This window comes from Mangifera indica, chromosome 18, assembly GCF_011075055.1.
Source record: "Mangifera indica cultivar Alphonso chromosome 18, CATAS_Mindica_2.1, whole genome shotgun sequence".
NCBI lineage: Eukaryota > Viridiplantae > Streptophyta > Magnoliopsida > Sapindales > Anacardiaceae > Mangifera > Mangifera indica.
The window spans coordinates 8,513,974-8,568,781 of NC_058154.1; the positions used below are offsets into that span (position 1 = coordinate 8,513,974).

The 54,808-nt window shown below is 32.5% G+C and overlaps 4 protein-coding genes across 14 annotated transcripts; 3 read left to right on the forward strand and 1 right to left on the reverse strand.

Annotated features, from left to right (window-relative positions):
* Positions 1-23,428: 23,428 nt before the first annotated feature.
* Positions 23,429-28,428, forward strand: LOC123202162 (GTPase-activating protein GYP1-like). 2 transcript variants are annotated; one of them, XM_044617952.1, is made up of 10 exons: positions 23,429-23,625; positions 24,693-24,843; positions 24,948-25,125; positions 25,284-25,354; positions 25,953-26,090; positions 26,178-26,269; positions 26,742-27,013; positions 27,484-27,569; positions 27,824-27,925; positions 28,015-28,428. In XM_044617952.1, exons 1-10 carry the CDS (start codon positions 23,477-23,479, stop codon positions 28,174-28,176), a joined length of 1,401 nt encoding a protein of 466 aa, XP_044473887.1. In that variant the 5' UTR covers positions 23,429-23,476; the 3' UTR covers positions 28,177-28,428. The 2 variants fall into 2 exon arrangements, with proteins under 2 accessions (XP_044473887.1, XP_044473888.1); XM_044617953.1 differs by lacking the exon at positions 23,429-23,625 and adding an exon at positions 23,682-24,477 and having other exon boundaries at positions 24,693-24,855.
* Positions 28,404-31,589, reverse strand: LOC123202163 (pentatricopeptide repeat-containing protein At1g62350-like). Of its 8 annotated transcripts, none has more exons than XM_044617960.1 (5): positions 31,211-31,587; positions 29,717-30,103; positions 28,904-28,995; positions 28,567-28,621; positions 28,404-28,456 (listed from the first exon to the last, which is right to left on the reverse strand). In XM_044617960.1, the coding sequence occupies exons 1-3, from the start codon at positions 31,535-31,537 to the stop codon at positions 28,969-28,971; spliced, it is 741 nt and encodes a 246-aa protein (XP_044473895.1). In that variant the 5' UTR covers positions 31,538-31,587; the 3' UTR covers positions 28,404-28,456; positions 28,567-28,621; positions 28,904-28,968. The 8 variants fall into 8 exon arrangements, with proteins under 8 accessions (XP_044473895.1, XP_044473891.1, XP_044473894.1 ...); XM_044617956.1 differs by having other exon boundaries at positions 28,404-28,446; positions 31,211-31,586; XM_044617959.1 differs by having other exon boundaries at positions 28,404-28,446; positions 28,836-28,995; positions 31,211-31,586.
* A 561-nt stretch (positions 31,590-32,150) lies between these two features.
* LOC123202164 (DNA-directed RNA polymerases II, IV and V subunit 8B-like) lies at positions 32,151-35,526 on the forward strand. 3 transcript variants are annotated; one of them, XM_044617964.1, is made up of 6 exons: positions 32,151-32,285; positions 33,250-33,340; positions 33,894-34,051; positions 34,919-35,013; positions 35,131-35,254; positions 35,386-35,526. In XM_044617964.1, exons 2-5 carry the CDS (start codon positions 33,265-33,267, stop codon positions 35,240-35,242), a joined length of 441 nt encoding a protein of 146 aa, XP_044473899.1. In that variant the 5' UTR covers positions 32,151-32,285; positions 33,250-33,264; the 3' UTR covers positions 35,243-35,254; positions 35,386-35,526. The 3 variants fall into 3 exon arrangements, 2 of the variants coding, with proteins under 2 accessions (XP_044473899.1, XP_044473897.1); XR_006498933.1 differs by having other exon boundaries at positions 32,152-32,285; positions 35,131-35,299; positions 35,354-35,526; XM_044617962.1 differs by having other exon boundaries at positions 32,152-32,285; positions 35,131-35,526.
* A 4,728-nt stretch (positions 35,527-40,254) lies between these two features.
* Positions 40,255-50,499, forward strand: LOC123202165 (membrane-associated 30 kDa protein, chloroplastic-like). The gene is given in 12 exon segments (XM_044617965.1): positions 40,255-40,495; positions 44,592-44,716; positions 44,849-44,959; positions 45,206-45,270; positions 45,360-45,441; positions 46,194-46,230; positions 46,233-46,267; positions 46,763-46,833; positions 46,933-47,015; positions 49,524-49,588; positions 49,677-49,751; positions 50,098-50,499. Coding segments are annotated over 12 exon segments (999 nt in total). The 5' UTR covers positions 40,255-40,362; the 3' UTR covers positions 50,215-50,499.
* The last annotated feature ends 4,309 nt before the right edge of the window (positions 50,500-54,808 follow it).

Consider the following 54,808-nt stretch of genomic DNA (forward strand, 5'->3'; position numbering starts at 1 on the left):
TTCTTTGAAATTAGGATCAGACTGAAAGAGGTACTCTGACTCATTAAATTTAACGGTTGCTGAAATGTAGAGTTTTCCAGCACTGCTTAGACATTTATATCCCTTATGTCTTAAGCTGTATCATAAGAATACATATTTTTGTGTATGAAAATCAATTTTTTTGTTATTATAAGGCCTGAGAAAAGGAAAACAGGCACACCCAAAAGATTTCAAAAACATGTAATTTGGAGACTTTTTGAAGAGCGAGTAAGGACTTGTGTTAGACAAGACTACAAAAGGCAACCTGTTAATGAGAAGGGTAGTAGTTTAGAAGGCCTCCCACCAAAAATTAATAGGCATGCATGCTTGAGATAACAAAACTAGCCCTAACTCTACTATGTGCCTATGTTTTCTTTCTGCCCTTCCATGTTGTTGGTGTGTGTAAGGACAAGAAACCCTATATTCTATACCATGCTCTTGAAAATAAGGTAATAATGCCCTATATTCACCACCCCAATCAATTTGAATAGTTTTCAATTTGAAATCTAATTGTCTTTCAACAGTTTTATGAAAAAAGGCAAAAACAGATGCAACTTCAGCTTTAGTTTTCAAAGGAAACAACCATGTAAATCTAGTGCAATGTAATACCCTCAGGTATATTCCAGGGGTAATTATGTCTTTTGACCCTGTTTTGAGATTTTTCTTATTTTAAATATATATATGTAGGGGTGTGCTTTATATATATATATATATATATATATATATATATATATATATATATATATATATATATATATATATATATATATAAATGCAAAAAAGGGCAAAAAGGGAAAAGAGAAAAAGAGAAAGAGATAAAGCTTTAGATATAAAGAGAAAGAGAAGACTTTTCCATCATTTTACATCTTCTCCCGTAAGAAACTCCAGCAGCCACCATTTTTCAGTTTTTTCCTTTGCTTTCCTGAAGAAAAAGGAAGGGTTTGAGGGAGTTGGAAGATAAGAAAAGAAAAGAAAAGAAAAGGAAGCACTTGGAAGCTTTGGTAACCAAAGATCTCCTTCCTTCTTCTTTTACCTATGTTTATATGCATGTTATGTGAATATGTTAGAGTGTTTTGGTATTGATTTAAAGTGATTTTGGTGATAAAGGAAGCAAAACAAAGAGGAGGAAGCCAACTTTCAAAGATTTGGCTTAAAGCAAGGTAAGAGGTATCCTCCTTGATATATGACATGTTTTAGGCTTTTGGTTCCTTAGATCTATATTATATATGTTGATTTTGATGTTGAGGAATGTTGTTTTGCCATTTGGGATGTCTATGTATGTGATTTTGTTCATGGCAGAAAGTTACAGAATATTTACAGTTTTTGCCACTGAGTTCGTCCCATGTTTTGGCTGCCTTATTGAATGAATTATGAGTGCTATTATATCTTTTTGGAAAGCTCTTTGAATCCTCTTTCCAATGATATATAGCTTGTATGAATTAGAGATCATTTGGACTGTTAAAGATTGTATAAACCGAAAGGACTGTTTTACCAAAGAAAAACAGGGGAGGCAGTTTTTGCCACTGACTTTATCTGCTGTTTTGACTGCCTGATTGAATGAATTATGAGTGCTATTATAGGTCGTTGGAAAGCTCTTTGAATCCTCTTTCCAATGATATATAGCTTGTATGAATTAGAGATCATGTGGACTGTTAAAGATTGTATAAACCGAAAGGACTGTTTTACTAAAGAAAAACAGGGGAGGCAGTTTTTGCCACTGACTTTATCTGCTGTTTTGACTGCCTGATTGAATGAATTATGAGTGCTATTATAGGTCTTTGGAAATCTCTTTGAATCCTCTTTCCAATGATATATAGCTTGTATGAATTAGAAACCGTTTGGGATGTTAAATTATATGAAAAAGAAGGTTGCCCTGTTAAATGACTGTTCTGTGAACAGTGTTTTGCAATTTTGGGCAGGAAAGAAAGAAGGAAAGAAGGAAAGAAAGAAAGAAAGAAAGAAAAGGAAGAAGAAAGGAAAGAAAGGAAAGGAAAGGAAAGAAAAGAAGGAAAGAAAAATAAGAAAAAGAATTTAGGATTCAAGATTTAGGGGTTGTCCCAAGAGTAATGTCTGGTGAGTTATGAATAAAATTAAATGGAAGCAAATGTAGTAAAATATAAGACCCGTATGTATGCTATAAACTATGAGGGGGCACTTTACACTACACTGCCCGCAGTAGGGCACGTCCACAGTAGGACACGTCCACAGTAGGACACGTCCGAAGTAGGACATAGACCCCAGTAGGGTCCGCTCGCAGTAGAGCTTAATTCAGAGTCAGAAATAGTGTAGTGAAAGAAAAAGAGCTTGAGCTTAAAAAAAAAAAGTGTCAAATCCCTATAGTTAGCTTCCAGAAAGTATTAAATAGACACCAGATGGGACAAAGTATAACCCAAATAGTAAAGAGTGAACTAAATTACCCCCTCAATCTCTTATAGAGGTTAGGATGTGGGGTTGAGTCCCAAAAGTGAGTTTGAACAGGAAAAAAAGGATAGTTTACTTAATTTTTCCCCTTACTGAGTGTTCTTATCACTCACTCCCTTTTCTTTCCTGACTGCAGGTACAGGTGATCGAGGTAGCTGCGAGGCAGGGTCAGGTCAGCGTAGGTAGATCCAGTTGGAGCATGTTATCTCTGGTTTTTATTACATGCATACAGTAGCATGATCTTATGGACTTTTGACTTTTGAGATTATGGTACAGTTACATATGATTACTCTCTATTTTCAGATACTTTCAGATGAGTCTTCATATGAGTATATACATCTTTTGTTCGCTTCCAGATTTTTAGTTTTCTTGGAATACTTCCTAAACACTTTTAATGATGCATTTATTTTAAAGTATTTTTAAAAAGAAAAAAAAATAGACGCTACGAATATTAATTCGTAACATTTCTCCTTTGATGGGTAGTACTTCTAGGGAGGGATGTTACAGTTGGTATCAGAGCATGATTTTGAAACCCAAAAGATGTTTTCTAAAACAAAATGGAGTAATCAAAGTAACACAGAGATGAAATACCCTTCAGCCACGCTGACCACCCTCGCAGCCGATCACTGTAAGTTAAGTTTTCATTTATACCTACTGAGTTTTATGAAACTAATGTGTTCATTTTCAGGACCTATGAGTCAAACACCGGTAGATCCCTCTCAGAGGGGCCAAAATGAAGGAACAGCCCCTCAGGTACCCCAGGGGGCACTAAGTGCACATGATGTGCGAGATATTTTCAGAGAGATGATGAGAGAGCACAAAGGTGCTCCTACACAGGGAAGTGAGACGGCTCATACGCCGCCAATCCAGGGGCATGATATGAGGGAGGTTACTTCAGCATCTACAGCAGCCCCAGTGAGGACTCAATTACATCATATTTTCAACCTCCCTAGTATGCACCAACCTCAAAAATTTGATGGTGCAAGGGACCCAATAGCAGCTGAAGAGTGGTTAGAATCAGTAGAGAGTGTCATGGCCTTGTTTGACATGACTGACCAAGAAAGAGTGAGATATGCCACTTATCTTTTCAAGTCAGGGGCAAGAATATGGTGGAACTTAGTCAGGGAGACGGTCAATGTCTCAGAAATGACATGGACAGAGTTTAGGCACCGATTCGAGGCAGAGACAGGGGCACCGATGTTACTTATATCAGGGCCCAGGAGCTTATCAGTCTAGTGCAAGGGACAGACTCTGTAAAAGAATATTCCACAAAGTTTAATCAATTGTCCCAGTATGCCCCTGAGATAGCTAGCACAGAAATGGGGCGTATGCAGAAGTTTGTGTACGGGCTGGATCCAGAGATAGCTCGAGACGTTATGACCGGGGCGCAGCCACCTAGAACTTATGTAGAGGCCCTTGATAGAGCTTTGAGGGCAGAGGTTTTTGTTAGAAGGAGGTTTGGTTAGACTACAGGGCAAAAAGTTACACCTCCTTCTACCATGCCAACTCCCCTGGTGGGTAGTGGTTCAGCTTCAGTACAGAGTGACCCTCCTCTAGAGCGAGACAGGAAAGGTAAACGACCTCTTCAGTTCAGAGGCATGAAAAAGAACTGGAAGAGTGGAAAGAAACAAAGAGCACCTGAGATACCAGCTTGTCAGAAATGTGGGAAGCACCACAGAGGAGAGTGTTTGACAGGTCAGGCAGTTTGTTTCAGATGTCGTCAGCCTGGATATATTGCTCGTTTCTGTACAGCTGCCCCAGTGAGAGTAGAGAAGCAGCAGCTTATAGGAGGGGCCACAGCCAGAGTTTATACGATCACCCAAGGCCCAGCAGAGGCTAACCCATCAGCAGTCACGGGTCAGATTCTCTATCTTGATACTCCTATTTATGTTTTAATTGATTGTGGGGCTACTCATTGTTTTATAGCCAAAGGTTTGCTTGAGAGGTTAAAGTTGCAACCTGTTAGAATAGCCCAGAGGATTATGATTGAGTTGCCTGATGGGGGGTCAGTCATTAGTGAGATGATGCTACTAGGACAGAGTATTATGATTCAGGGTCGACAGTGACTAGTGGACCTGATTGTGTTCGAAATGCCAGATTTTGACATGATTTTAGGGATGGACTTTTTGGGGAGATACGGAGCTGAAATTGATTGTAAAAAGAAGAAAGTGAGATTTAACCTAGACTCTGGAGATCAATTCGAGTTCGGTGAAGGTCATATCCAGAGTCTAACGATCAGTATGTTAAAAGCTAGTAAAATGTTGAAAAAGGGGTGTACAGGATATTTGGCTCATATAGTGAGCAAAGTTGAGTCAGGCCCAACTATTGAGGAAACACCAGTGGTACGTGAGTTTCCAGATGTGTTTCCAAGTGAGCTACCGGGATTAGCTCCCGAGAGAGAGATTGAGTTTAGCATAGAGTTGGCACCTGGCACAGCACCTATTTCAAGAGCACCCTATCGAATGGCCCCTGCCGAGTTACAAGAATTGAAAAAGCAGCTTCAAGAGTTATTAGATCATGGTTTTATCAGACCGAGCCATTCTCCTTGGGGAGCTCCCATCCTATTTGTGAAAAAGAAAGACGGGTCTATGAGAATGTGCATTGATTACAGAGAGCTAAATAAGGCCACAGTTAAGAACAAGTACCCGTTACCCAGGATTGATGATTTATTTGATCAGTTGAAGGGATCTGTGGTCTTCTCCAAGATAGATTTGAGATCTGGTTATCACCAGGTGAGAGTGACAAAGAAGGATATACCCGAGACAGCTTTCCGAACGAGGTATGGCCACTTTGAGTTTGTAATGATACCATTCGGATTGACAAATGCCCCTGCAGTATTTATGGATTTGATGAATAGGGTATTTCATGACTGCCTGGATAAATTTATTGTGGTATTCATTGATGATATCTTAGTATATTCTTGCAGTCGAGAGGAGCATGAACAACACTTGAGGTTTACCCTCCAGAGATTGAGAGAAAAACAACTATATGCCAAATTCTCAAAATGTGAATTTTGGCTAGATAGAGTTACCTTTTTGGGGCATGTGATTTCAGCAGAGGGTATATCAGTGGATTCCAGTAAGATTGAGGCAATAGTTGAATGGCAGAGACCAAAGATAATCAAAGAGGTTCGTAGTTTCCTGGGTTTGGCAGGGTATTATCGAAGGTTTGTGGAAGGATTTGCCAGATTAGCTAGACCTCTTACAACCCTCACGAAGAAAGCAATGCCATTTCAGTGGTCAGATGCCTGTGAGACAAGCTTCCAAGAATTGAAAAGAAGATTGACTACTGCTCCTGTGTTAGCACTTCCAGAGGAGGGAGTTGAGTATGATTTATACACAGATGCCTCACACGGTGGCTTAGGAGCAGTGTTGATGCAGCGAGGCAAGGTGATAACATATGCCTCAAGACAATTGAAAGAATTTGAAACTCGATACCCCACTCATGATTTGGAGTTAGTAGCGGTGGTTTTTGCTTTAAAAATCTGGAGACACTATTTATATGGGGTAAAATGTAATATTTATACTAACCATAAGAGTCTCAGATATTTCTTCACTCAGAAAGAGTTAAATATGAGACAGAGGCGATGGCTCGAGTTAGTAAAAGACTATGACTGTGATATTAAGTACCATCCAGGCAAGGCTAATGTAGTTGCAGATGCCCTCAGTAGAAATGTAATGATATCACAACTGACGGTCCAGAGAGAAATTCAGAGAGAGATGGACCGAGAACAAATTGAGCTTGTGATTGGGGCCCTCACCAGGTTAGAGATTCAATCCACTCTCCTAGATGAGATTCGAGAGGCTCAGACACAAGATGAATGGTGTCAACAGAAACTTCAAAAGGTTCAAGAGGGTCTTGAGACAGATTTTCAAGTATCGAATAAAATTCTCAAATTCAGAGATCGAGTATATGTTCCCCAGATAACTGATTTAAGACAGAAAATTCTTATAGAGGCTCATAGTTCTCTTTACACTGCCCACCCTGGGGGTGTAAAGATGTATCAAGATTTAAAAAGACATTTTTGGTGGTTAGGCATGAAAAAGGATATAGGTGAGTTTGTTACTAGATGTCTCACCTGTCAGCAAATTAAGGCCGAACACCAGAGACCTGCAGGGTTACTTCAGCCTCTACCTATTCCAGAATGGAAATGGGAGCATATCTCCATGGATTTCATTAGTGGACTCCCTAGAGCTCAGAATGGATGTAATGCTATTTGGGTGATTGTTGATAGATTAACCAAGTCAGCTCATTTCCTGTCCATCAAAGATACTACTACCACAGATCAATTGGGGAGATTATATGTTAGGGAGATTATTAGATTACATGGTGTACCCAGGACCATAGTATCTGATCGTGATACAAGATTTGTATCAGCTTTCTGGAAGAGTCTCCAAAGATCCTTGGGTACTAATTTGGCATTTAGTACAGCTTATCATCCTCAAACAGATGGTCAGACGGAGAGGGTTAATCAGATTTTGGAAGACATGTTGAGAGCTTGTTGCCTAGATCATAAAGCCACGTGGGTAGAAATGTTGCCCTTGGTGGAGTTTGCTTACAATAATAGCTACCAGACGACTATTCAGATGGCACCTTATGAGGCATTATATGGTAGGAGGTGTCGTTCTCCTCTTCACTGGGATGAGATAGGAGAGAGAGATGTGTTATCCCGATCCCTTGGGCCCGAATTGACCCAGAAAATGATTGATGATGTCCAACTGATCAGGCAGAGAATAAAACAGGCTCAAGATCGACAGAAAAGCTATGCAGATCATCGACGTCGAGACTTGGAATTCAATGTAGGTGAATTTGTATTTGTAAAGGTTGCTCCATTCAAGCATTTGATGAGATTCGGAAAGAAGGGAAAGCTAGCTCCCAGATTTATTGGTCCATATGAGATACTTGATAGAGTTGGTAAAGTGGCTTACAAATTAGCCTTACCAGCGAGTATGGACCGGATTCATGATGTATTTCATGTCTCATCGTTAAGAAAATGTCTTGGTGATCATTCCCAGGTTATGAATACAAAAGATATTAAGTTATCAGAAGACCTTAGTTATGAAGAAAAACCGATGCAGATACTTGACAGAAGAATTAAACAACTAAGGAACCGACAGATTCCTTTAGTAAAAGTCTTATGGACAAACCAGAAGACGAAGGAGGCTACCGGGGAAATGGAGCAAACCATAAAGGAGAAGCATCCAGGGTTGTTTTTGTGAATTCCTAGGACGAAATTTTTGTGAGGAGGGAAGAGTTGTAATACCCTCAAGTATATTCCAGGGGTAATTATGTATTTTGACCCTGTTTTGAGATTTTTCTTATTTTAAATATATATATGTAGGGGTGTGCTTTATATATATATATATATATATATATATATATATATATATATATATATATATATATATATATATATAAAAATGCAAAAAAGGGCAAAAAGGGAAAAGAGAAAAAGAGAAAGAGATAAAGTTTTAGATATAAAGAGAAAGAGAAGACTTTTCCATCATTTTACATCTTCTCCCGTAAGAAACTCCAGCAGCCACCATTTTTCAGTTTTTTCCTTTGCTTTCTTGAAGAAAAATGAAGGGTTTGAGGGAGTTGGAAGATAAGAAAAGAAAAGAAAAGAAAAGGAAGCACTTGGAAGATTTAGTAACCAAAGATCTCCTTCCTTCTTCTTTTATCTATGTTTATATGCATGTTATGTGACATGTTTTAGGCTTTTGGTTCCTTAGATCTATATTATATATGTTGATTTTGATGTTGAGGAATGTTGTTTTGCCATTTGGGATGTCTATGTATGTGATTTTGTTCATGGCAGAAAGTTACAGAATATTTACAGTTTTTGCCACTGAGTTCGTCCCATGTTTTGGCTGCCTTATTGAATGAATTATGAGTGCTATTATATCTTTTTGGAAAGCTCTTTGAATCCTCTTTCCAATGATATATAGCTTGTATGAATTAGAGATCATTTGGACTGTTAAAGATTGTATAAACCGAAAGGACTGTTTTACCAAAGAAAAACAGGGGAGGCAGTTTTTGCCACTGACTTTATCTGCTGTTTTGACTGCCTGATTGAATGAATTATGAGTGCTATTATAGGTCGTTGGAAAGCTCTTTGAATCCTCTTTCCAATGATATATAGCTTGTATGAATTAGAGATCATGTGGACTGTTAAAGATTGTATAAACCGAAAGGACTGTTTTACTAAAGAAAAACAGGGGAGGCAGTTTTTGCCACTGACTTTATCTGCTGTTTTGACTGCCTGATTGAATGAATTATGAGTGCTATTATAGGTCTTTGGAAAGCTCTTTGAATCCTCTTTCCAATGATATATAGCTTGTATGAATTAGAAACCGTTTGGGATGTTAAATTGTATGAAAAAGAAGGTTGCCCTGTTAAATGACTGTTCTGTGAACAGTGTTTTGCAATTTTGGGCAGGAAAGAAAGAAAGAAAGAAGGAAAGAAGGAAAGAAGGAAAGAAAGAAAGAAAGAAAGAAAAGGAAGAAGAAAGGAAAGAAAGGAAAGGAAAGGAAAGGAAAGAAAAGAAGGAAAGAAAAATAAGAAAAAGAATTTAGGATTCAAGATTTAGGGGTTGTCCCAAGAGTAATGTCTGGTAAGTTATGAATAAAATTAAATGGAAGCAAATGTAGTAAAATATAAGACTCGTATGTATGCTATAAACTATGAGGGGGCACTTTACACTACACCGCCCGCAGTAGGGCACGTCCGCAGTAGGACACGTCCGTAGTAGGACATAGACCCCCAGTAGGGTCCGCTCGCAGTAGAGATTAATTCAGAGTCAGAAATAGTGTAGTGAAAGAAAAAGAGCTTGAGCTTAAAAAAAAAAAAGTGCCAAATCTCTATAGTTAGCTTCCAGAAAGTATTAAATAGACACCAGATGGGACAAAGTATAACTCAAATAGTAAAGAGTGAACTAAATTACCCCCTCAATCTCTTATAGAGGTTAGGATGTGGGGTTGAGTCCCAAAAGTGAGTTTGAACAGGAAAAAAAGGATAGTTTACTTAATTTTTCCCCTTACTGAGTGTTCTTATCACTCACTCCCTTTTCTTTCCTGACTGCAGGTACAGGTGATCGAGGTAGCTGCGAGGCAGGGTCAGGTCAGCGTAGGTAGATCCAGCTGGAGCAGGTTATCTCTGGTTTTTATTACATGCATACAGTAGCATGATCTTTTGGACTTTTGACTTTTGAGATTATGGTACAGTTACATATGATTACTCTCTATTTTCAGATACTTTCAGATGAGTCTTCATATGAGTATATACATCTTTTGTTCGCTTCCAGATTTTTAGTTTTCTTGGAATACTTCCTAAACACTTTTAATGATGCTTTTATTTTAAAGTATTTTTAAAAAGAAAAAAAAATAGACGTTACGAATATTAATTCATAACATTTCTCCTTTGATGGGTAGTACTTCTAGGGAGGGATGTTACATGCAATCATCCACAAAATGAACATAATATTTAAACCCCTCTCTAGATAGTATGGGTGCAGGTCCCCATACATCACTGTGCACTAATTCAATAGGCATCCTAGCTCTAGAGTGTGAAATGGGAAAATGCCCTTGATGATGCTTGCCATAATGACAATCTTTGCAAAAAGTAAACTTATTAAAATCACCATGCACATTTAAACTTTTGAAAACAACTCTCATTGTTTTTTTCACATGGATGTCCAAGTCTTTTATGCCACATATCAGTGTCACATTTATTTACAAAGAAAATATTGTTATCACAACCAGCAGCCTTAGCATTCTTGGTGGTTTCATTGGCCAAACATTCATAAGGCAGATTGGGTTTGACAGAACAATGATTGAAGGCAAAATCATGAGGTAATTGGAGCTAGTATAGCCCATCTTTAAGTGCCCTTGGAGCAACACAATCTTGGTGGCTTTGTCCTTCACAAAACAAGAGTCACTTAGGAACTCAACTACTACATCATTATCTTTAGTAAACTTGGATATGCTTAAAAGATTTTTGGTTATTTTAGGTACAAAAAGAATGTTCTTGAGATGTAAAAATTTATTGTAAAAGGAAGTGGGCAGTGAAAGAGAACCAGTATGTGATATGTTTAGACACTTACCATTCCCAACTTGGAGCTGTTGAGATCTCATATAATCTTCTTTGAGAGCAAGTTGATCCACCTTAGAGATGGCATGATCAGAGGCTCTAGAATCCATGTACCAGCTCAAATCTTCAACTGTACTAGAACAAGAAAAATAAGATTTTGAGGAAGCATCTACTGAGTTACAATTAGCATTACCATTGTCACCAGTTGATTGCACTACTTGGGTTGTTGACTGATTAACAATGCGAACAGATTGAGTTTTAGGTCTTGATTGTGAAGGATGGTACCATTGGGGTATGTGTATTTGAGAATATAACTGTGGTTGTTATAGTTATGAAAACTGGAGTTAATGTTGGTAAGTTGAACCTGCTGAGGTAGAACCAAGAGTAACAAGACAAGCAGCATTAGCCACACTATTATTGTTACTCTCATTAGTTTCTATATGGCCTAGGAAAGTGATGTCAAATCTGTGATAACACTGTAAGGCCATGTGACCAGCCTTTCCACATAACTGACAAATGACCTTGGGCTTATTAACATATTTACCTCTGCCTCTCCCTTGAGTATACTGACCACTATTGTGTGCCATAGGCCTAAATGGCTTCTGACTACTCCTCTCAGTTCTTATATGTATTTCTGAATCAACACTAGAGTATAAAGCTCTTACACCACCTTTATTGACAAGATTTGCAGTAACAACCCCATAATCATAGCCAAAAGCAGGAATTTTGCTAAGTCTTTGTTCATACTTTTGTAAACTCAACTTTACATCTGCCAAAGACATTTTTTCAGTTGAGGAGGCTAAATTGGTCATTATAATGGCAATAATAGGTTCAAACTCAAGCCCTAAACCATCTAGTACAAAATTTATCAACTCTTTTTCTGTGAGCTGTTGACCACAAGTAAGCAGTGTATCATACATTTCCTTAATCCTTTTTACATATTCTTGTACCGAAAGATTGCCCTTTTTAAAATTCTGTAAGGCATTCCTAAACGTGGCTACTTTCACTTTGGACTCAGAAACAAAATACTGCTCTAAAGTATTCCATACCTCACTAGCTGTTGTGTAATTTGCCACTGTTCCAAACATATCCTTAAAAATCGATGCAAGCAACCAACTCATAAGTAACTCATCATATCGTCTCCACACAAAATACTCAGGATTTGATTGCTTATTTTCAGGTAAAACATTATCAGTATTGAGATACAAGAACCGAGTAGGACATAAGACCAAACCTGTGAGATGCTCTCTCAATCCGTGAGCTTCTACCATGTATAAGGCTTGTGCACGCCAATATCAGTAATTATTTTCACTTAGTTTTGGGCTTATGGCTTGTAGACTTGAGATAGGAAAAGAATTGAAGCTACATGATGTTATCTTGCTAGACTCTCCACCAATCAATTTTTGGAACTTAGGCGTCATCACGTTTCCTGTAGCGAACAATCCAAAATCATGAGCCATTAGACGTGAGTCGGAAGCTCTGATACCATGAAAGAATCTATGAGTCAAAAGATAAAAGAGCAGAAAATGTATAAATTCTAGATTTCAATATATCGTCAAAACTAGGGCATAAACTTTCTTCTGAAATTCCTCAAAATCATTTATTAACTTTGCAAACTAGCTAATACAGACATTTATACAAACACTTGAGCTGCCAGGCTGTCAATAACTGAATTCTACAGCCTGGCCATTGATTAAAACCAGATTTCCTAAAATCTACAACTCATTATCAAATACAACTGAACAGTAACTAAGTATACAAAGAAAACATAAAACATACACTGGATACTCTTTTAACAAAAAGTCAATTTGCACAGTACTTGAGCTAAACTCTGTGACTTATTGAACTCAGCATCTCCAACTTAATATAGTGCATTTTGCATCATTTACATTAATAAAACGCACCGTGTCATACACCTCATTTACTTAACAACATTTGGGCCACGTATGGGCTTTAGACTTGCACATAAATTAGGCTTCTATTTAACAACTTTGACTAGAAGTGTTGCCTTCCATAAAGAAGTGTCATCGACTTTGACTAGTTGAGCATACATACGCTTAAAATTATATCATTCATTCAACACACAATCTGAAAATGACTGAATTGCCTTTTGTTAAAATAACAAAGGAAATGCATAAAGGATATCAAAACCATATAAATCATCCTCAAAACAAACAGTGTAGCAACATCATAACATTTCTATAAACAATTCCAACATAAAATATACTGAAATCTAAATACATAAAAACTTGAAATGATGACTATGCCTTTATGCTGACTCTAAGTTCACTAACCATTACTTGCATCGCAGCCGCCACGATCACTCGAACCTGCAAAACAAGAAAAAGTAGAGGAATGAGTGATAATCACTTAATTTGTTTTATACATCATTTTAACTTTTACTAAAATCCCCATTTTATCCTTGACGTGTCCACCTTAACTTTATCACCAAGAATACCTTATAGGACTCCAACGTGGATACATAAAGGTAAGCAACAAGCAGATGGGAGCTTCAATTATAGTGAGTTTATATAGTTTATTAGAGAAATACTATGTGTGCCTATTTTGAATACACAAATGGATACACATTTATGTGTTTTATCATATGATTTGGTGTTACTTTATCTTTAATTCAAAATCATCTAATTATATGATAACACATATAAATATATACTCATTTGTATATTCAAAGTAGGTATACTGAATCAGAAAGATGATGTTGTTAATGCTCTAGCATGGTGGAAAACACTTATCCTATGTTTTCTATCATGACACGTGATCTATTAACGTCTGATCTCGTGTCTACTATAGTATCAAAATCAACCTGTAATGTAGGTGGATGCATGTATGTTGGATGATAGATGATACTTACACTCAAATATAGTCGGATGATTATGTGCATGAAAGATTGGATGACTGCTAAATTTAAGTTACAGAATCGGGCGCTAGAAGATAATTTTGAAGAATTCAAGAACTTGAATGTTGAAGATGAGTTAATATTATATAATAAGAATTTGAACTTGTAATTTTATCATTGAATTTATTTTCATTATGTTCGTTTTTTTTATTGTTTCATAATGTAATCACAATATTCCTTTACTATAAGTGAAAGATTTTCAATAAAATTTTTGATGAATTGTCCTCGTTTCCATTAATTTGAAAGTGAATATAAATTATTTAGCTTTATTTATATATTAAAATGATAAAAAAATATTTGTATAAATAATTGTCATGGCGACCCGCTAAAAGCCTGTGGGCTGGCCTGTTAAGAGTCTAGCACAACATGATCTAAGAAGCCTTGGGTTGTGTCGCAGGCCTTCATTTGTTAGTGGGCCAACCCAACCCATTAAGTAGGCTAACCTGACCTACCAACACAACTGGCCAAAGCCGACACGACACATTGATGCCTCTTGGTTAGCCATATAGATTTTACATTGTTGGGCAAAATTACCTTTATTATATGTCATTGCACACAATGAAAGTTGAAATTGGGATGAGATAAACTTTCACGTTGTCTCGTCTCATTTTGGTGATGACTAATCAAAAAAGGGGTTTTTCTAACATTTCACCTCACAGTGAAATTCTAAAAAACGCATTGTATACAATCAAGCACTGTGAATGCACACTCGTGCACAAGTGTATTTTTATGATGCATTGGTGGTGACTTTCCTGTCGTGACACTTTGTACGATCGTGCACCTGACATGCACACCTATACATAAGCACATTTTCACAAACGTATAGGTCATGAATCCTGATTGTCAAACCTGTTAGAATTTTATTAAATTTTAGAAATAATAGGATGAACAATCATACATGACACACACAAGCCTATACATAAGGTCAAAATACAGTTTTAACCATGACTTCAATGGGGACAAAAATACAATTTTTCAAACATTTGGTGTATATATGCAATTCTATAAAAATAAGGGGTGAAAAAAAATCTATTCACCATCAAATGGTTTGATTTCAAGTTTAAATCCAGAAAATCCAGCTTCAAAAATGTTTGAAATTGTTCAGCAAATTCATTGCAAGAGTTGCATGAAATGCTGGCATTTATATGGTTAAAACTTAAAACAAAATTAGCAGAAAATTAATTCAAATACTTTCTAAACTCACTAGAAATATTTACAATTTGAAATTTATTTTTATTAAAATTTGGTCACTTTGATGACTAACAAATCATCTATAATATGAAATTCAAATTATAATAACTTTTAGATCATTACAAATATTTATAATTTAAAATTTATTTATATTAAGATTTGGTCACTTTGGTGAATAACAAATAATACATAATATAAATTTCAAAAAATAAAAATCAAATTATTAGCAACATTCATAATTTTGAAATTTATTTACATTAAGATTTGACCACTTTAGTAACTAACAAATCATCCATTATATAAATTTTAAATTATAATAAATTTTAAATAAACAGAAATGATTATAATTAAAATTTATTTACATTAAGATTTGGTCACTTTGATGACCAACAAATCATATACAATATAAATTTCAAATTATAATTAAATTCCAAATTAGTTTCTTTTTAATTCTTTCATATTTTCCACTGTTAATATTTTATTTGTCACTGTTAAATTAAAAAAAACATTTACACATATAAAATCCATAATAAAATTAACTTTAAGAACCAATAACAATAATCTATTTTCTTCAATGCAACAATTTAAGTATGTGAATATTCCCTTAGTATTGTGCATATGAATGAGAAAATAATTTTATGGCTTTTGTGGACACATGACTCAAAAATTGTCGTTGTCAGAAATATGTTGTTTACATCGATCTTTAAATATAAGTGTACTCATTTATTTGTCATGTTTAACAAATATATATACTAATGCATAATTTTCACAAAACAATTCAAACTCATGTATTTGTGAACTACAACATATATTATAAATTGTTCAGAAAAAAAAGACGAAGAATATGTCATATTTATCGATGCAATACCAAGACTAATCCATTGCATTTATACACAAACCAATATTGTTACCTTTTATAGGCAATCAACAAATTAAATTTAAATTATACATTAAATCAACAATCCTTCATGGAAAAACATGAGTTTATAAACTATGCTCTGATACCATATGTAAGTCATTAATAATTATTTTAAGTAGAAATAATTAAACTTCAAACTATAATTCATATAAATTATAATTACATTCATGACATTAGACTTTCAATAATGTAAATCATAATTATAATAATTAAATAATTAAATATTAAACTATTATATTCATAATATAAGTCATTATTATATGCATAAAAAAATTAATTATGCCTATAAATCTTAAACTTCATGTTTTTCACATTAAATGAATATAGAAAAATATATCTTGATTATGTTGTATTTTATAACGTACCAATTATAAAAAGAATTTACGAAAAAATTTAGAAGATGTTGATTTCTCTCACTTGACCCTTTGACTTAATGATAGATAAAAACAACTTAAAGTTTTTCTATATATAAGTTATTATTATTAGTGTGTTGGGTGTGTAGTGAAATCTGTAAGTGTATTGTAATATAAGTATTGTGAAAAATGTGCAAGAGATAAAGAGAGGGTCAACTCCTATTTATATAATTAATAGTGACTTCGTTTCAAAAGTCACATATTTTCATTAGCAAACAATTGTTTTTTTAATCATAAAAAATTACATCTTTTAATCATAAAGAGTCATATTTTTTTATCATAAAAGTCACATCTTTATATTAGTCAATGGAATTTCGATATTAAAAATCTTATATTAATTTTTTTTATCAAATAAATACTATTATACTCGATAAAATAAAATCTTAATGTCATGTGAGTCATAAAAATTCTTACAAAAAGATGTCATACATATGGTAAAATCTTAAAACAAAAGTAGCAGAAAATTAATTCAATTTCTTTCTAAAATCTGATATGGTTTATCAAAATAATATATGGCAAGAAAAAAAATTCCAAGGTTTGAATATGGCAAGAGTTAGGCTAATAAAGTAAGATTTTAAAATTCTTTCCATATTAGCGAAAGGTAAGTCCATACATGGATATAAATAAGGAGTGAAACCCAATATTAGAAACATTGAGAAATGTGTCCAATTAAAAAATTAAGCCTTTTATTTTATTTTTTTAATTTTCAATATAAAAAACAATCAACATTAGGGTTTTACTCATTAGTTTCATCACATCTCTCTATTCTCAAAAGCTTGTAGCATCATGGGTCACAAAAAGATTAAAATGACAATGGTGAGGGATAGCAACGCAAGGCGAGTCACCTTCTCAAACCATTGGAATGGGCTTAATCAGGAACTCAATGAGCTGCTCAAGCAGCTTCACCTAGAGATGAAACAAGGAAAGATGATTAATAAGACTCTCAAAGAAAGTGGAGCATCAACAAAATTATTAAACATCAATGAACTTAGCTATGATGAGCTCATGAAGTTATGGGGAAAGTTGGGGGAGCTTGAGAAGTATTTGAAAAGATGCATTAATGAAATTGAGGCGTCATCTTCGTTGTTGTCTTTGGAAAAGGCTAGCGGTGGAGAAGAAGATGATTTAGTTTTGGTTCAAGCCGAAAAAAGAAACTGAGGAAATTACCATCTTTATTTTGTACGAGCTTTAATTATATGAATTATGGCTAATTTCAATATGAATAAGAACTATCCTTGAAATTTTCTGTCTTTGATTAACCCCATGGCAAGTATCATGTCCATTACATCAAATTTTGTGGTTCTAACTAGTATTTTATGCACAAGTAGATTCAGAATTGCACACTAACTTTTTGTATTCATTATTGCTAGCATAGCCCAACGCAAGGCATCTTTTCCTTGATGTTTCATCATCGGAAGAACAGAATTCATGGTGACATAAATGATTAGCTGTAATTAGTAACTTTTTAATAACTTTACATATATAGATGTATGATACCTACACGCGCATGCAGATATGTGTATACACGCACTCATGCAAATACATCCATACATGTATATACACACATGCGTGTATATATGACTTGACGCACTCACACACATGCGCGCATGCGCATGCATGTAAAGGTATGAATTATGACTAATATAATTTATTATGTTTATATGTATAGATGCGTAAGCCTACACACGTGCATGTGAGTACAATCATGCACAGGGAAGCATTTTAATAGTTCACTTTGATTTTGCCATGGTGTAACAAATATTACCTGTTGAACTAGAAAATTCAAGACTAATATTGTGTAAAATTCTCCAAACTGATATTATATCTATAATAATTTAAATCTAATTTTCTTTACATATATGCAAACAGCCAAATGACTATTTCTTACCCAAGATTTAATGAAATCACATATTCTCATTCCTTAAGTTTGGAAAAAATAATTTTTCATTTATTTGTCAAACTCAATTATTAGTTTTAATAGTGAAAGATGTTATAAATATAATGGAAATAAATATATGAGGAAGAAGATTTGAGAGAGATTTATAATGGAATAAGAAAGAAATAAAAGCAAAAGAAAGTGAGAGATTTTCCAGATGCAGAGAATATGTATGTTACAAATGAAGTGAGGAGGGGGGCTATTCATACAAATCATAGCCGCCCCTCCAGACAAGCATATGGCCATTTTCAAAGCAAATTTTCCAAAGACATTAATGCATTCACGTTACATTTTGGCTAAACTTTCTTCTCACGTGATGGAAAACTCCACCTTCTATAACAAAAGAGTATTTATGTTATTGTGTCCAAATATTATAATAGGGGTGTAATTAATTTCCATTTTGTTCTGAAGTTTTGAAATATCGAGTTAACATTCCTATTAGACTGAATTGTGAACAATATCAAAAAGGTTGTAATGTCATTTTTAAAACTTACTAGGGGTAAACAAATATTTTTTCTTATTTTGTTTCAGAAATTATCATATTTATTTCATATATTTTAAAATATTATTATAACAATAATAGTTTGTAATATGACATTTAAATCCATATTTTGTTGGGTTTTGTTCAATTCTTTGGATATAATTATTTTTCTTTTTGAAACTAATGAACTAAGAGGCAAATTTAATTTTAAAAATTTCCAAAACACCCAATTTTTTTAATTTTAAAAAACCTTTAAAATTTCATTAACACTTCTACCATTTTTAAAAATATAGTTAGCCCCATATACATATGATTATATGTTATTGACATCTTTATCTATATATTGTATTAACATATTTATTATTTCAAATTGAAATTTATATAATTCATAGACAGTTGATTAATATCATATAATTTATAGAGTATTAATTAATATCGTTTAGCCTCAAAAAACAATTATTTATATAATTTGTGGTGTGTTAACTAATGTTGTTTAGCCTAAATAAATAAAATTATTTTAATTAATTTGAGAGCTTAGCTATATTTGTATATTTATATAGTGTTGGCTAACATCGTCTAGCCCTAATAAAATAAAATTATTTTTAATTAATTTTCCTATTTTTTTATTGTCCCTTTAAAATGTAGCTAATTTAAATTATTCACAAATATTTGTAAGAAACATGTATAAATTATAGATTTTGTCATTATGTTAAGAAAAGAAAAATTCGTATGGTGTAAGCTTATTTTAAAAGAAAAAACACTTAATATTTTTTTTTCAATTTGAATTGTAATATCTCAACCAATTTTATAAATATTGTGTTATTTTGATGATTATAGTATATATAAATTATGATTAATAAGTAATGTTACGTGTACACACGTTTGAATACACAAATGAATATATATATATATGACATATCATCATGTGATTTGATGTTATTTTATCTTTAATAATAAAACTGTGTACACACTTTTAAATATATAATTAAGTATACAGATGATTAGTCATCATGTGCACCATTAAAATTTTTAAAAATTACAGCTTTTTTAAAACAAGATTATATGTAATTAACATCTCTATTTATACTTATGTTAGTAAATGTTTTTATTAATTTTAATTGAAATTAATAAAAATTACGGGTACAAAAATCATTTATTAAAATTTTGGGGTTAAAGTAAGATTTCACTTGAGGGTTATTTTGCCTTTTCAATAATTTTATAAAAAAATAAACAAAGTTTAAAAAAAAAATTCAACAAACAGGTGGTAAAATGACTTTTTCAAACTTAAATGGTGGGAAACGGCATGCAACTTTTTTATTGTTAAAACTCTAATTAATAAATATGAGAATGAGAAAAAAAAAGGTATAAGAATTATATAGATATAATACAATAAATAATGAAAAATACGTTTGTAAAAAAAAATTGTCATAAAATTCGGATACAGAAGGTATGTATATGGGTTTAATACGATACAGTCAATAATACGTTTTTTAAAATATAACAATATTAATCATAATTTTAACATTTTTCATAAATTTTCTGGTGAATAGTTTAAATATAAATTATCTAATTAACTATTAAATCTAATATAACATAATATATAATTAAAATTTAATCATCATCCAAAAATATCATTTTATGAATCTTTTATCAAATATAAAGTATTTAATTAACTATTAAATAGACTTTAAATTGTCATTTTATGAATTTTTTATCAAATCATCACCAAAAATTATGTTTTGTTGATGTTTGAACTATAAAAATTAAATGTGTACGAGAGATCTATAGAATACTTTCATAATTTCATTAAAAATGTAAAATACTCATTAAAGACTTATATGACAAAAAAATAAGCTTTTTGTTTTGTATAATTATAATAATTAATTAAAAATATAAGAGATATTTTTTGTATTTTAAAAATTTATAAAAAATAAAAAATGGTAAAAATATTCTTTTAATATGATAAAAAAATAAAATACGTATTTAATATATTTTAGATTCAAAAATTCAAAAGAACATGTTTAATACATGAATTAACGAAAACACGAATAATATACATTTTTACTAATTAAGATAAAAATAATAATTTGTTCGGCTTAACCTTTTTACTTTGATTGAGGTGAGAGAGACTACTAGTTTCCCTAAATCAAGAGGAAATGCATTTCCAAGGAAAATACTTAGCGATGAGATGGGATAATTCCTAAAATATTTGCTATTTGAATGTTTGGAGAAAAAATTATTTATTTTTGAGTTACTAACATTTTTCCACCAACGGTTTGGCCAAAAATACTTTCGCCCCTCGTATGCGTATTTTACATTTTTTTTATACAAAACTTAATTTTGTTAACGAAAAAGACTTTTGATACAGTATCAAAAAGTTAAATGTTCATATTATTATCAATTATTTCATTTTAAAAATTATCATATTACATCAAATTTGTTTAACAGTCTCTTCTTCGCATTTCACTTTGACTGTCACCATCTTCTTTGCCCTACTCGCTCCTTCACCATTCCAACCAATTGCCTTTACTACCCCAAGAGGCCATTGTTGTCACCTTGAGTGCCATAGTTTCGATATTTTTATTGTCATCTATGTACCCTAAACCCTCTTGAAAACCCATTTCATCATAATCGCCACAAAAGACATGGTGGAGCAAGCGTTGATTTAGGCCAACAACATGTCCAAGGGAGCGTTAGAGACTTGGGCAGTGATGAATATCGCATGAACTAAGGAGTATTGTTCCTTCATGCAAAAAAGGTTTCAACAGCTTAGTCAAAGTGCATCGGAGAGGCAATTGCATTGCATCACTTCAAATTACTTTGAATCTGGACTTTTCATCAATCCCAAGTGTTGTTTTGTGGAGCACGTGACAACCGAACAACATTATTTAAGTTTAAGAGTTGTCGGAAGGTTGTTTAAGGGAATGTTATATAGAATTTAACTTAAATATATCTTGCAAGTCACTTACAGGAGAAGCTTGTGGCTACAAAGGTGAGATTCTAGTCAAACAGTGGTGCTCAGGGCTAAGGGTTCCAAATTTTAATAAAAATTATATTGCAGGTTTCAAACTTATAATTAAAAAGTAACAAAATTGTCATATTTAAATCAATAACTTAAAATTCATAAATTGTTATTCTTTTTAATTTTTAAAAATATTTTTTTATAAAATTACAATTTTACTTTTAAAACATTAGTTTTTTTTTTTAAATATAGTTTTTGAAAGGAAGGGTGTGATTTATACATTTACAAGAGAGAGATGTAAGCCTTACACGGGAAAATGTAATCATTCTTTATTTTTTTATTACCAAAATAGATATTATTTAAAAAGAGTAATACTATGTGTATTGATTTTAAATATATAATTATATATATATTATTATATGATTGAATGTTACGTTATTTTTAATTTAAAATAATTCAATTATGTGATGATATATATAAATATATACATATTTATATATTCAAAATAGATATATATAGTTTTATCGATTAAAGAATAACTTTTTAAAATAGTATATATAATTAACAATAAAATTATACACTTTTAGTATATAATTCAAGTTTACAAATATATATCATTGTGTGATTGGATGATTCTGAATTAAAAGTGAAATAACTCTAATCTAGACCTGGCCACGGTTCGTGAACCGTCGGTTTCGGTTCAAAACCGTCGGTTCACGGTTCGAAAACATAAGGACCTTGAGCTGAAACTATAATAGGACGTTTCGTCCACGGTTCAGAACCGATGGTTTCGATTCGAAACCGATATTGAACCGTCAATTCTAATACATGATCTTAATTTAATTTTAAAATTATTAATTACAATAATTGAAAATTAAAAGAAAGGCTTGGACTTAATTTTTCAATTAAGTTTCCTACGTATCTTCTTGGGATTTAGAAAAATCAAAGTCTACATAGTTCTTTCACTTTTGCATATCTAATAGCTGACAGTACCCCCTTACCTTATCATTCACTTTCACATTTGATATATGTGAATATTGACCGAATCTCCTATTACCAGAAGAATTTCCACTACTTACCATTTTTTGATAATAAATAAAATTAATTATATAAATAAATTATTTGATTAATTATAAAAGATAATAAAAAAGTAAATAAAATTAATTATATAAATAAATTATATAATTAATTAGGAAAGATAATACAAAAATAATAAATAAAATTAATTATAGAATTAAATTCTATATTTAATTATGAATTGTATAATAAAAATAGAAATTAGAATTAATAAAAAATTAAGAAAGAATTTAATTAAATTTAAGAGAATTTGATTGAATTGAAAGATTGAGAGAGTATTAAGAGTTGAAAGAATGAGAATGAGAGTTTGAAGGATTGAAGTGAGAGTAGTAGAGAGATTGAAATTTGAGAGAATCAAATTTGAATTGGTATATATATAGAAAAAAAATTTTTGAAACAAATTAAAAAATAGGGGGGTACATTGTAGTTTAAAAAATTGCAGAGGACCAATTCTATGTAAAATTTGCAGGGGTTCTTCTGCTGCAAGCCAACGGTTCCCTGCAGGGAACCATTGGCTATTTAAATAAATTTTTAAAAAATTCTAAAAAAATTCTAAAATTTTCGGTTCAGTATAGTAAATCTTCGGTTTATATATCGGTTCATAAACCGGTGTGAACCGACAATTTTACAGTTCTAATTTAGGTAAACCGAAACCGAATCGCCAAAATCTGGTTTCGGTTCTGGTTTAGTTCGATTCTGGGTTTATCTGTTCTGGCTCCGGTTTCATTCAGGCTGATTTCGATTCGATTCACAGGTCAAACCGACCCGTGGCCAGGTCTACTCTAATCACATGATAATATATTATATATGTATATATATATATATATATATATATATATATATATATATATAAAGAAATGATTAGATTTATGATTATTTTATTATCTCACATGTTTAGACGAAATTAGCTTAATTTTCACTCCAACGTGGAGCCTAATCACATGATTTACAAATAAATTCAATTCATTAAAGAACTTAAATAGAGAGAAAATAAATAAAAAGAAAAAAACTTGGCCTTTACACCTTTACACAACAACTGCAACAACAGTAAGCATGAACAACATTAATCAGCAAGGCCTCAGCACTAAAGGACAACAACAAAATCAGAATCAAAATCAAATTCAAAATCATATCAAAAGTGAAGCCAGTTCTGTCTCAACCCTGGATTCCAGATTCAACCAAACCCTCAAGAATGTACAGGGGTATGTTAAAAAGCTTCTTTTAAAAAAAAAAAAATTTATCATGAATTTCACATTTATGTAGCAGATATGAATGCCCATTTGGGGATTAGCTGCAGATCTTGGAAGCTTTTGCTAGTATTTTTTTATTGGGTTTTGATTGGTTGTTGAGGGTTTTGTTTTGATCTGGATATTTGTTTTAGTGGGTAAGTAGATCTCTGTAGTTGAGGTTGGTGATCTAGAATTTGCGTGTGCTGTTGAAGTTTAGGTTTTTGGTCTTTGAGTGGGTGATACTGTTGGAAAGCTGATGTGGGTTTGGCGGGTTTTGTGAAATTTAGTGAGAGAACAGCTGTGTGATACGTTAGAGTTTGATGAATTCGTTACTTCGAAAGAGAATGTGAAGAGAGGGAAGGAAAGATTGAAGATTCATTTGGATTGAAAATATTTAAAGCTTGATTTGATTTTCGTTTTTGTTGTTAAAGCTTAGTATTTTTGTAAATTAGTGGAGTGTGATTTACTAGGGGAATTACATGAGGGTTATTGTGGTTTGCTATATGAGAGTTGTGATATTGTTAATGAAGCCAGCTTTGTTATTTATGAAAGTTTACTTGCATATTCTGAATTTGCCAACCTATATTGAGTGCAGTATTGTGAATAATTTAATTTGGTCTGAGGTGTCATTCTCATGTGGAGGTTGCTGCTACTAGATATGGATTGCAGATATTTTCAGTCTGTCATCGAGAAGCAATTTGACTTTTGTGTAAAGCTATGATCAATAGCATTCTTTGTCAGTTTGTTTATGGCTTCCTTTAATCTGGCTGGTCGTTGTCTCCATAGCATAATAGATGGATTCCAGTATGTTGGTTATATCAATCGGTAATGACAGTATGATAGTGGTATTGGTTGTCTCAAATTATTTATCCCATATTTATTATTTAAGCATTCACTTAATTGATACTTCTTTATCTGTTGTGCTAGCATGTCCTTCTCTTTATCTTTTTCTGGAAATGTTTTCATCATTGTCTTCTGGTACTTGCTGTAGGACTGTCGTAAGTTGTAACTTAGTTTCTTTATCTTTTCTTGTAATTTAGGTTGCTTAAAGGTCGCAGTATTCCAGGTAAAATATTATTGACCAGAAGGGCAGATCCTATAGAGGACCCAACCTTACATTCCCCTAGTTCTGGACGCAGCCTTTCTCAAAATGATGCTGGGACAAGTGATAACATGCATGATTCCATAGAGGTTTTATTTATGATAAGTATTCATTCTTTTCAATTTCATACTTTAAGTATCATTTGAAGTTTAAATATTTAAGGATTTGATTTGCTGTTTTACTTTTTATGCAGGTAGAAGTTCAAGATACAACCAGGCCAAAAAATAATGGAAGTGCTTATAAGTTAACAATTTCAAATATTGAAACTATGTTCGAAGAATCTCACAAGTCCACCATGGGTGCTAGAGCTACAGATTCTGCAAGGGTTATGAAATTTACCAAGGAGCTATCTGGTTCCATGGTCATAGTAGGTATCATGCTATATAGCTTCTTGCTTATTTATGTGTCTAGAAATTTCCAAAGGAACTGATTTGGTTTTAAATTGAGATTAGAATCCTTTTTTTTCCTCTCTTTTTTTTTTATCCTAGCTTCTCATTTATACCGTATTCTTTTTTGCTTAATCATGCAGAGAGATTACGAGAGTTAGCTTGGAGTGGTGTACCACCATACATGCGCCCTACTGTATGGAGGCTTCTTTTGGTAAACTTTATACACTATTAATTGCCATAACTTTTGGAAGTACATTGACCACAGAGTTTTTGTATGATCATTCCTTTGAATCTCTCACTAGTAATATTTTTAAGTGATGTTTTTAAGAAAATTTTGGGCTAATAAACTCTTTGATTAACAGAAACTTGCACATATATAGAACTATGCTGTGGAATTCTTGTTAATCTAAATGCATAAATTGGTTGCTTTGTTCTAACACTGGTGAGGGAGATCAATTCAATGATGTGGAAGCTGGTTCATGCTCATTCTATGTACTGTACATAGTTTGAGTAGGTAAAGTAGGTATGCTTTTTAGTTTATTACTCAGTTGATATTGAGGCTTGAGGTATCAGCTATAGTTCTGCAGTTATTTTCTTATATTTCATTATGTTCTGTTTGTCTTTTTGAGGTTGTAGTTGTCAATTCTTATTGTTCAAAAGTTGAAATGAACCATTTTAGCAGCATTCATTCAAGTGATTGTCTCCATCTGAGTTCTGGGATTTACATAATCTGCCCTCTTGAGTACGATATGCATCTTTATTGGATATATTTTTTTCCCTGTTGAAATTTAAAAATGAACTGACAACAGGGATATGCACCACCTAATTCAGATAGAAGGGAGGGAGTCCTGAGAAGGAAGCGTAGTGAGTATCTTGACTGTGTTGCTCAGTTTTATGACATTCCACATACTGAACGTTCAGATGATGAAATCAACATGCTTCGCCAGGTATTATGACTGAAACTGCGTATCAATCTTGAGCTTTTTATTTAATTTTTTACATGACCTTGACAATTGTCTTTATTTTTTTGTTAGATTGCTGTTGATTGTCCACGAACCGTGCCTGATGTTACTTTCTTTCAGCAAGCACAAGTTCAGAAATCCTTAGAGCGCATTCTTTATACATGGTTAGACAATGTTCTTACCCTTGTAGCCCCAGTTACATAATTTTTATATGATGGGATCTGTGCAAGAGACCATTTAAATGATTGAAGCAGCTTGAGATTGAGCCGAATGCAGAAGGAAGAGCTTTGGAGAATAGGCTAATTTTTAAACTTGGTTCTGGTCATTATTTGTCATCTAGCAACTGCTAGATGGATCACCTTTCTCTGCAGTTATTAATAATGCAATTATATATTACAGTTACCTGTGAACTCCTTCCATAAATATGCTTAATTTCCAAATTATGTGTGTTCCAATTCTTGTTTGCCAATAGCTTTGCTACTGTTTACTTAGTAGCCTTCCTGACTTTTGTTATTGGTAATCCTACTTTTGAGTATTTTACTGGGATTTTTTTTTTTCACTTGGGTGTTTTCTTACACCCTTTTATTGGCAGATCAGAACTTCTTGTCATGTCTACAAATTCTATTTTCTTTCCAGGGCCATTCGGCACCCTGCAAGTGGTTATGTTCAGGGGATAAATGATCTTGTTACACCCTTTCTTGTTGTTTTCCTTTCGGAATATTTGGAAGGGAGTGTGGATAATTGGTCAATCTCAGATCTACCACCAGAAAAAATCTCTGACATAGAAGCTGATTGCTATTGGTGCCTATCAAAATTGCTTGATGGTATGCAAGATCATTACACATTTGCTCAACCAGGAATCCAGAGACTTGTGTTTAAGCTGAAGGAATTGGTTCGCCGGATTGATGGTAAACCTATTTTCTGGCATTTTCTTCTATTAATTTATGCTACTTCTGATGAACCAAGTCACATTTACTCTTTCAAGTAAATTAAATCTGCCAAATAGTTATCAAATTTTAGTATTATAGTGATTTGGTTGGTGGGCACTTGGAACTTCAGGATGAACACTACGGTGGCTTCTAAAGTAGACCCAAAGGCTACTGCCTTGCTCTCTCTCTTTCCTCCTCACCTACTTAGTTGTTTTGTATCAATTATTTTAAAACATAAGAGGGTAATTATTGTAATAAATTTAAGGGCTTTAATTAGGAAGAAAACATGCAGCTTTTCTACACCGAGCTGCATTAATCATTTCTCATTTTTCTTGGATACTTGTGTGTGTGTGTGTGTGTGTACAGTACATTACGTGGTTTTTAGTTTTAATTTTTTTCTTCAAATGCAGTGTTCTCTGTCCTATAAACTTTGTTTATTGTTGAACCAGAACCTGTTTCAAGACACATTGAGGACCAGGGGCTTGAATTTCTTCAATTTGCCTTCCGCTGGTTTAATTGTCTTTTAATTCGCGAGGTATGTTTTCAGCATTCTCAACCTGTGCTCTGTACTAATGCCATTTCTTTCATTTCTAATAAAATACCCCAAACCTCCATTCACCATAAGCTGTTAAGTTGCAACTGAGGAAGAGTCAGTGTGAGAAATTCAGTTATGTTCATTCGCTTTTTCGTTTAATTGTTGCAACTGAGGAAGAGTCTGTGTGAGATATTCAGTTATGTTCATTCGCTTTTTCGTTTAATTGGGAAGCTGATAACTATTTTTTTTATTAGATCCCATTTCATCTTGTTACTCGGTTGTGGGACACATATCTTGCTGAAGGAGATGCATTGCCTGATTTTCTTGTGTACATATTTGCCAGTTTTCTTTTAACGGTGAGAAGCTCTTGTTTGCTTAGTAAAATTTGCTTAATTTTACTCTCAAATGAATGCCTGAGGATATTCTTTTGGTATCTATTTTACAGTGGTCCGATAAGCTTCAGAAGTTGGACTTCCAGGAGATGGTAATGTTCCTGCAACACCTTCCGACTCACAATTGGACACACCAAGAGCTTGAGATGGTACTGTCTAGAGCATACATGTGGCACAGTATGTTCAATAGCTCTCCTCGCCACCTAGTAAGCTGAAGCAACAATTAATAACATTCTGAATCCGGTTTTATTCTTCCTCTTTTGACAATTATTTTCCTTCAAGTGTATGTGTTCACTAATTTTGGCAGAAAGAGGCCAATCCATGCTGTCGTTTCTGTTGTCAAAGTGTGGCCTGTAAAGTATGTATTGTCTGGCATTCCTTTGTATATCTACCTGATCAAAGCAAAAAGGATTCATACTTCTTGTTTTTCGATTGCCATCAGTGAAACTCAAAGCAATTTTATTGTAGCTTTTTCCAACTCCTTTCTGTTGTATGCTGGTGTATCAATTTACAACCAAAAAAAAAAAAAAATTATAAACTACTTTGAAAATGTGTGACAACCCTAAAGAAATGCATTTCATTGAATACTGATCTGCAAACTTCACCTAAATTTACTTTTGCCTAATTTAGTGGAGAAAAGATATTTCGTTCTGCTGCACCCTGAAACATCACAACAAAAAGAACGGTGTTTTAACACGTCAAATGACCTCTTAACAACTTTATTATCAATAAGTATTAGTTTATATACTAATAATGATTTGTTATCATATATTTAAGTAATTTTGCATTAAAAAAAATATAAAATTCAATTATACGATGACACATTATCGCTAGTAAGCAAGTTATTACACATTGTTAGTGCACATAAACTTACTCCTTTTCTTCAAGCTTTGAGAGAAGTCTCATCAAGGATTTTTGGTGTGAGTTTGGCAAATGTCTAACCTGAATGTGGTAGCTTGTATGGAGTATAAAACCAGCTCTATGCTTACTTCATAAGCTGGAATTCTTCAAACAATATCGACTACCCTCTTTCGCTGGCACATCAAGAACCCAAGTAAGAAACTTCTATAACTTAAGATTCCATGCAAGAATTAAAAATATCTTAAGAGAAGAAACAGGGATTCATATGAATGCATGAATCCAACAATGATATATATAAGCCATCATTCAAAAGCATAAGAATATAAATGTAATGTGCAATACAATAGTGAACCTCATGATTATCCTAAATTTATTAGCCAAAAAGAAGATATGATCATTCTGAAAGGAGCAACTCAAAGAAACAATTTGTTCAACTAAAATTATGCTGTAATATTTTCAATATTACAGTTACAATTCTATTAATTCTAGAAAAAACAGTCTACAGACCTAATCGGCTTTTGTTTTCAATAAAACTAAGTGTACACATTTTTAGTATATAAAATGAGTATATAGATAATGTTTTATTATGTGATTGGATGATTTTGAATTAAAGACAAAGTAACATCCAATTACATGATGACATATCATCTATGTATTAATTTTGTGTACTAAAAAGTATATACATATAACATTGTTTTTTTGTTTTTCCTCCTTTACGAAGAAAATTCTATACATCCAAGAGTTCATTTTTCTTCATCTTTTATACTAAGAAAAGGGAGTGCAGGTAAGGACTCTTTCACATTTCAGCCATGCATGCAAGATTTGCTTTAACTAACCGAAGAACATAAGCACAGATAAAAAGAAATCGATAAAGTGTAAATACAGATATCTTACATGTTTCTTAGCAACTGTTTCAAGGAATTTCTCAGGATAATCCACATACTGGGCACAATCTTTCCTTACAGTTGCTGCAAGCTCTTCTTCTCCAGCATTGTCAAGATTCCTGATCAAAATTGTTAATGTTAATTTATCTGGAGCACAGCCTGAAGCCTTCATCACTCCGTATGTCTCCATTGCCTTGTCTATCATACCCACTCGCAAATATGCTCCAATCATTTCAGTATAAGCCCTAGTGTCTGGTTCCAGACCTTCTCTTTGGAGTTCACAGAAAAGCTCCTCGGCACTTGTAATTAGTTCATTCTTTCCGAACATTTGAATCACGTCACAATATAAAGACAAATCTGGCTTATACCACTCTTCTTTCTGCACAAAATGGAAGACCTAAAACTGATCTCGTCTCAGACACGGCATAAAATAAAAAGGATATGTGGATTCAACTGATATATAAACAACACATTAGAGAAAAGGAGCTTGAAAGTAGAATGCAACTAATATTAGCATTCCACAGAGGACTTGATTGTTGAGTGGTAAACAAGGAGGTGGAAGGGAATAATAAGGAAGAAGTTGGCAGGTTCCAAATATTACTAGACATGAAATTTCTTTTCTCTATTTTCGATAACCAGAAATCCCCAATTCTTCCTTATAAGTTCACTGAGTTAAAAAATGAGGACTATACAAGACCAGAACAGACATTTGGACACTGTTTCTGAAAGCACAAAGTGAGTATTAATAAACTCTTGTTGTGATTCATTAAGATCACTCACACTCTTCTCCGGATCAAAGAACCAGTCTAGTCTAGTGCCAAAAGTTGTGGCTTCTTATCACTTCTGCTGAAATCTTTAATATTAAAATTAAAAAAAACAAGTCAAAATCATCATCCCCAAAAGAACTAAGGAGGTACTCATATTTCCTTGATTTAATACACACTGATTAGCAAACATAAACAAAATTAAATGACATGAGAACTGAATGAAAAGAAAAAAATATTTGAAAGAGAAATTTGAATCTCTCAGATCAATTTCATTTGTTGATGAACAAGCACAAATGTCCAATCAATAAATTAGTTTCAAGTAATTCATATAGGGCCATAGTATTTCTGAAAAGCCCTCAAAGGTATAAAATTGAAGTAGCAAAACCACTCTAAAAGTCCATTCACTTCAACTTCATAAAAGAAGGCTACACTAAAACTATTTTCAACATTAAATATGTATAATTTTAGATCATTCTACAAAAATTTGAAAATGCTGAGAGAATTTTTCATATTAAAACACAAATTTAATTATTATACTACAGGAATTTAATTCACCATAATTGGAGAATTAACAATCTGAAACATCACCAAAGATAAGTAATATCAGTGAGACGCCAACTCCAAAATGCAAAATTTTACTCATGTGCTCCCTTGAAGCAATTTAAACTATTAAACAACCCAAAATCCGAAGCAAGAAATACATAAAGAAATATATAAATAAATAAGAGTAACATAACCTTTAGGGCTAAGTCTACTTCATTTTGTCTCTGCAACTCAGTCAAAGTGTCCAACAAATCAGCTTTCAGAAGCCTGGAGACTCTGCCATGAAAAACCCCATCAAGTTTCGAATTTGACTTGGCAAGTTTCATGGCATGAACGGCCTGTATTGCTTCTGTTGACAATACTCTTGACTGTCTTATGGGCTTTCTGAATGGGTCTCTTAACCCACAGGTTATGCTTAAAGTTCCAATCTTTCTGTTCACAGGAAGTGAAATACAAGGCATTTTGTGGAACCCCGCCCGAGAGAAATTGAGTTTGAGACTACCCATTGTAGCTGACTTCATGGAGGTTGTGGACAAGAGAGAAACAGGAGAGATTACGAAATAATGTGAAATTTATAGCTCGGTAGAAGTTGATTTTGCTATGGACCTCCCCCATGGTTTTTACATGGAAATTACTTTTTAGAACCCTACAGTGATGGTTTGGGCTAAATTAAAATTTATATAGTTAATTTTTGAAAATTTAAATATTTATTTTTTAAAAATTTATTATTAAAATTAAAGATAAAATTATTATTTAACAAAAAAATATTTAAAAAATTAAAAATTTATCATATTTTATTTTTAAATTTAAAAATTTAATAATTTTTTATTTAAAATTTAAAAAAGAACTATTTTTTTCATAGATTTTTGATAGCCTCTCTCCCTCTCTCTCTCTCCAATGTCTTCATTGGTGTCAAAATCGTGGAAAATAGGCAGAGAGAAAAAAATTAGGTTGGGCTGCCATCATCTATTGAAGAGCAATTTCGGCAGTTTGAATTTTTGTAGTTAAAATTGTATAGTAAAAATATTAAAATTGTATAAAGGAATTAAAAAATACTAAAATAATTATTTTTTTCATTTCTTGCATTAAAATCTCCGATGCATGCTTGCGTGTCTTGATTTCATTGGAAAATCATCACCATTTCTCACGAACAAGTGACCTAATCATTTCTCCAAAATTGCGTTAAATTGATATTCCGTATATATTTATTCTTTGCTGCTGCCTTTCCATGACAGCTCCTAAGATTCCTCCTAATAACCCTTAATCTAGGTTTTTTCTCTGTCTTCTCTTCCATTTACTAGCTTCAGTACTACAAAACAAACATCGGTTTGAGCATAAACACTTGTTAACTGATATTTTTGAATTATTTTTTTTATTTTTTGCTTCAGCTGGCTATTATGGCTCTGCTTGTTTCTTGAATCTTGGTGCCAGAATGGTTATTTGCTTTAAGTTTTCAAAACCATAGCTGTGAAAGAAGTTTAATTAAGTGTCGATAACTTGTTTATTAGATGTTGTCTATTTTTGCTGTTGGATAGTTAGTACGAAATTTGGTTTCTTTGAAAGGATGAAACTTCTTGGAAAGCTTTTTTTTTTTTTTGGTTGTGAGTGAATTCTTTGTTATTTTCAGTGGAGATTTTCTTCTATTATTTATTATTTGTCGATGGTGGTGGTGAAAATATTGTAATGGCGAGTGGGAAATGTCCTATTTTTATGCTTTCGTACTGTTAAAAAGAACAAAAACGTTAGTGTTTTTGTAACTAAAAGTATTCTGTTTCCAAGTAATGCTACGTAATGAAATTATCAACTTTAGATTGTTAATTTTACTGGGAAGGCCATGGTTCACATATATATATATAAATATATGGAGAAAAAAATTGATGGCTTGCAGAGATTCAGTGGAACCATATCAAGTAACCTTACCAGCTAGGGCCTAAGGAAGGAGAGAATGTTTTGTTGGTGCTTTTTTATGTGAGGATGTTATTTATGTTTTGGAACCAATTTGAAATTTAGGGTCGCCAATATAACATTGTGCATTTACTAAATCGACTCTGTTGATAATAAAATCTGTTAATTCCAGTTACATCATTGGCATTGTCCCATCAATAATATGGCAGTTCATTAGCCTTGTACTTTTTTTATTGCTGTTGATATTGTTGGTCAGTGTGTTTTATTAATCTTGTGAGTTCATTTGTTCTGATTTTTTTTTTTTTCTGGTGGATTGTTGCTACTCAAGGATTTTGTGGTCAGAATGTCAAGTATAATACTGTTTGAGGATATTTTTGTGGTTGATAAGATAGACCCAGATGGCAAGAAGTTTGACAAGGGTATGGTTATTTATTCTTGTTGCTGATCTTTATTAATTTTATTATGTATGGTGCTTTTGGAATGGATTTTTTTTTTACACTTTCAGAAGCTATCAAATCCTTAAAATTTTTGTTGTCTTTAATTGTCTGAAATGGGTGCCTTTTTTTAAATCAAACTAGAGTGTGCTGTTCCATAAATCATGAAGAAGCAATATATAAGCACTTTATGAGTGATTAAAATAAAAAAAACCTTTTTGGTGATTCTTGTGAAGTGTTATTATCAAATGTGTCTTGTAGAATAGCATTCCCATATGTGGCTTTTGTGCTTATACACTGCCTATCAGGATCAAAGGCTAGTAGATTTTGTTTTAGTTTAAGATATTATTAATATGTGTACAACATGCAACTTGAGTTATACTATCAGGCTTTTAAGCTACATGGGAAATAGTGTTATTGTTTTTTCTCCCTAGACTCTCTTTGTTTATGCTGGCTGTTTCTACCTGATTTTCAATGAACATTCTAATTTCTATCTTACTTTGGACTTTTGAGATATATGTTTTGGTGTGGTATGCAGTATGTCGCATTGAAGCACGGAGTCAGAACTGTGACATGTACATGCTACTGGATGTAAATGTAGATATATATCCTATGCGTGTGGGTGATAAATTTGCTTTGGCATTAGCCCACACATTAAATCTAGATGGGACACCAGATACTGGCTATTATACTCCGGTATGTTTGCTCCTCTTGTAATATTATCAGGTATTGACAATTGAATTCATAGCTATAAGGATTTTTTGTGTTTTGCCTTATCAAGCGATGTTATAGCTATTTAAGAGAATTAGCCTGGATATAATAATTTTTCAAATTCTCTGATTATCTTCTTTGGTTATTACTAATAGGTTGCTTAATCTACAGGGAAATTGGTTATACCTATTTTTCTACTTCTAACATGAGCATCTCTGAAGAATTGTCAGAGTGCATTAAACATGCTTTATCTTTTAGGAATTTGCACTATTACCCCTCCCTTCAAGAATTATCGCAAATTTTAAGAACTTGCAAAACATATTTGAACTACAAAGTTACATGCAACTTTAAGCTTTAAGTTTAAGAGAAGAGCCTACTTGTTCAAGATTTCTCTCTTGCTTCCCAGTTAGACTTTAGCATGTCATTTGCATAATGATATTATAGGCTTTTTTGTATTTAGACTGTAAATCAATCTTCCTTAACTGTTCCATCCGGAAGGACTAGTATGAAGCACTGATTTAACCTAAAGTTTCAGCAAAACATGGTAGAAGATAGTGAGGAAAGAACATAGTGTTCTGATGTGGAAAGTGGAAAAGATGGTTGGAATGTTGAGGGTTTGAGGAGATAAGGGATGCTGACTGATTATTAACCTAATCATATTGAGGTGGTTTGATAATGGAGAATAGGAGAACCTGTTGCTATAATATTAACTATTGTGAGATAACAATTTAAAAACACCTGAAATTGTACACATGATTGTTGTTTTGGATTAGTTATCTGTCCTCTGTTTCCCGATTTATGTGTGAGAGCTATTGTGATACTCCATATAATGAGACTTACATTTTATTCCAGGGTGGGAGGAAGTCTCTTGCTGACAAGTTCGAATATGTTATGCATGGGAAGCTGTACAAGATCTCAGATGAAGGCTCTGGGAAAACACTGAAAGCGTATGAATCCATACTCAAAACATTTAATTGGTGTTCTATGATTTTGTTCATGCCTAGTTACAGTTACTTGGTGGTTTTCTATATTTCACATTTTAATTGCATTTTTTCTTCTTTCAGCGAGATATATGTTTCATATGGTGGGCTCCTAATGATGCTAAAGGGGGATCCTTCTTATATCACCCAGTTTGAGCTTGATCAGAGGCTATTTCTCCTAATGAGGAAGTTGTGAAACCTGATTCGAGTACCTTACCATACTGGACATCTCTTTAACCTACAAACTTCTGTTGTTTGTTGCAATGAAGTTGTGTATTCTATCACTACATGTGACATGTACACTTATGTTTGATGTTGTATTATTTTGCCATTGTTCAGGCTGTGATCAAGTTCATGGATCTTGAGACCCTTCGAGGCATTGCAATGCACTAAACTTCTCCTATGGGACTAAAACGTGTATGATGGATTGATTAATATTACCATCATAGTGTTAAAATGAAGATGATAAAATTATGTCTATTCACTTTGAGTATACAGATGGGTATAAATTTAATATTTGACATTATGTGATTAGAGGATTTTGAATTAGAAATAAATTAATATCTAATCATATGATGATATACATAATTGTGTATTCATAGTGGGTATGTATGGTATTGCTCAAATGAAAAAGCTTAATACGAAGAGTTTTAACTTGTCCTGTCTCTCTTTTCTTTGGTGTTTCCCTGTGTAGAAAGAATTAGTCAGTTTATTTTAAGATAAAGGCTTGCTATTGCTTTCTTCAAATTGTTCTATTGATTCAAATTGATCAATTCAATAAAAATGGTCGAACTTGGAATGATCGGTTCATTTTAATGTTCATTTTAATGATTTTGTTGGAATGGAATGGATTTGTGAAGGAAAAAAACATCTAATTTTATTAATTTGACTGAGACTAGGGATGATAATTTGTGTTTGATTTTAGGGGTTCTGACCCTCTCCGACCCTAACGGGGAGGGAATTCTTCGATAGGAATGGGGATGGGGATGAAAATGGGGATGAAAAAAATTCTCCCAATCAGGGACGGGTCGAGGATGGGGATACATGTGTCCCCTCCTTGCCCCGCCCCGCCCCGCCCCTATCCATATCTCTATCCCTTTATATTAATATATTTATTTAAAATACTAATATATTTTTTATAATTTTAAATTATTTATTTTTCAAATTTATTTAGGTTTTTGTTGTATATATTAAAGTAGTTAATATATTATATTTATGATATCTGAAATAGTGGGTTAATTTTAATTTTATTTAATATATTTATATTGTGTTTAGAAAGTAAAAAAAAAAATATTTTTTTTTGCGAGTACGGGGAAGGGATTTTTCCCCACGGGGATGAAAAGGGAATTTTTCTTTACGGAGAGAGGATGGGGAATCATTTTCATCCCCGTAGTGGGAACGGGCCAAGGACGAGAATTGATATCCCCTACGGGGACAAGTAGAGGGTTCCTTCTTCAAAGTAAAATTACTTTGAAAAATAGCTTAACTTTAAGTTTTGAATCAGTTCATTCTTTTCTTCAGCAAAATTGCTCTATTATATCGTTTTGAAACTTAACAGCAGTTAAAAGTAGGAAGTTTTCTTTTTTAGTCTAAAATTTTAACCATGACATTAATCCAAATAGACCTTTTTAAGATTTTATTTTAACTAGAAATTATGTTCTTTATAATGTGAGAATACAAGCATCACTTCTTGCAAGACCTTGTCAATTGGACTAATGTTACATTTCTAATTTTCCTTTCCAATTGCAATATAAAAAATTTTACCCAACCTATTGGCACCTTCCCATTTGACAAAAGAAACTTTATTTTCAAAGTAAGGTTTTAGGCCTAGTGTTATTTTCATCCCAACTTCAATAAAACCATGATTTTTTATCTTTCAAGGTAGAAAAAAAAATCATTTGTTTATTTATTATTCATTTTCTTTAATAAAAATTATTATATGAAAAAATAAGAAGGTTATTGGGTACAAACCTATACAAAGATTATTTAAAAAATACTTAAAATTTTGAAAAATAGTTTAATTTTCTTTTCTTCTATTCTTTTTATTCCTTTTCTTTATTTTTTTTTCTTCCAACAAAGGAAGAAAGAGAGAATAGTTGGAGAAAAAAAATGTAGGAGAAATAAATATTTGAAAATATTGGATGAAAAAGGTCATAAATAATGTTCTCTGGCTGCTCATTTTCAATTCAGTCCAATCTCAACAGATTTTTTATCTTTCTTGTAACTATCCAAATCAATCTGACTTTGTTTAGGGTTTGAACAATAGCCCTAAACTCCACTAGTAACTAGCAAGCTTGGATTTTATTCATCCCAATTACATAAACTAACTCTCCCTATTCGCCAACAATCATAGAAATATAAATTCAAAATTTCCAATTCGTTTCTCAATTACATTACAACGAAGAAAGAGGTTATCAATTATGAACTTCACAACTTCAACGGAGAGTGAGACTTACGTTAACAATCATCATGATGATTGTGTGTGTGGGTGGAAGGGCTTTGTCTATTGCCGGTAGTGGCGATAATGTGTTGGTGGTGGTGGTAAAGATGAGAGAAACAACTGTGTTTAAAAAGGGAAATTAAATTAAATTATCTAAATTCATATACTCAAAGCAAAAATGTCCTACATTATTTATATAAAGCTAAAATATCCACTCACAAAAGGTATTGTTCACCTGAGTTGCTTTTTAAGGAAATTAAATTAGTTACCCAAAAATAATATGTTTAAAGCAATAACAATTAAATCTGCATCTATTCTAGCATAAAACCCTTTAACAAATTCATCTAAAATACTCAAGAATCAACTCATATAATCAATTGTATAAATCTAAAAACCCTAACCTAAAAATCAACTAAATTTTCTTTTAATCGCATAAATCTCAACATCAAAATGAATAAAACATAGTAAAAGAGGTTAGTTTAACGTTCCTTACCATGTTTTATTTATTTTGGTGTTGAAATTTATGTGATTGGAAGAAGATTTAGTTTATTTTTAGGTTAAAGTTTTTAGATTTGTACGGTTGATTATAGGCCAAAAGACTTGTTCTAACTTAAGGAATAATAAAATCCTAAAGTCCCATCCTTCAATTTTTAAAAACTCAAACACCCACCTATGACCCAATTTTGATTAAAAATCTCAATTAAAGTTAGAGATAAAACTGTTATTTAATGAAAAATTATCATATTTTCTTTCCTAAGTTTAAAAATCTCATCATTTTCCCCAACCATAGTTTGAAAAGTTACCCTTTCACCCCTAGGTTTGTTTCTCCTCTTGTGAAAATCTACTCTTTGGTTGTCGGTCGGGTTCTCACCATCTTCAAGGTCAATCGATTTTCTCTTTTCGGTGGTTGATTTTATCGAATGACGATGAACTATCTTTGTTCGATGAAGAGACGAAGTCATTTTCGTCTCTTAGGTCAGAGGAAGATAATTCGTCTTCGTTCGATTGAAATCAGCCACCCCAAAATCGTCTAACCAGCTTGAGAGAAACCACACATGTCTTCGTTTGACCATTTTCTTTAGTTAATTGCCTTGGCTGATGAAAATTATATCTCAAGATCGACATCTCCAGAACGATGTTTGATGAAATTGATTGGCCAACCTTAAAGATGGTGGGAAGTTGATTGACGGCCAGAGAGGAGATTATCATCGGAGGAGGGGAAAAAAAATCTAGAGGTGAAAAAGTAACTTTTTAAACTTTGGATGAAGAGAAATTATGAGATTTTTAAATGTGGAGAGGAAAATATAATAAAATTTTATTTTTTTGTAATTTTTAATAAACGGTGATTTTACCCCTAACCTTAACTAAAATTTTTAACAGAAATTAATTCATGAGTGGATATTTAGATTTTTAAAAATTAAAGGGTAAGACTTTGGGATTTTCTTATTTCTTGGGTGGAAACAAGTCTTTTGGCCTTGATTACATGGGTTGATTTTTTTTTATTGTTTTAGATGAATTTATTAAGGATTATTATGTTACAGTAAGTGTAAATTTGATTGTTGATTTTTTGGATAATTAATTTAAGTTTCCAAAAAGCAACTTTGGATGAACACTATTCTAGTAAATAGTACCTCATGAGTGGATATTTTAGCTTTATATAAATAATATTAGACATTTTTTCTTTGAGCATATAAATTTAGGTTATTTAATTTAATTTGCCATAAAAATAAGATAATGTGAAAAATATATATAATAATAATTAGTTGGCCACAAGATTTATTCCCCCCAAAAGTATGTTGTTTTTTTAAATTTCTCCAATTAACTTTAAAAATCTTATTTACCTACTTATGAGGAGGTTAAAATTAACTGAGTCCGTTAGTTATATCATTTTCCCCCTTAAACTCTAAAAACTAACAATTTTCCTCTAACTCAAGTTTCAAAAACAGTATTTTTCCCTTAGGTTTCCAATTTTTCATATTTAATTTTTTTGGTGACAAAGAGACTTCTTCAACGATCTCTAGACAATGTCTCTTTCTCTTCGATGGGTCCTCTTTCTAACGTCGTGCAATATCATCGTCATCAGAGAATGAAAACAAGTCTTTGTCTTCGTCTTTGGTGAAGACGAACTGTCTTCGTCTCTAACAAAGACGAATGACGAAAACCTTGTCTTTGTTCTTTGACAACAATGACAACGTTGCATAGAATCAGAAGGAGGACGATCGAAATGAGGACGTGCCAGAGAGGAAGAGACATTGTTTGGAGATAGCCAGAAAAGTCTTTGGATCAACAAAAAAATTGAATCTGAAAAATTGAAAACCTTAGGGGAAAATGCTATTTTTGAAAATTTAGATTAGGAAAAAATTATTAGTTTTTTGAGGTTTAGGGAGAGGAGAATGAAATCAAATTTAAGTTTATTTTTAATATTAAATATAAAATAATAATTTTACCTCTAAAATTAATAAACTTAACTGTTCATGAGTGAGTAAATAAAATTTTAAATTTAACAGAGAAAAATTTAAGAAAACAACATGGAATAAGTCCTTTGGCCTAATTAGTTATTAATTAGGCGGGGACTCAAAAGTACTGTCATCAGCCTATCTTTCCTTTTAAATTTTGGAAATGGGCTTACGGATGATCTTCAACTTGGCCTATACAGAGCCCATAAATTTAAGCTTGAGTTTCAAAGTCAGCCCAATTGATCTGGTCCGATCGGGTCCAATCCGATTTTTGTTGTGAAAAAAAAAAGTGAGAGAAAACAAAAGAGCAATGAAAGCACACTTTTAATATCTTCTCTTCCGAAGTTCTATCCGTAAACATTTGTCGAAGCCATTTTGCTTTCTGGCAACAAATTGAGTTGCACTTATCGACCTGACAAAATGGCCGCGAAATCGCAGTTAATTGCGGGACTGACCTTGCCATTACCTACTGCTTCTTCTTCTTCTTCAAGCTCTAGCAACAGTCTAGGCATGGTCAAGAAGCCCCTCACCACGTCGTTTTTTAATGGAGGAGGTATGAAATAAACTACGTCTTTGGGATGCTCTGTGTGTGTGTGTGTGTATATTTTTTATGAGAAATATGACATAAAATGAAAGAAACTATCGAAGATACTCTATTTTGGTGGTTATTGTAGTAGCTAAATGAGTTTTTTTTTTTTTTTAAATTAATGTTATCGGATATTCAGTATAGTGAAAACTGGAACATTTTATTGATCGTATGGCTTGTTTATGTTGCTGAGTTGTCTCGATTTCAACAGAATTAGTTATATTTTTTTATGTGAATTTTATTGTCTGGATATTAGTCTTTTAATTATCTTCAAATTCAATGTTAACTTGTAGCTTCACTTTGTGTGCTCAACATTGGAACTTGAATAAAAAACATTGACTTAATTTGGAGAATAGTGGATGGAGAAAAGAGATAAAAACATTACACCGGAATTGTCTTGTTGAATTTGCTGAGTTGATAATGTGTGAAAGTTGATGTGGGGAAACTGATTTGAGGTAAAACTGAATAGGCTTCATATTTGTAAAACACAAAAATAATTGTGTAATTCTCAATATTTCATAAGAAGGAATTACAATCATTATATAGGGGATTAAAAACCTAATTTAGGAAGGACTATCAATACATTCTTATTTTATATGATATAATTACCTAATCCTATTTTAGGGAAATCCTAACCTAATATGTACAACTCAACACTCCTTCTCAAGATGGAGCATATAAATCATATGTATCAAGCTTGTTACAAATGAACTCAATATAGGGACCTCGAAGAGACTTAGTGAGAATAGCTGCAAGTTGAGCGTTGGAGCTAACATGATTGGTAGTGATACATCTAGACAAGACCTTTTTCTGAATGAAGTGACAATCAATCTCTATATGTTTAATCCTTTCATGAAAAACTGGATTAGAAGAAATATAAAGCACTGCTTGATTGTCACAAAGAAGCTTCGTTTGAGATATCTCTATAAATTTTAACTCCTGAATCAATTGTTTTAACCAAACAAGCTTACAAGTAGCCAATGTCATAGCATGGTATTCTGCTTGTACACTTGATCTAGCAACAACATTTTGCTTCTTACTTTTCCATGCGACTAAATTGCCACCGATGAGGATACAATATCTTGAAGTTGAATGCCTATCAGATGGAGAACCTGCTCAATCTGCATCGGAATATTTGACAATATGTGTATGACCTCTATCTTCATACATAACCCTTTGCTTGGTGCCCTCTTAATATACCTTAGGATTCGAATGGTTGTATCCCAATGAGAGTCACACGGAGATTGCAAGAACTGACTGACAACACTAACTGAGAACGAGATATCTGGTCTTGTGATAGTAAGATAGTTGAGCTTGCCTGCTAACCTCCGATATCTTCCAGGATCTACGAGCGGCTCCCCCTGTCTTGACATGAGTCTAGTATTAGGGTCTATAGAAGAATCAATGGGTTTACAATCCAACATCCCTGTCTCTTCCAAGATATCCAAGACATATTTTCTTTGAGATATTACTATACCTAATTTAGACTGAGCAACTTCTATCCCAAGGAAGTATCTATGTAGTTCCAAGTCTTTGGTCCACAAATGATTAAATAGATGTTTCTTTAATTGATCAATATCCTCTGGATTATCACTAGTGATAACAATATCAGCGACATAAACAACAAGATAAATGCACTCTCCTTGTGATGTATGCCTATAAAATATAGAAGGAACAATATCAGTATAAACAGTAGGACCAGACGAGGGTGGAGGTGTTGGCTTGAGAAGAGGGATCAAAGTAGGTATAGGTAAGATGTCTGTGACAGAAAACAGTTCAAATGGAGAAGAGAAGTAAGAAGACGACCCAAAAAAGGTAACATTGGCAGAAACAAAGTAACGACGCGTAAAGGAACAATAACATTTGTAACCCTTTTGAAGCCAAAAGTAACCTAGGAAGATAAATTTAATAGACCGAGCAGATAGTTTATCATGGCTAGGAGACAAATTATGAACGAAACAGGTGCAACCAAAGACTCGTGGAGAAAGAGGAAACAACACGGAATCAGGAAAAAGGATAGAGTGAGGAACCTGATTTTGTAAAAGTAAGGAAGACATTCGATTGATAAAGAAACACGCTGTGAGGACTGCATCTACCCAAAAGTGTAAAGGAATATGGGCATGTAGAATCATAGTGCAGACAGTCTCAAGAAGATGTCTATTTTTGCACTCAACAATCCCGTTCTTTTAGGGAGTATAAGCATATGATGTTTGGTGGATAATACCTTATGAAGACATAAAGTTGGCAAAACAAGTAGACAAATATTCACAAGCATTATCATTACGCAAACTACAAATAGATGTATTAAATTGAGTTTTAATTTCAACACAAAACGATTAGAATATAGAAAACAATTTAGACCGGTCTTTTATTAAAGATAGCCAAGTGCACCTTGAAAAATCATCAATGAAAGTTACAAAATAATGAAAACCTAAAACAAATTTGACTCGGCTAAGTCCTCACACATCCGAATGAACTAACTCAAATGAGGACTTAGCTTTATTATTGACACGCTTTGGGAATGAAGAACGAGATTGCCTCCCAAGTTGACAGGATTCACATTGAAAAGACGATAAACTCGATAGATCAGGAACCATTTTTTAAGACTTGGATAAACTTAGGTGCCCTAAACGGTTGTGAAGCATGGTTGGAGACTCAGTAGTAGTATAGGCAATAGAAGAAGGCAAATAGAGGTGATAAAGTCCTCGTAACTCAAGTCCTATGCCAATCGTCTGTCTCGAACCGCAATTATGTATAACAACAGAGTTTTTAGTAAAAGTAATTGGACAATTCAAGGTGCGTGTAAGTTTGCTAACAAACACAAGATTAAAAGGACAGTGAGGAAGATAAAGAATAGATCTTAAAGGTAAAGAAGGTAGTGGTTGGGTAGAGCCCACAACTTTAGCCAAGACTTGTGTACCATTAGCTAGAGTGATAGAGGATAACAATGTAGAATGAGATAAATGAGAAAATAATTTAGAGTTACCAAATATGTAATCAGAAGCACTAGAATCTAGGACCCAAGGTCCCAAGTTAGAAGACTAAGTGAGACAGACAACTGAATTACCAGAATGAGCGAGAAAGACAACCAAAGATTGAGATGACTGTTTGACGGCCTAGAATTGTAGATATTCTTCATAATTGACATATGTAAAAATCAAAGAGGGTTGAGAAGATTGGTCTATAAACATTTTGAGTTGACTTGTAGGATGACTTAACTAGACCTGTGCAACATTTGCATTCTGAGTGGGTCACTTATGTAATTTATAACACTTCTCCTTAGTATGCCCCCACCAGCTACAGTAACTATATCTAGGACGACCCCCCTGTTTCCTTCAGCATTCTGGATGATGTGTTTTCTCAGCTGCTTCAACTCTTTTCCAATAGCACAGGATCTAGATCATAGCTCTTAATTCCTCTGTCTTGGCTTCCAATAAGGAATTACAATCATTATATAGGGGATTAAAAACCTAATTTAGGAAGGACTATCAGTACATTCCTATTTTACATGATACAATTACCTAATCCTATTTTAGAGAAATCCTAACCTAATATGTACAACTCAACAATATTTATTTCTAAATGCTTTTGATTTGGAATTTTCTAATAATAAAAAAGAAATTTTGGAAGTATTGAAATTGAGTGTTTTCTTGAGCAAGTTAATCGTATATCATTGGTAGAAGTAATTGATTAGAAACAATTAAAAATTGGTGCCAGACATAAAAGGTTCATTAGATGGGTAATGGCCTAATATTTAACATAATATTCTTGTTTTAAGAGTTGCATCAACTAAATTATAAGGTCAATTGACTACTCAAGAATGTGAAGTTTAAGGTTACATTTGGGTGGGTGTGTGACTGCATAATTATGCATAAGGATCAATACTCTTGGTGGATAGTACTGTAATTGGAGAGGGACTACACAATGCTCAGTTCTGTTTCTCTCTCTCTCTCCCTCTCTCTTTTTGGAATCTGTTGTTGCATCTGTGAGTGTGAGAAAGAGATAAGCAATAGGCACTTGAATACTATTTTAATCCCATTCACAATTTTTGTTGTGATTACAGTGGGACCTCTAAGAGTTACAAGGTTAAGAATTGCTCATTCCAGCCTATCACACTGTTATAGACAAGGTGGAGGAGCACTAGGCACCCGCATGAATCTTTTCGACCGGCTTGCGCGAGTTGTCAAGGTAAGATTTGGGACTTGTTCATGAGCATTTATAGCATAGTAACATGGTACTGAATTAAGCTTTAAATCCATCTAGTAGCTTCTGTAGCTATCTTACTCTATTTATACAATCTTTCTTCTCATATATGTGCAGTCATATGCAAATGCACTCATAAGTTCCTTTGAAGATCCAGAGAAAATTTTAGAGCAATCAGTACTGGAAATGAACGATGACTTGGTAAAGATGCGCCAGGCCACAGCACAAGTAAGCCATTTATTTACCCAAATTTCCTCTTATTGTGATTACCTTTAACATCTTGCTCTCATTAATTCATTTCAAGTTTATGCTCCTGTACCTTCGCTTTAATGGTCATGTGAGAATTAAATTTTCCTTCTTCTTCTTTTTTTTTTTTTTTAAGAAAAGATAATTCTTATTTTTATTACCTACGTCTCTTATTTTCTCGAATTTCCTTTTGTTGCCATTACCTACTTTTATTCACTTCTAATGAAGGTGTTAGCATCCCAAAAGCGGTTGGAAAATAAGTACAAAGCTGCAGAACAAGCTTCTGAAGATTGGTAATATTTTCTATCAATTGAATTATTATTTAATTTTCAAAAGTGTAATGCTGGATCAATAGCATCATTCTGTGTTGGTTTTTATATAGGTATCGTAAGGCACAGCTTGCTCTTCAGAAAGGTGAAGAAGATCTCGCTCGTGAAGCTCTCAAGAGGCGTAAATCTTATGCTGTAAGCTGTCATAAATGTCATGATTTATTCTAGGATGTGTTCAAGTTTCTGAATTTGATTCCTAACATATTTTTAACATATAGATCTAATGCTACCATCACATTAATTACTAACTCACTGCAACTTTCTACAGCTTCTTGTTATATGTTTCTTTCAATTTTGTCATGGAAATAATGTGTTAACATTTAGTACGCTGTAGTTTGATTGGATCCGGTCCATGGGTTTTGATGAATAAAGTTATCACCTCAGTGAATTGTTCAAAAATAAAGGAATTTTTACTTTATCTATTGGTTGATTTATTAGTATGTTAAAAATGTCAGAAAGGTAGGTATAAACATCCCTCTCTATAAAGCATGTTGTTGAATTGGTTTGGCAAATTTTTAGCAATATGCTTCAACAAATTTACAGTCCAAGCCTTAGTCTTATAATACTTTGCTTTTTGTGATGTGTTTGTGTGCTGTAATAGTAAGCAGACAAAGAAATTCAATAAAAGCACATTAGGATAATCTTTTATCTTGAGAAGCTATATGTGCATGATTAATCCCAGATGAATAATGCCTTTGAGTAGTAGAATAAACTGTTTACTCATAGGCAGATGAAAGTAAGTATACAATTAATTATTCTATGCTGTTAGTATTTTCATGTTAGAGGGTGCAAGTGCAGAAGAGTACAAGTTTGGGGATGGGGGATGCTTTTGGAAAAAGCTGAATATATGGAACAGTTGTAATTTCTTTGTTCTCAACATTTTGCAGGATAATGCTAGTTCTTTAAAAGCTCAACTTGACCAGCAAGGGGTCTTGTTGAGAATCTTGTCTCAAATACACGGGTATGCTTTCTGTTAATACTATTTGTCTGGTTCTCATGGTTGATAAAATGATTATGCAATCGTTTGTGCAAGAGCCATTTATTTAATTCTGTAACTTAAATTTAAAAGATTTGTTTTTCTAATTAGAATATGACCAGTGGAAGTTCATTTTGTTGAACAATGAATTGTTTGTAATTGTCATAAGTTGGATTTAATGGTTGAAAGAGAAGCAGTCTCTTGGAAAAATCAACAAACTCGTGCAAAAAATTCAGCCATTTTCTGATTCTGCCTCTGGTAAAGACTAGAAACCAACCAGAATAGCAAAGGAAAAAGATATTCGGTGATTGAAATTTTAGGACTTTGTTTGGTTTCCAGGACTACCATATTTTCTTGATCATATGCTGGCTAACATTGCACAAATAATTTTCTGTTACTGGACATTTAGCTTCTTTGATAAGATAGTCGTGTACATATTAATGATTTTTTATAGTTGCATTCCACATTTCTTTTGTGTAGCTTTTGGAAAGCAAGATACAGGAGGCAAAATCAAAGAAAGATACTCTGAAAGCACGTGCTCAATCTGCAAAGTTTGTTTCCTGCCTTAAATTCTATAAATAGGTTTCTTACTACTATAATAGTTTTAATTACTTAGTGCCCCTCATAATTGGTATTTTGGTGTTACTTAGGACTGCAACCAAAGTGAACGAGATGTTGGGAAATGTCAATACAAGCAGTGCTCTTTCAGCTTTTGAGAAGATGGAAGAAAAAGGTGAGACAGTTAGACATCTGAATCTGCAGTATAATTCCAATACAGTCCATATTTCTGGTGCCAACCTACAGAAGGCAATAGGCCATATTGATAATAATATGTGCATTGAATGTGAGCCTTTGTCATCGTTTAAGTTTTGTAGAGTATTTTAGGCATTTTTTTCTTGTGCAAGTTGACATTTTGCTAATGAAGTTGTTCCTGTGTGATTTTAAGCATCTGCATGTTTGACAATGGGCATGATCAGCCAGAGGAACATTTATGTTATTTTTATATTAAAAACTCCAGAAAAGTCTCTCTATAATGTGTGTTTTATTCACGCTGATAGCGTATATAGACCACGTACATTATAAGTGCAGTCATCACCTATTTATAATAATGCCATCTGAGTGTTTGCCTTCAAATGTGGTCAAGTTACTTAAGTTGCAAAGTGGTGTAGGGGTCCAGTCAAATAGTGTTTTTGGTGGTGATCTCCAACATTTAAACAAAATAATGTCTCATGCAAGTGTAATGTGAACCATGCAAGACATGTTAAACTAACGTTTGTCTCATAGCTTTAGCAACTTTTCATTGGGTTATATGGGCAGCTTGCGCCTATATATACCATGAAATTGCAATTGTTTTCTTTAAACCCCTGAATTGAGTAGGATTATATAGCATCGTGCTTCTTTTCTTCCATGTGCTGAATTCCTTAAATTGTACATGACATGTTTTTGTGTTATAAAATTAAATGAAATGTAATGTAAGAGAAAATAAATTGCAACAAGACTAGATTACATTTGTTTAGGGTTAAATAGTGTCTATAAAAAGTTGATTTGTAGTGTTATTAAACATTCATAGCCATCACATGAAACACTCTTCGGTTGCCAAAATACAGTATCACTTGGCATCACACATTTCTTTGTTCTGCCCTGAAAGGACACATGTAGTTAATGATTAAGGTCCGATAAACAGGTGAAAATTGGCAACTAATTAGGCAACTCGGCGATATTTTATTACAAAATTAAACTGAAAACTTGGTACCATTAACATGATAAAAGCTGGTTAATTGTACTTGTAAAGTATATCATTTGAATGTATAAAAGTTTACGATTTTTTAACTTTTGTTCTTAGATGTTAATCCTTCCTCTGACTTTATATTAATAATTGCTTTATAACACTTTATCATAAAGAAATAAATATGTGAAAGGTGTTCTTGGGCTTAGCTTGCTATTTTATATTTATTTAACTGATTTGTGGATATCAAAGAATTGATTTAGATTGTAATTGTTAGCAACACTCAATCTTAATAGTAGAGAGATAGAAGTAATTATGGTCTTTGGTGTCAGGAATAATCTCTTTTGCTCTGAACCTGATAATGATCTCTTTCAAACAAATTAGCAGTCAGCATCCCTTGAGTTGATGACTTAAGAGTTAGCATGATTATCATGTTCAAACAATAGAAACCATACGAATCTGCCTTACATGCATGAAAGAGGAATGCACTAAAAGGTCATGTTCAAGATGGCCCTGCATATATCATCCACCTACTGCTGCATTTGTATGTCTTTGTTGCCTATTGTATTAGCATTTTACATCTCCCAAATGGTACGATTGAGTTGCCAAAACTGCAGTGGACATGGTTAACTTGTTAAAAAATGCTGTCAATAGTTCCTTAGGGTATTTTTAGTTAGTGCTCTTCTAAAAGTCTTAGAAAAGAATCACACAACAGACCTTGACTGTTAAAGATATCACGTTTAAGAGAATAAATGTAACTTCAGCTTATTGAGTAAAATCTAATATAATAAATTAAAGTATCATAACCCGGCTTAAACCCTTTTTTATAGTTTTCTCAAGTTAAAGGTTACTTTTATCTTTTTACAAAATTTGGTTCTTTTAATGTCTGAGTTTTGTTATATGATCCTTTTTTGTGGTAGTTTCTGGAAAAAAAAAAAATCCCTGAATGATAGTACCCCATATTTCTTATGTAAAGCCAGTATAACCCATTTCTCAAATCAAAGTCTTGGTGTTTTATTCTATGCAACTCTGTTGTAGAAGCTTTCAACTATGGATATATTCTTTTCATTTTTTGCACTCGGCTTTCTCACCAACCAAGCCACATGCACTTTATTCTTTAACACTTGCACAATTGCCATCTCTACTATCACAAAATACCTTTCAGGTCAGTTCCTGTTCTTTCTAGCATTGCCACCATCCCCGTTGCTGCAGAAAATGTGTGCGTGTGATTCATCCTCGTTTGCATTCCTTCTCAATTGTCCATATATTTTCTATCACTAAGAGTTGCTGGGTTCCTTGCTTTTTTGATGACAATTTAATAAATACAGTTGATTTACAATTCTTGGTGTGGTCAATCTACTTGCTTAGTATGTTTTTTTGTGTCTGAAATTTCATGTCAGACCATTACATTGTGCACTTCAATGTTAAATGTACTTGACATTATCGCTAGCTAGAGACTGGATCTAAATGTTTTACACAAAACACTAACCCCATTACTTTTCAATGTCTTTATAGTGATGGCAATGGAGGCTGAAGCTGATTCTCTTAATCAGTTAACTACTGATGATCTTGAAGGGAAGGTACAGATTGTTTCTTTTTCCTTGCCTCTCATCATATCAGTTTCATGTCTGCTACATAAATGGATAACACCTGACATATTTATTGTAGTTTGCACTACTTGAGAGCTCATCAGTTGATGACGATCTTGCAAACCTTAAAAGGGAACTGTCCGGTAGCTCAAAGGTATACCCTAAACATGGAACATAAGATTTTCATAATGTTCGCAAACAATTTCTTTGTTCTGGTAAATTCTCCTTATGTAACATCTTCTTGCTGACAGAAAGTCAGAAGAAGCCTTTTTTTTTTTTTGATCTTTTTCTTGATACCAAATTTAGGAATTGCTTTAAGTAGAAAGAAAAATTACCCGTTATGCATGGCAAACTTAATTCTCCATTTATCTTTTTGGGAGTAAACTCAGAGGTAGTTCTTCGCTGGGAAAACCTAGAGAAATCACTTCAATCTGAAGCTGTAAAATTCTACTTCCCATTTTGACAATCTGATACTTCTTTTCCTTTTGTTCAATAAACAGAAAGGAGAGCTTCCTCCTGGAAGAGCGGCTGCAACAAGCATGACTTCTTTTCCTTTCCGAGATTCTGAAATTGAGAGCGAGCTGAATGAGCTGAGGCGGAAGACTAAGGAATTCTGAAGTTCATACCAATTCGAATGAATTACTGGAATTCATATTTTGAGTACAAAACTGAACAAGTTCTGTTATGCCTACAAGTTAACTTTGTAAATCTGAAAGGTCAAAAAGATTTAACATTGTATAGCTCAGAGGCCAAGCTAAAATCAGTAGCAATTTTTGATACTTACACTGCATTCCTGTTTATATGACGTTCTTTTTTATTTTTTGGGATGAGTTATCAAGTATTTATCGATTGATTGAGGTGTTTCGCACAAATAAATACAAAAATATTAGTTTATAGTTCAAGATTTTTCTGCCTTTTTTTATTTTCCTGAAATAAAGTAAGGGATAATTTTTGTTTTCTAGAATAACCCAATTGGGGTACTCTGATTTATGTTGTTATATAGTTATATGTTGTTATATAGTTAGATGATTTTAAATTATAAATAAAATAATGTTTAATTATGTAATTATTAATTGGATGTTTAATTAAATACTTAAAATTGAACAAATATAATATTGTTCTTTTCATATTTCTTATAAAATTTATCGAAAGTAGGAATCAATTAGTATAGATTCTACACAACATATAATAGGCATAAAAGAAATTTATAAAATTTAATTTTTAATTTTGATTAACCAACTTCTTAATTAGGAAATTAGTTAAAATTTTGTATACAATAGCCTAAACGTTTTTATAATAAGTAGGCTGAAGGATTATTTCCTATCAAAATTTTACTTTAATCTAAAAAATATATTCATAGCAGATAAAAAATGCAAATATTTACCCATAGACTAAGTGTTGTTAAAATTTTCAGTTAAAGATAAAGATAAAATCTTTATTTTATCTCTAAACTTTGAAATCTTAATATTTGATATCATATTCCCGTCTTAGTTTAGAAAACTAACAATTTCTTTTCATAATTAAACTTTAAAAAATTCACTCCTCCCCTTTTCTAAGTTTCATCTCCGGTGGCTTAGAAAATGCGACTGTCGATTGGGAAGAAGTGACTATCTTATTCAATGAAGGACGACCCATCGTTATCCAGATCGAAAAGAAGCAACAAAGTGTCGTCCTTTGTCACATCTTCCATATGACACTTTGTCGTCTTTCATGGTAGTGGGTGACCGTCCTTTGTATTCAAATTTGGAAGATGGATGGAAAACATCAACTGTCGATTGGAATAGTGATGACCAGAGAAGAAAAACAAATCCTAGAGGTGAAATCTAAACTTTTCAAACTTTGAAAATAGGAAGTGTTAGTTTTTAAAACCTATGGGAAAAAATTATACTAACTTTTTAAGGTTTTAGTGATAAAATGACAATTTTACATATTTCTCCAACTGAAAATTTTAATTACAGTTAGTCCATAGGTAAGTGTTTGAGTTTTTCATCTTTCGTAGATTTGTTTTTAAGCATTATTTGGATGTCATTTTATCATTTACAATAACACATCTCATATATTCCATAAATAAAATTTATTCATAGACATCTTTAATGATAAAATGACATCCAAATAATGCTTAAAAACAAATCTACGAAAGATGAAAAACTCAAACACTTACCTATGGACTAACTGTAATTAAAATTTTCAGTTGGAGAAATCTGTAAAATTGTCATTTTATCACTAAAACCTTAAAAAGTTAATATACCCTACACAAAGAACAAAATCAAACTTTTATATAACAAGCAACAATATATTATAACTCATAAATATAGAATAATGTTATGTGTACATATTTTTAAATATATAATTAAATGTAAAGATGATATATAATTATGTAACTGAAAATTACTTCATCATTAATTTAAAATCACATAATTACATGATAACTGATCATTTATATGTTTAATTGTGTATCTAAAAGTGTATACATACATGTAATTTTATTTATTTTTTAAAATGTCATTTAAGTGAAAAACAAATGCTCAATAAATAATAAAAAAATTCAAAATAATTTTTGTATCCCACTTTTGAACAAATGTCACCCTATATAAAACATGTACCTACACACTAATGTGTTTTAAAAATTTCAATTCCAATTCTACAAACCCTCTAAACAAAGTATTTGAATTGTGTATCATATCATTTAATTTTTTGTATTGTATATTAAATATGGTATCGTATGATATAATTTTTAAAAATAAAATAATAAAATATTCTAATCAATACATTATTATTTTGAAAAATATCATAAACACCTTTAAAAATTTAAAATTTCTCATATATACCCTTATTACATCTTCATTTTCTCTAAAACAAATATCGATTTGTATCAGTAATATGTATCATATCGTATGATATATTATTATATCGTATTAATTCGACATACCTCGTGATACATATTATTTTTTTCTTGTATTATATTATATCATATAATATGTATCTTGTAATATAGGATATTAATTGATAACCATGCCTCTAAATTCAAACATTAAGAATGGGATACATATATTATATTTGATTGAGTAGAACATCCAGCCAAAGCAAAAAAAAGATGTTATAGTTAAGTTTTTGAAATCAATAATTTAAAAAATCTTGAATTATTACCACGGATTCTAAGTTTCATGACTCTTGTAACATTGGGACAAAATTGCCCACCTTTTATAGTAAGGTCCATCATTTCTCATAAATTAAAATATTAAACTTACCAATAAAATTATATATATTTATTCTAAGTATATAAATAAATATATATTTGATACATATTATTAAGTAATTAAATAATTTTAAATTAATAAAAAATATTATCTAATTATATAATGATACATCATAAATATAATTATTTGTATACTTCAAAGTAACCATATATGGTATTGCTATAAACTTATGTTGGTTGAGATATTCAAACTTTATATATATATATATATATATATATATTATAGTAGCGTCAAGGGGGGCAATGGGGCTACATTGGCCCGAGGCTTGGCACAAGCTCCCCTTTTGGGCCTAAACCACGAGGGCAGGACTGCTATTGTAGCTGTTGTGACATGCCTTGGGCTGTAAAGTTCGACTTGCAATTGACCCAACAGAATTCATAATTTTAACAAAAATATATTAATTATTTATTATTACACGTGGAATACAAAGAATTAACATAGAGACTATAAAAGTATTTATAAACGTTATAAAGAATTAAAAAGTAAAAATAAATTATTATTAATATTATAGAAAAACTGAAAGAATAACTTGTAGAATTTAAACTTATAAATTATTAATCATTAATATTAATGTTATGAGAAAAATCAAGATATTAGTTTGAAAAATCTAAAAAATATAACAAAAAATAATTTAAAAAATATATATAATTAATAGGCCAACTCACTAAAACTCTTAGCTTAGCCTGTTAAGGTTTTGATAACATAACTCATTGTAGCATGGGTTATGCTACAAGGTTGAACATTTGTGTGGCCCATTTAACCCGCTATTGTTTAGGCCAGCACAACCTATAAGCACGGTGGATTGCACCAAAGTCCGTCGGACACAACCCACTGTCATCAGTATATATATAATTTTCTACTGATATTATTAATTTTTCAGCCAGCAGCATCATACCAATTCAAAGCTCCATCGTCAACACGTTACAAGCCATGAAACTCACCAACAAACCTTCCATTTCTTCAGCTGTGCCTTCCACCTACATTCATGCACATTGCTTTCGCCTATAAATACACCTCTCATGCACTTCAATATCCTCACACACACTTCGATATTAATTTTCTCCTGAAACTTCATTTTTATCTTTTCTGGCAATTTAGTGTATTTTGCAACCATGAATTCGAGAAAATTATGCACCGTTTTCATCATTCTGGTAGTCTCAGTGGCCGTGTTGACGCATGCAGAGGGAAGTAGGGTTTTGCCGGAAGATTTCGCAAGTCAAAATCATCTGGAGAGTTATTCGTCAGTTTATGAGAATGCGAAATCCATATTCACTTGCTAATTTTTAAATCATCTCTGGAGACCCTGGCCATTGAATCCATCAAATCATGAAAATTTTTAAGTATATAAATAATGTGTTATTATATAATTGAAAAGTTAAAAAACAAATATTGTAATTTTTACATCGACTAAATAAGATTTTTTTGTTTTATATTTAAATTGCTCGAGTTATATATAATTAGTCAAACAGTGTTTATTATCTAAGCCAGACATGACAATAGGCTGGGCCAGGCTGGCTCTGGCATCCGGCTTATGGGTCGGGCTTAAGGTGTATACAGTAATAGGCCTTAGGACTGGGAAGCCTATATATTTTTGAAGGCCAAAGCCAGACCTTATATATAAGGCTGGGTTGGGTTGAGCCTTAAATGGCTGGCCTGTTAAGCAATTTTTTAAATTTAATTAAAATTCTTAAATACAAATTATTTTTAATTATTAAAACTTAGTACAATGCCTCGACCATTTTATTTATAATCTCTCATTTGTGGCTAAGAAATATTGTGGTTACGTGATAAAAAATATTATAAGTTTATAATATAGTACAAATAAATTTATTTACATATTGTATAAATTACAAATATAAATAAAATATATGTACTATACCATTTATCTACTCATTTTTAACATCCAAATCTTTGAATTCTTTTGACATTAGAGTCATTTGTAATGATTAAATTG

Excerpts from the sequence above, each read along its gene's own strand:
- LOC123202162 (XM_044617952.1), top strand. The coding sequence starts at position 23,477 with ATGAACAACATTAATCAGCAAGGCCTCAGCACTAAAGGACAACAACAA. Across the intron at positions 25,355-25,952 it reads CTGTATGGAGGCTTCTTTTG|GGATATGCACCACCTAATTC; the intron begins GTAAACTTTATA and ends AACTGACAACAG. Across the intron at positions 26,091-26,177 it reads AAATCAACATGCTTCGCCAG|ATTGCTGTTGATTGTCCACG; the intron begins GTATTATGACTG and ends TTTTTTTGTTAG.
- LOC123202163 (XM_044617960.1), bottom strand. The coding sequence starts at position 31,537 with ATGAAGTCAGCTACAATGGGTAGTCTCAAACTCAATTTCTCTCGGGCG. Across the intron at positions 30,104-31,210 it reads AAGTAGACTTAGCCCTAAAG|GTCTTCCATTTTGTGCAGAA; the intron begins GTTATGTTACTC and ends GATCAGTTTTAG. Across the intron at positions 28,996-29,716 it reads AAACAGTTGCTAAGAAACAT|CGAAAGAGGGTAGTCGATAT; the intron begins GTAAGATATCTG and ends TTGATGTGCCAG.
- LOC123202164 (XM_044617964.1), top strand. The coding sequence starts at position 33,265 with ATGTCAAGTATAATACTGTTTGAGGATATTTTTGTGGTTGATAAGATA. Across the intron at positions 34,052-34,918 it reads ATACTGGCTATTATACTCCG|GGTGGGAGGAAGTCTCTTGC; the intron begins GTATGTTTGCTC and ends ATTTTATTCCAG. Across the intron at positions 35,014-35,130 it reads TCTGGGAAAACACTGAAAGC|CGAGATATATGTTTCATATG; the intron begins GTATGAATCCAT and ends TTCTTCTTTCAG.